The 72,089-nt window shown below is 34.3% G+C and overlaps 2 protein-coding genes across 3 annotated transcripts; one reads left to right on the top strand and one right to left on the bottom strand.

The window, feature by feature from the left end:
* Positions 1 to 9,556: 9,556 nt before the first annotated feature.
* LOC143233980 (tubulin alpha-1 chain) lies at positions 9,557 to 20,152 on the top strand. The gene is made up of 6 exons (XM_076470937.1): positions 9,557 to 9,714; positions 15,674 to 15,896; positions 16,542 to 16,843; positions 17,764 to 18,026; positions 18,811 to 19,075; positions 19,655 to 20,152. Exons 1-6 carry the CDS (start codon positions 9,712 to 9,714, stop codon positions 19,946 to 19,948), a joined length of 1,350 nt encoding a protein of 449 aa, XP_076327052.1. The 5' UTR covers positions 9,557 to 9,711; the 3' UTR covers positions 19,949 to 20,152.
* A 13,170-nt stretch (positions 20,153 to 33,322) lies between these two features.
* Positions 33,323 to 68,857, bottom strand: LOC143233978 (uncharacterized). Of its 2 annotated transcripts, XR_013018455.1 has the most exons (5): positions 68,669 to 68,857; positions 54,088 to 54,150; positions 39,168 to 42,344; positions 35,933 to 36,076; positions 33,323 to 33,568 (listed from the first exon to the last, which is right to left on the bottom strand). XR_013018455.1 is itself a non-coding variant. In XM_076470936.1 (3 exons), the coding sequence occupies exons 1-3, from the start codon at positions 68,828 to 68,830 to the stop codon at positions 41,553 to 41,555; spliced, it is 1,017 nt and encodes a 338-aa protein (XP_076327051.1). In that variant the 5' UTR covers positions 68,831 to 68,857; the 3' UTR covers positions 38,496 to 41,552. The 2 variants fall into 2 exon arrangements, 1 of the variants encoding a protein (XP_076327051.1); XM_076470936.1 differs by lacking the exons at positions 33,323 to 33,568; positions 35,933 to 36,076 and having other exon boundaries at positions 38,496 to 42,344.
* Between the last annotated feature and the right edge of the window lie 3,232 nt (positions 68,858 to 72,089).

The raw sequence follows: 72,089 nt of genomic DNA, 5'->3' as shown, positions 1-72,089 counted from the left end.
ACGAAATGTCTCAAAATGTCGTTACATACGGACATTTTCTGCTTCCATCTAGCGACTAAACATATATCTATTTTGAAATAGGAAAACTGTATATGTTTAAACTGAATCCATTGCTAAGTAGTCGTTTTCTTTTATACAATTTCCCCATAAAATTGTGTGGTAGAGAAACAGAATAATATTACCGATATGTATTAATTTATCTGTGTATACTCTGTGAGAAAAAAATAGTTTTAACTACTGCTCTATTATTTGTCCTTATCATACTAGAAAAACAAAATTTTAGAAATTGCGAATGCAAGTGTTTGTTTTATGTAGAATCACAAAATATTACTTTCAACTATGGTTACTTTTTATAACTATGTATTTGTTTTGAAACTACGAAGCTAATGAATCACAAATTAACATAATATATATATATATATATATATGTGTGTCTAGCATTAATAACTATCAACGAACCTTGAAGAATATCTTAAACTAAAATCCACAACTATAATATTAATATTCTAACTTAAAAAGTAAGTGAGAAAACTGGAGCATTGCTGTACTTTAACACGTCAGATTTACTACATAATTGTCACAAGTTTTATGTTTATATTTTTGTATACTAAATAATTGAACACAATGAAGTGTTTGTTCTGCTTTTCTTTGAAAATTTTTAAGTATATTTATTGAAGCTATTAATTTACGAAATATTTCTCTCACATATCAAAAAACAAAAGAGAAAGTTTAGCTAATCATTTCAAATATTCAAAGTTTGGGATGATATAACTGTATTTCACTGGTATTTCTAACTATATTAGCATCACTATTTATTGAGTTTAACCATGTGATGCAGGATATTTTTGTTTAAGTTTTCAAATGTATACAAAAATATAAAAACAAATTTGAATTTCTTTTTTCCACAGAAAATGAAAGATATTCGTTCCAATTTAACTCCAAGAAAAGAAAGATATTTATTATGTTGGAGTCATTAAACATTAATTTTTTAGGATGCAGAGTCTATTTGGAGACTGCGCTTTGATACAAAACGGTATTATATATCAAATAGAATCGTATTTTAGTGTCCACTGGTTAGCTCAGTTGTTGTGGTTGTAGTTGTTATTTAAATTTTTGAGCAGTTTACAATGAGGACAATTGGTAATCTATGAGTAATTACTCAGTAATATTAAGTAGAAACCACGTGCATACGTATGTATATATATATTACTCTGTTGTAACCAAAAACAAGCTCAAAGCAAATAAAAAAACGCTACACTATTGCAAAGAACCCCAGGGTACAAGTTATAATGTCGTATATAAAATGTACCCTAGGTTTTGGAGGTGACTGAAGTTATAGAACCTATATTGCGGTAGTGATACACCATCCAAAGCAAAGAAGAAGAATAAAATAATTGAATAATAAAAATAAGAATAAAAAATAAAAAATGAGGTACACATTTGTGCAAATTAATTAAAACAAGACGAAAAATTACGATTTTTTTCAATTTTTTGCGTTTTATTTCTGTTAATCAAAAATTACTCAAGTTAATACATGATGTGACCGCCTTTATTTTTCAGAAGATCATTACTCCGCTTTGGCATCGAGTCCACGAGTTGACTGCAATCTTTACTAATTTTTGGATCGCGGTACCACACCTCAATTATGGCCTCAATTAGCTTATCTATCGTAGTACAGTCTTTTCCCCGAAGTCTTTCTTTAGAAATCTCCCAAAGATTTTCAATAGGGTTTAAGTTTGGAGAGTTTCCAGGCCAGTCCAGCACCTTTATTCGTGTTGTAGGCATAAAATTCTTCACAAGTTTCGATGTGTGGCACGGAGCCAGATCTTGCTGAAAAATGCCAGATCCATCTGGAAATCTCTTTTTCAATTCTGGAACGACTCTTCTCTGCAAAACTTCGACGTACTGTGGTCCTCGCATCATACCTTCTACGATATGTAAGCCTCCGACGCCATAGTAGCTGATAAAGCCCCAAAAAATCTTCTTCAAGGGATTTTTTACGAACTGATTGATGTGAGATTCTCGAAGCTTCTCACCTGAAGATCTTCGAACATGCAGACTTCTTTGACCCTATTCGAAGAAATGAGTCTCGCCAATGAATAACACCTCCCTCCATTGTTCTTGCGTCCAGTTCTTGTATTTCAGACCCCATTGATACCGTTTTTTTCTTCATTGTGATGGTAAGAAGTTGTTTTTTGACTGGTCTCCTTGCCATTCTAATGACATTAGAATTCGCAATTTCGAATGACGTAATATTCCTCAAAATTTCGTCAAATATCCCAAAAATAGATCGACCGTACTGTAAAATACAGCTAATTACGCCGTCTGTGTGAAAAAAATGATTATTAAAAGAAATCAGCGGGTCCAGCGGGCTTACACCGGCTGCCATGCTGAAAATATTGTAAAATGACCATTTGTTTCAATTAACTTGCACAAGGGTGTACTAGCATTTGTGGATTAGTAAATTAAATACACTTTCCTCTTGAAGTTAGCATTCCATCCCCCATTATGGTAGAAAAGCAGTAATTTGTAGCCCACAAAACGATATTTTTATGGCAAATTAGTTTTCATAATCGTGGCAAAATTATTGTATCAATGCATCAGTGTTTTCTTTTCTATTCTATCATTCAGCCCAAAAAACCAATTTGAGAAAGCGACTCAAAACTATGGCGAACATCATTTACATCAATGTATCCTTTTGAAAATCATATAACATAAATGTTACCTATTTTATGAAACCTTGTTTAATCTTCGACAGCTCTTGTTGCAGTAACTCAAAAATTAGAAATACCTTGACAGGTATGTCAAGTAAAAATAAAGGACTTAGATTTATAATGCTGCTCAACAGTATCCTAAACTACCATCTTTGTATTCCTACCATTTCTTCAAGCTTATGGAGACAAAAAGTCACTTAATTGTTTAAAGAGGCGAGCTTTGTTTCATGAAATTTATACTTAACAGTTATGTGGTATAGCTATGTGCATAGCTTAGAAGACATTTCATTTAATAATCACATAATATATGACGGATTGATAAATTATGACCATGCCTAATGTTGCATTCCTCTGCCAGGCACTTCATTAAATTTACAAGCACCATTTTATTCGTTTATTGTGATCTATCCTCGCATTTCTCACGTATGACAGAATTTTGTCATTAAAGACTAAATTAAGTTCTGAGGACTTCTAAAAATAAAGGTATGTGATATATATATATATATATATATATATATATATATATACACAATTAAATAATCAGGCTTTTCGTGCTGACGTTTTGCTCTGGAACAATGTTCAGACGACACATGAAATTCACAAATGAAAATTAGTTTTTGACTATAATTTCTTTACCCTGACACGTGACAAAAATCTGGACAGAGTCCTGACACTCTAAAATTTAGTACAATAAAACTGTCAATAACGCTAAAACATATAGGCTTAGCTTGAACTGAAAGATAAATCCTTAGTAATATTTGATAATTATTAATATTTAATCAGAATTAATTATGAAGTACGGACTTTCTAGAAAGACGCATATGAAACAATATCAAATGAATATAAAAAATTACATTCTGCTCTTTCAAAGCTACAAAAATTCGATTCGAATCCATGTCACAAAATAATGTGTCACACACAAAATGTACGTAAGCAATCTCCTTTAGGCTTAACTCAATGAAGATTTGAAACACAACTGACAGTGAGAGTAAAAATTCAACATTGTTAAAGTGCCTGAAAGAGCGACATACAAATCAATAATGAAATAAACAGGGTATCGAACGCTGTCTTTTATTATAAACTAATTGATGACATTTCGAGCAACTGTTTCCAGTCACATTAAAGTACAAAGCCTTAATTTAACGAAATTTCATCACTTATTTTATTAATTGAAATAAGGCAATTGGTAACATGTTTACTTTCATATTAAACATTATAAAGATAATGATTAGTTCGATACCTTCGTTCTTAATATATAAAACTCGAATTAAATATTTTAGAAAGCATAATAAGTGCGACACAGAAATGCGTCTAAACAAAACTTTCTTCTTAAATGTTTCAAAAGGAACGATGAATGCATAATATACAAAACTTTCTTAATAAATGTTCTAAAGACTATTATTAATGCGACATAAAATTGTGTTATAAACAAAAATTAGGTCAACTCCACTCAATAACTAAGTGTATATTGTGTATGTAAATCCCTTGAAAGCTTAATGTCAGTTCAGATTTTATTAAGTTATTCAATGATGTCATAAGCTTGTTTGTTTGTTTTTTGGAATTTCGTGCAAAACTACACGAGGCCTATCTACGCTAGCCGTCCCTAATTTAACAAAGTAAGACTAGAAGGTTTGATTTGTTTTGAATTTCGCACAAAGGTACACGAGGCCTATCTACGCTAGAAGTCCCTAATTTAGTAGTGTAAGACTCGAGGGAAGGCAGCTAGTCATCACCACCCACCGCCAACTCCTGGGCTACTCTTTTACCGATGAATGGTGGGATTGACCGTCACATTATAACCCCGCTCCGGCTGAAAGGGCGAGCATGTTTGGTATAACAGGGATTCGAACCCGCGACCCTCAGAGTACAAGTCGAACGCCTTAACTCACCTGGCCATGCCGGGCCTTATGTCATAAGCATTTTTTCAATAGAAAAAATTTATTTCGCTGGCTTAATAAAACAACTTTTCGGTCAAAATTAGAGAGTCATTTCCTGGCTAGCTTCGGCATGATCAGACGGTTAGGGCGTTTGACTCATAATCTGAGACGTGGGAGAGTGGGTCATTCCCACTATTCATTGCTAATAGAGTATAATTGCCCAAAGAGTTGGCGGTGGATGGTGATGACTAGCTTCTGTCACTCTAATTTTTACACTACTAAATTCGGGACGGTCAGTACAAAATTTAAAACGAGCAAACAAACACATTTTCAGGTTACCATTACAGTCAAATAATACACGGCGAATACAAATGACAAATAATACGTAAATAGAGGTGAAGTTACTAAAATAATTTATATATGACGCATAAGTATGAAATTAATAAGTAAAAGAGCAGAAATATACAAATATATTTAATAAAGACAGAAAGGAATATTTATGTACATGCTGATATGAGTTTCGTGTTTCTATCAGTACGGCATCAGCTATTTTTTTCAGTTCAAATTATAATTAAATAATGAATAATTTGACGTTATGAGCCGAATTTCCAGTGGTATTTGATGCATTTTTGATAACACAAGGAATTGAAGATTTTTTCAGTATCTCGTTATTTAGTATTTATTTATCTAGTTTTTACACTATATTTTTATATGTCTTTGCATAATTTTGCTAATTCGTTTTTATTCTATAGAAGTTGGCCTGGCACGGCCACGTGGTTAAGACACTCGACTCGTTATCTGAGGGTCGCAGATCCGAATCCCTGTCACACCAAACATGCTCGCCTTTCAGCCGTGGGAGCGTTATAATGTACGGTCAATCCCACTATTCTTTGATAAAAAAGTAGCCCTCTAGACTTACACTACTAAATTAGGGACGGCTAGCGCAGATAGCCCTCGTGTAGCTTTGCGAGAAATTAAAAAACAAACCGAAAACAATCTATAAAAATGTAGAGTTTTGAATATTTAGTGGGATCATTTAACCCTTTGTTCGTGCCCGGTATGGCCCGGTGGTTAAGGAGCTCAGCTTCTAAGCTGAGGGGTCACAGGTTCGAATCCTCATCCCGCCAAACATGCTCGACCTTTTAGCTGTGGGGTTGTTATAAAATGACGGTGAATCCCAATATTCGTTGGTAAAAGAGTAGCCCAAGAGTTAGCGATGGGTGGTGATGGCTAGCTGCCTTCCCTCTAGCCTTACACTGCTAAATTAGGAACAGCTAGTGCAGATAGCTCTCGTGTAGCTCTGCAGCGAAATTCGAAAACAAATAAACCCGTTGTTCGTCAGTATTTATTCATTTGATAAAACCAGTTTGGGGTTGTTTTTCTGTTGTTGTTTTTAAGTTAAAATACCCCGTTTGGCTTGGATTGAAGAACCTTTAATTGATATTTTCATAGAAATCTGTTTTTCACATACAGAGATGATTAAGTTATATCAAAAAAGGTGTATTCTTTCATAAGCTTGTTCTTCATATTTACGCAAAAGTGTTGAAGTGGCATTGTTATAAGCAATCGTGAGGTACTAACTGTATTATAACAAAGCGCAACCGTGCGCAAATATATCAGTTCACCTGTCTAACGCTGAAATATCAAACCAGGGCTTTAAGTTAAACATTTTTAAAAAATCAAACAATTTTACAGGTGATTGGAATGCTTTTTGGTGGTTCCAATACGGTTATCATAACTTCGACCAACAACTAAGTTTTGGTTTTTATTAACTGTTTAAGAATTTCTCTAAATAGCGTGTGTATGTTTTTTCTTATAGCAAAGCTACATTGGGATGTCTGCTGAGTCCACCAAAAATAGTCAGTTCCTAAGCACATATTTGTCCTTAATTATTGGTACTTTTCTAATTATTCCAACAAAACTACCTTTTATTTTTATTAATATTGTTATTCTATCGATCACGGATTGCTCTCACTCTATCTACGATGCTGTAGAAGTTACGAGACGATCACATTTGGAGATAATTGGGCTATAAGAAGCTTCGGTTACAAACTGATATCAAGCAGTTAAAAATGTATGGCAGGTTTTACTACCAGTGGAAGATATGTAGAGAAACTGTGCGATCGTTTTTTTTTATCATTTTCTTTTTGTGTTCAAATAACAAGAAAAATAACATAAACATGAATTGTGGCTCTCTGCTTGTTTATTCTTTATCTATTTAGCTGTCTTATTTCTGTCTTCTTATAAAATCAGTATGTTTATTTCTTATGTACACGTCATTACTGGTCTCAAAATAACTAGTTCTCGTGAATCCGTATTAAAAAGTCCTATTTGGGGAATACTTATTTACATTATAGTTTCTGCATCCAAACAAAGACACTAGTATAAACATACGACATTTCCAGAATACTTTTTTTTTTTCTTTATTGCATCTTGCAACTATATTGTGAAAATAAGTATTCAGGCACGTGAGATCTGACTCAAATAAGAAATGTCTAATAAGTAAATCATCTTAGAGAATTTTCTTCACTAATTGTAGGCTCCACTTCCTGATACCATGTACTACCAATTTCGTGCACAAAGTTACAGATAGGCAACAATATAGGTTGTTGAGCGATAATATCCCGATTGAAGCGTCCTCTAGTGTACAATGATGATTGCATAAAACTTTTGACAATCGAATTTTAACTTGGTGAAGCTCAGTAAAAACGAATAATGTAGAATAATTAAAACATTCAATTAAATGTGGAGTTTTAAGGTATGGAAAACGAGCACACTTATTACAGCTAATTAGTTAGTTGCACAGATACAGACATGTTAATTGGCTTCGTTGTATTTTTAACGAAAAACACCCAAACTAGATTTTCCAAGTTTGACACACGAAAAGCTATTTTTACAACAAGAGGAAATGTAATTTTTATTACGCTATTATAGAACTGTTATTACCAAATTATGTAATATTTATAAGGAAATGTTTATTTCACGACATGAAGTCACGATTTGGTTTAATGATAAACACTAGCTTGAAACCTGTCCCCCAGTACCACTTATGTTGCTAGAAACTGGGTTTCGATACCCGTGGGGGGCAGAGCACAGATAGTCCTTTGAGTAGCTTTGTGTTTAATAACAAAGAAAAACAACCTGAAATCTATAATTGTAAAATGTTCGATCGGTAGTGTTAAATATTTTGTTGTCATCAAATACAGTGTACATGACAAACACAGCGTCAAGTGCAAGGAGGACAAGTACCCCACAGCTCTATGCATATAAAATTTATTATTTTAGTAGGTGTCTAGCAGTTTATTTCCATGAATATGTTTTATGTTTATATGTTGATATGGGCTTGTATATTATATATATGTGTGTATATATATATATGTTTAATTGCACCCGTCCCAGAAGTAACGTTCAAATTTAAATTCCTGCGTACGACACTGAACAAGCGTAATGAAAAACAGATAAACTATGACATGATGTTTATGTGAAGACACAAAACCTGACTAATGTATCTGTCCTGCAATATGAATATTTTCCAGGCATTAAAGATGCAATGATCCATCAGCTATGCATTATTGAGTCAACCCCGAAATTATCGACTTATTTTATCTCCGCTGTCTTTGGAATCCAAGTATTCCTGGTACTTTTATGTTTGGCTTGTTCCTAAATGTAAAAATATAAAAAATTACTGAAAAACACCGGGGAAGAAGCTCATCAGCTACGAAAGTGCAATTAATTTATTAATTACATTATTGGTTTGTTTTGTTTGTTTGTTTTGAATTAATCACAAAGCTACACAATGGGCTATCAGTGATCTGCCCACCACGGGTATCGAAACCCGGTTTTTAGTGTGTAAGTCCGCAGACATACCACCGTGCCACTAGGAGCTACATTATAGGTGGTATGACTTTTTTTTTACTGTTATGGTAGTACCATTGATCCCAAAACAGTTTAGTGAATAAATGAGTTAAATTTTCCTGCATGAAGCTTCATTTCTAGGACCAAATAATTTGGTCTGTTTTTTTTTTAATTTCGCGCAAAGTTACAGGAGGACTATCTGCGCTAGTCGTCCCTAATTTTGCAGTTTAAGACTAGAGGGAAGGCAGCCAGTCATCACCACCTACCGCCAACTTTTAGGCTACTCTTTTACAAACGAATAGTGGGTTTGACCGTCAAACTTTAACGTCCTCACGGCCGAAAGGGCGAGCATGTTTTGGTGTGACGGAGATTCGAACCCACAACCGTCGGATTACGTGTCGAGTGCCTTAACCAGTTGGTCATGCCGAGCCGTAAAGAATTTGTGTTTTAAAAGGTAGAAAGTTTAGGCCCGGCATGACCAAGTGGTTAGGTCGTCCAATTCGCAATATGAAGGTCGCAGGTTGAAATACCCGTCATACCAAACATATTTGCCCATTCAGCCGTTGGAACGTTGTAATGTACGGTTAATCCCACTATTTGTTAGTAAAAGAGTAGTGCAAGAGTTGGCAAGGCCTTCACCCAAGTCTTACATTGCTAAATTAGGGACGGTTATCGCAGCTTTGCGCGAAACTTAAAATAATATAAACTGTCCTATTTTGAAAACAGATCTCAAAATTTTCATATGTATAACCTACTTTTTCTCTTCTTTTCTTCCCACAAACAAATAAATGGATTTTTAAAAACTTCTGATAATTCTACAAACAGACTAATATAATAGAAGACAGACTTACTAGTATGTTTCATGTGTGTTTTTCTTAATTATTCAAACTTTTTAAATATTTATTGTTGATAAGAACAAACATTGGGTTTAAAATTACACACACACACACACACCTGTGTTGTCACGTGAAGAGCATAAGTTTTATAAAAATATTTCTCTACAAACCCAAGTACAAACAACATGTACCGTGTCTGAAGCCAGACAACTGCTTGATTCACTAACCAATCCCCATTTCGCTTTCTGACGTTACGGCAATAGGTAACCAATAGAATATCGTGTTTTGCTGGCGTCGAGGAGCAGCTTGTCTCTTACACTCCTGTGGTTTTACGCACTGAAATCGTCGCATGTATCTCACTGTCGATTCCTTAAAGTCGTACCCGTGAGAGCGCCTATATTTCATTCACCAATTCACTGATCGCTAAATATGGTAAGTGGCCTTTTAATATATATATATATTTATTACTAATGATAATGCTAAAAAACTAACGCTAAATATCGACCATGTGTAAACTACTGGGTTAAGAAAGTTGTTGGTTAATGTAAGACGTGTTATGCCTAACTGTTTTTCAGTTTGAAAATGACAAGTTATTGGTGCAGTTTTCATAACGACTGGAAAAATCCTATATCATTTTTGTTCTTTTGAAATACGTAATTTTTCCGTTGACGAAAGTTTGGTAGATAAATAAAGAAACAATAAGGATTTTTTATCCCTATAAATATCCTTCTTTATAGAAGGAAAACAATGCATATATGCTGAAATATTTATTTTAATATTATTGTTGTTATCAATTGTAATTAGGCGTTCTGATCGCTTTTTGAATTTTTGAAAACATAAGTGTCACTTAATAAAAATGTTTGACCTTTTTTGTTTCTATATTGACAGTTTCGGTGTTTTACCGTTTAACTTTACCATGCTTCAAACAATGTTAGTGTACACAAAACGTAAATCAATTTTGACTATAGTGTAAATCCATTTAGCATCATTAAACTCGAGTTCACTCCTTAGAAAAATGCTAACTCCAATGGTGACTGAGCGGAATGTCTGAAGGATATAAACACAAAAAATCGGGACTCCATACTTGCGGTCAGCAGAATACAAATCCGAATCTACTATGTAAACCTATTTTGTATAAACTCATTAAAACGCAATTTTGCAATTTGTTTTTGATAAGATAAAGTTAATGTAAGTCTATAAGTCTAATATAGAGACTAAATACATATGTCTACTTGATAAATGTACTTAACCTGTTTTGTGCCACAAAGATCTGTAATCGGATGTATGTCGAGATTATGCTTTAGAAACGCTTATGTTATTCACCGTTGTAAAAGACAAGTCAGCTAGCCAGCCGCCAGTTTGTCTCCAGTTCATATCGCCAGCACTCACGCCTTAAGTTCTCAGTGGATCGATTAATACATTTAAGGCTTCTAGGTAGACGTATATAAACTCTGCAGCACCAGTTCCATGTGATAAAAATAATCGATTCTGTCTGTGGTGGTGACATAGTTCGAAAGTGATTATTGTGACGATGTCTGAAAGAAACACGCGCACCTATTTTACGACCAGTAATGTGCATAATGAAGCAGTCATTATTAAACTAACTTTACATATCTAGAGTAATGATAGTAAAATAAAAATGTTTATTTATTTCACATTCATATAAATTCGCGTGTTTGGATTAGTTTAAAGAAATTAGTAAAAACAACAACAAAAAAACTCCTCTAGCATTTACACTTTTGTTCAACGGGTTTGGTTTTAAATTTCACGCAAATTTGCACAAGGTTTAGTTGTGCTAGCCGTTCTTACCAACGAATAGTAAAAATGGCTCTCACTTATAATGCCCCGCGAACAGATTGCGACTCAAACATCCTAATCACCAGGTCATGCCAGACTTCGTTCAGTAGGTTTGGTATTTGATGAATTTCGCGCAAGGTTAGACGAGGGTTATCATTGCTAGCCGTCCCTAATTTAGCAGTGTAAGAATAGAGGGAAAGCAGCTAGTCATCACAACAAACCGTCAACAATTGGGCTACTCTTTTACCAACAAATAGTGGGATTGACACTCATATTATAACGCACTCACGGCTGAAAGGGCGGGCGACCATGTTTGGCGGGACGAGGATTCGAACCCATGGCCCTGTTATTACGACTCGAGTGCCTTAACCACCTGGCTAGGCTGTTCCTCGTTGAGTAGGACTTTTTGTACTGGTGTATGATGCAGTCTCTAATTTCTCAATGTGTCATTAAGTGGTATATATTTATAATATTAATCATTAAACTTCAATTACACTAACTAAAGGACACTGAAAGAGCAGTATTCTGGATTCACTGTTGAATATGATATTTCTCAATATTACGATCGGTTTTTTTATTACGATTGATTTCAAATAATGAATACTTTTAAATACATAAGTTAAAACGTGAAGCGATGTTTTATTATTACTTTTAATCACTTACAAACTCCATACATTCAAAGATCTTAAACTTGATATATTCAAAACTAGTCAATGATTTCACATTTAAAACATACAACAATGTAATTCGTTAAAGATAAGACAGTTGATTATTCATACTTATGTTACCAAGGTGATCTAACTTTGTTTTTCTTCTTCTTTTTTATCCTACAGAGGGCCGTACTGTAGATAATGAAAACATTTGAAGGACATGTATTAATATTAATATAACTTACAATAATACAGAGTGAAATTGTCTACAGGGTGGGCCGTAAGTCCCTACCCATCCATATATCTTATGTATCCAGTGTATCTGTGTGCTGTCCCTCATTCTCGCTGCATAATATTATGCACAATACGCTCTTCAAGTGTAAATAGGCTTACATCGGCCATATTTCTCTGTAATCATGTAATTTATAATACATGCGTAGTTGAATATAGCATAATAACATATGGATGGGTAGTGACTTACGGGCCACCCTGTACAAAGTCGATCTTGGTCACGTGGTTCAGAATGTGTGCTCGACATGGCGTCATACGGTAGCAGCAATCGGACAGTTTTGACCCCGCTGATATAGCCTATGCACTAGTGATTATAATCATATCTGAGAGCAGCTAATTTATAAACTAACCAGCTGTTTCCCTATGATATTATTATCTTAATTAGCTGAAATATTAACTAAAAATAGAATCCAAAGTTTAAAATATCCTGAATAAATATCCAATGATATTAACAAGTTTGTTGTTTTCTAAATATAATTATGGTTAAACCTAAGCTAATTATTCTGTTAATTTGAGTAATAAGAATCTACGAGTGTAAACCAGTAATGTTATTCTAACCATTCAACTTAATCGTTTTAAACTGAATATCTTTTTCTGTGTTATTGAAACTAGTATATTTTTCGATTATAGACTGCTATAACAATGAAAATGAAATTCTTTATATGGAAGAACTAAAGAGGAAAGTATGTGTCAGGCCTAGGGATGGCCAGGTGGTTAAGTTACTCGATTCGTAATCCAAGGGTCGTGGGTTCGAATCCCTGTTACTCCAAACATGCTTGCCCTTTCAGCCGTGGGGGTGTCATAATGTGACAATCAATCCCACTATTCGTTGGTAAAAGAGTAGCCAAAGTGTTGGCGGTGGGTGGTGATGACTAGCTGCCTTCCCTCTAGTCTTACACTACTAAATCAGGGACGGCTAGCACAGATAGCCCTCGAGTAGCTTTGTGCGAAATTCAAAAAACAAACAAACAAACAAAACAAACAATGCATAAAATTCAAAAGAAACCAAATTATGTGTCTATTAGTGCTCGGAATTATTTATTTTTTTTAATACTGAGAGTGATCTATGGAAAGGTAAAATTGAGTGCTAGCCGAGAAGGGAAAGTCATATTCAATGTTTTATCTGTAAAGCTTTTTCGTAGCATTAGATACACGTACCACCAGATTACACAAACATTTAATATTATCACGTTGGGTGAAGAAAACAATTTGTTTATCATATTTCCCTAAAACATTAGTTATACATAGTTATACATCAACACTTTATCATTTGTAAGTATCAGGTCATCTCTTAAGTAATGTCCGATTTTAGGTTCAGAAAAAGAGAAAGGATTTCAAACACTTTCAATGTTATTTAATCAATAATGTATGTTCCTTTACTATTAATTACTTCTTGCCAACGATTCACAAGCTTCTGAATGGCACTTTTATAAAATTCTTGAGGTTCGGAGGAAAAGAATCTAGAGAAGGTAGTTTTGACATCTTCATGTATTCCAAGCTCTTTTCTATCAAGATAGTTCTGCAAACTTCGGAATATATGATAATCAGATGGGACAATGTCTGGAGAATAAGGAGGATGTGGAATTTTTTCAGTCTAGCTCTTCAGTCTTTGCAGATGTGATCCTTGCTGTATGGGGTCGTACATTGTCTTGGTGTAACACAACACCTTTACAATTGATCAAAACAGGCTTCATTTCTTTCAGTGTAACATACAAGCGCTCTAACTGTTGACAACAGAAGTCTGATGTAATCGTTACATTGAGTGGCAGCAACTCAAAGTGGATCACAGCAACAATATCTCACTAAGTACTTAATAATACTTTCTTAGGATGGAGGTCTATTTTGGGCTATGCACTGAGACATTGTTTGCGGCGCTTACCATGTTTATAAAATATCCATTTTCATCTCCAAGTCACTGAAAATGTCCAAACAATGTGAGTTACATTCACGAGAATGCGGAAAAGTGCAAATTTTCACTCTTGATCTAAGGTTGGCTTCTGTCAAATCAGACCGCCCTCGTATAGATTCGCGCGAAATAAAATTAAAAAAAAAGACATTATGAGAACGCTTCACAACAGACGTCGCATTAACCATTAGGCTTAATCACATTGTGCTGAAAAACTAATTAGTGCGGACATCCGACTGGACACGAACGTGTAGGTGAACTGTGTAGATTTACTGTGTGTAAATAATTGCTACTATTTGTGAGGATACGAGAGGCAATATCTGTGGCGATTATAGCTGCTTTCAACCAATGAAAGTTTAACCCTCATCTTGTGACGTGCTGGTTAGATATTCACACCATGCGGCGGAGAAGTATATATTGGAAAATTAATAAAAACTACTAACTGGATATTCCTGTTTTTAATCATAGGTTTTAACTCTTGAAATTTGGTAAAAATACGAAATGTGGTTTACTCTCTGTATAAATCACGAAAACTCATGTTCCACTACTTGCTACTGCAAACGAAATCCAGATTGAACATTCACTTACGTAATATGTTATCAGTTTATTTAAAGCCCGCCATTACGTTCAAATGCAATACAGTAGCTCAATGATAGGCTTAAGAAAACGATGTTGATTACTTATGGTTTTCGTATTTCTTTGTAGGTAGGTTAGTAGTCGGATGAGACGTTGAATTTCACGTTGGTATACTGCTATACAGAAAGTTGTGTATATTATCCCGCAGAAGCCGCAAAGACGAAATTTAGGTTAAAATAATAATAATTATATATAGATGTATATCTGGAGAGTGAAGGTCATTTTTTCTAAATGTTTTTATCAAAATGATAAGTTTAAGGACTTAGGTGATAAAAGTTGGAGTTCGAAGCCCGGATGAGAATAAGCGCAGATGGTCCATTATATAGCACTGTGTACAAATCAAACATTAATCAGATAAAAGTCTGCTCAGTGATTAAGTAAAAGGGTGAGAGTTTTCAAATATTGATTGGCTAAACCTATACATATGATTATGTAAAACCATAAGTTTTGATAATAAAAATCGCTTAGAAATGAAATAAAACCGTTATAACATACATTAACCTTGCTATATTATGAAAAAAACGCTTGGTTCAGAGTGCACTTAAATACGGGTTTAAGTTAAAAAGCAACAAGGTAGGGCTTCAAATGATAGCTCGAGGATGGTAACTAGTTGTTTAACTACAAAAGAACAATGATAAAGCAAAACAAAACACGATCGTAGATGACATTGTTGCAAACATTCTCTGATTAGAGTTTGTTTAAATATTATTTCTAGACTAGCCAAAGCAAGTTACTATAGCACTTATATTTTTGTTTTATAAAATAATTATTTCAATATTTGGATACACCAGTAATACGTACGTGCTTGGTGAACCAACATTTTTTTCATTTCTCGAGTCGTCGTCGAACGAACGACTTTCTAATTTATTGGTGCCATTCTGAAGAACTATGTTCATTATATACATGTTCAATTATGTTATCAACAACTATATAGAAAATTTGGGATTGGAAGCAGTATACCGTAACTAAAAATTCTATTTTAGTCTGACTTATTTAAAGAAAAACGTACGATTTTTTTCCAGTGTGAGTGTATTAGCATCAACGTTGGGAATTAGTAAAAATGTTATTTTGGTCTGAATTTTTTAAAGAATATGTTCGATTTTTTTTCTAGCGTGAGTGTATCAGTATCCACGTTGGACAGGCTGGAGTTCAGATGGGCAATGCCTGCTGGGAACTTTACTGTTTGGAGCACGGAATCCAGCCTGATGGACAAATGCCTAGTGACAAAACCATAGGTGGTGGAGATGACTCCTTTAACACTTTCTTTTCGGAGACTGGAGCAGGGAAACACGTTCCTCGAGCTGTGTTCGTAGACTTGGAACCAACAGTAGTTGGTAAATCCGCAATTATTGTTCTTTCAAGTCAAGATTCTATAAATCATCCTTTTCTCCACAAAATAAATATTCAATAATTTTATTCAAGTGGTAGACATTACCGAGGTCAATAGCGTGGTTATCTAACCTTGGCTCATAGAAGTAACGTGTTGATGGTTTATATCTAATTTCATTAGTTTATATTTTAATTCTTTGTTCACTCTGTTCTTATTCATTTCTTGCCCTGAGGTAAACTAGAAATATCGCGAACCTGGACCACGATTTTATACATATAACATTTTGTCACGAACCTGGACCACGGTTTTATACGTATAACACTTTGTCACTAACCTGGACCTCAGTTTTATACATATAACACTTTGCAAAGTATGAAAAGTTATTTGAGTAACTATTTATGAAGAATCTATTTAGAAGTAAAGTATAGATTATTTAGTAATTTATCTAAGAAAACTGTATTACTGCTCGTTATTAAATAACTTAATCACTAAGTATCAGACAGCAGGTATTGTATGTTCTAATATTTTGTTTCGTTCGATAATAACTACAAATATCACTTTTATTTCATACTAATTTCCATTGGATAGCTTGTCTAATATATAGAATAATATTATAAAATGTGTTAATAAAATGCTTTCCACAATCCAGACGAAGTTAGGACTGGAACGTACCGTCAACTGTTCCACCCCGAGCAACTTATCACTGGTAAGGAAGACGCTGCTAACAACTACGCCAGAGGTCACTACACTATTGGTAAGGAACTCATTGACTTGGTGCTGGACAGGATTCGGAGGTTATCCGATATGTGTACGGGCCTACAAGGCTTTCTAATTTTTCATAGCTTTGGTGGAGGCACCGGATCTGGTTTCACTTCTCTACTAACGGAGAGACTCTCCGTAGACTACGGCAAAAAGTCCAAGCTGGAATTCGCTATCTATCCAGCTCCGCAGGTGAGTTAATTACGTAATTATCCAACAAGAAAAGAAGGCGTAGTTCAACTATATGAGTACTGTTATTACTCAGGTAACTTAAATTTTGCTTTAACGATAGTTATATCATTACCACCTAACCATATATCGTTTTTGAATAAATCTCTTACTTTTACGAATTTCGCGCAAAACGACTCGACGGCTGTCTACTCTGGTGTTCTTTATTTTAGAAGTGAAAGACCAGCCAACATCACCTTTCTCTGACTCCTATTTACCAAAGAAAAGTGGAACTGACAGCCGTGAGAGCGTTAGAACGTTACGATCAATCCCACTATTCGTTAGTAAAAGAGGTGGTGGTAGGTGGTGATGACTAGCTGCCTTCCTTCTGTAACCCGCTGGTACAGCAGTAAGTCTACGGACTCAAAACGCTAAAATCAGGAGTTCGTTTTCCCTCGGTGGACTCAACAGATAGCCCTCTGTGGCTTTACAATAAGAAAACACACTCAACACACACACACATGCCTTCCCTCTAGTCTTACACTGCTGAATTAGAGATAGTTAACCCTCATGTAGCTTTGCGCGAATTTCAAAAACAAAATATTTTCAACTGATCCTCAAATAAATTTACATGTGAAATACAGGAAGAAACCTCTGTTTAAACTGATAAGATTAATAACTGACACCAGTAAAATGATTGTAATATAGTATATATTGTATTAAACAAAACGTTTCGTTGTTTATAGTGAAATCAGTTGTGTTTCGGTAACTATTACAGGTGTTTCTGTAAACATAATATGTATAACTAATAACAAAGTAATGATAATTCGTGCCTTGCTATATATATCATTCTGAGTTTTCATATTAATACTTGTATCGGCGCTTCATGACTCAAAGTCTTTAAGCTATAATGTTTCAATTGAGGTGTTCATCTACATTTTCAGGTCTCTACAGCTGTTGTGGAACCTTACAACTCCGTTCTGACGACTCATACCACCCTGGAGCACTCAGATTGTGCATTTATGGTGGACAACGAAGCCATCTACGACATCTGCCGACGCAACCTGGACATCGAACGTCCCACTTACACAAACCTGAATCGTCTGATTGGGCAAATTGTGTCATCCATTACGGCATCTTTACGGTTTGACGGAGCTTTGAATGTTGACTTGACAGAATTCCAAACCAATCTGGTACCTTACCCCAGGTATATTTATAAAATATCTATATCATGAATCGTTATTGGTAATTTATTCGAAGTAAGACACAAGACGAATACGCGTCGTTCCGTAAAGACAAAACGAAGATAATACAGGTTCTTTTGTCAACTTTATCTAAATACTTCCACTAATGTTTGAAATTTAGTAGAATAAGAGTCAACTGATTCACCAAGCTTCGTTTGTAAAATGTCATTTATTTCGCTTGTTTCTTTATAATTAAGCACAGAGCTACACAATGGGATATCTATACTCTGCCCACCACGGGTATCGAAACCCAGTTTATGGTTTCTAACATTGCAGTTCCACTAAGATGGAACAATGTTATTTATGTTATAAAGTTTATATCTTCTGGTAAAAGTAGTTTTGTTGGTTTTTGTTACTCTATAAAATTATTAAAACAAAATATCTGCCTTTACAGGTTTTATAAATCTAGGTTCTTAAGTCAAGCATTTTTGATGGGGCCCAGCATGGTTAAGACACTCGACTCGTAATCCGAGGGTCGCAGGTTCGAATCCCCGTTATACCAAACAAAATTTATATCCAATTTATACCTAAGTTAGGGATGACTAGCACAGATATTCCTCGAGTAGCTTTGTGCGAAATTCAAAACAAACCAAACAAATTGTCTTGTATTTTCTCTACAAAATATATATGTATTAACAGAGAAAAAATATAATGCAACATAATAAACGGCGGTTAAAATTATGATTTAAAATTTAACGATTAGACAGAGTACATCTCTTGTTCAATCTTCTCTGAAAATTTGCACAGAATTCATTTTCCATTGGCAACGTATGCTCCAGTCATATCCGCAGAGAAAGCTTACCACGAACAGCTTACTGTGTCCGAAATTACCAACGCCTGCTTTGAGCCATCCAATCAAATGGTCAAATGCGATCCACGTCACGGAAAATACATGGCTGTCTGTTTACTGTACCGTGGTGATGTCGTTCCTAAAGACGTAAATGCTGCCATAGCCACCATTAAAACCAAGAGAACCATTCAGTTTGTGGATTGGTGCCCAACAGGATTCAAGGTATGTTTAAAACTGGTATTTTTTGTTATCCACATTAAATGCAACAGAAAATTGTGTAGATATATATTGTACTAGGGGTCGTTATCGCACTTGCAAAGATTGGCTATTCAATATTTACGAACCACTTTTACTACTAAGTATCATTGTATACATCAAAAACAATGTGTGAGCTACCATCACTCGTTTCTTTGTCTTTTTTACTATTTAGCAACTGAAAACATAACAAAAACTCGAAACAAGAGAAATAAATTTTGCTTGAACTTTTATTGACCCCAATAAAAATGTACATATTGCTATTCCAAACAAAATGTTTTTGTTTTCAAATTTTGCTTTCCACAAAACAGTTGATGGCATGCATTAATAAACTACAAACACGAAGCGCTAAACTGAGAAGAAACAAAACAATAAAAACAAACAAAAATCAAACCTTTATATAAAGTATTTTGGAAAATATTATAAAATCCTTTGCACAAACATTAATAATAATGAAATATAATAAAGAATAAGGTTTCAGCATGAAACTTTGTCAAAGAAAATTTCGTTTTCTCTTCACTGTTTATTATTCTTATTTTATAATAGGTGGGAATCAATTACCAGCCACCAACAGTTGTTCCAGGTGGGGATTTGGCCAAAGTCCAGCGTGCTGTATGTATGTTGTCCAACACAACAGCTATTGCTGAAGCCTGGGCTAGACTTGACCACAAATTTGACCTCATGTATGCCAAGAGGGCTTTTGTTCACTGGTATGTTGGAGAAGGTATGGAAGAAGGAGAATTTTCCGAAGCACGTGAAGATTTGGCAGCTCTAGAAAAGGACTATGAAGAGGTGGGAGTGGACTCAGCTGAGGGGGAGGGTGACGGCGAGGAGTACTAATTATGTCTTGTTTTTTGTCTTTTAAATTATTTATTTGAGTGAACTATTGTCTTTGATTAACCAATTGGTTGTTTGTTTTTTATACACAGATCTCTGCTATGGTAGTCAATTTTGATCAATGTCTAATACGTGGTGGTTTCAAAAATATTCGTGTAAGCCATTCAAAATTGTGAAATTCTAATTAAAATGTGTGATTAAAACTGTCTCGATACTTTTCTGTTTCTACGAAAACATACTTTTTTTTTAATTTACATACCAGAACGTTCTATTATTTAATGAAGCGCACCAAATGAAAGTAAACAGAAGTCCCTCCCAAACAAGTCTTTGTAATTTCGATGTATATTTATGGTTTTAAATAAGCCAGAGGCACAACAGACGTATATTTATCAAAAAAAGTTAAGACACATTGCGTTGCTTAATGCGATCGTATTATTATTTTAAAACGTATTCTACAACATAAGGTTCACACTTTGAATAAATTTTACGTTTATCGTATAAAAATTACATAAAATAAAGTTTAGTTAACATCAAAATAAGCGTATTTAATACAAAACCGTGAGTGGAATTATTTTCTTGTTTTTCATTTTGACTCGTTTTGTACATTTCAAAATGAACATTTATTTAATCAACAAATTTTAATTATTATCTACAGACACCACAGAATAAAAAAGTTACGATTCACATCCAGGTATTCCGGTGAGATAGTGGAAAGTCTATGGGCTTAAGATGCTAAAATCCAGGACTCGATTCCCCTCGATGAGTACAACAGATAGTCCAATGTGAGTTGCTCTAAAAAGAAAAAAGTAAAATAAAATTCATCCATTCCGTCATTACTCTGTTAACATATCTGTATATAGGTTTCAATTTATATGTGAAGTTCCTTCTATGTTTCGCCCTCCAGTGGCACGCCGGTATGTCTGCAGACTCACACCGCCGGAAACCGGGTTTTGATACCTGTGATAGATAGAGCACAGATAGTCCGTTGTGTAGCTTTCTGCTTAATTCTAAATATACAAACACCTTTGTTTCATTTAAGAGATGTAGCAACGACCAGTGTACAGAAGACATTACTGAATCGAACCCCTGATTTTAGCGTTGTAAATCCGTAGACTTACCGCTGTACCAGCGAGGAACGTTTCAGTAAATAGATTACGTTTCTCTTTACACCCACGAAGAAACCGTAAAATAATAAATACTAACCGCGACTCGCAAAACTTTTTCCTTAGTTTTCATGCATTATTTTTTCATTTTCACACACAGCATTCAACCTGAGCTTTCTTGCAGGCGTCACGTGCTGGATCGATAATTTTAATATATTTGAAAAAGGAAAAAAAAAAAACCTAGTCAGACAAACAAATTCATGGAGACGTAACTTTGTTAAATAAAACTACATGTAAAGTGAACAATAACGTATAGTAATAGTGTTTATAATAGTTACAGAGCATGAAACAATTATTGACGCTCGTTGTATGAAACGGCTTTACGAGCTGAACTTATAAGAATGAAGAATAAAACCCGTAGTAAAGAAAAAAATTGTAAAAGGTTATTACAGCAGTCTATGAAACGAAACGAAGCTAAATTATTAATAAGTTGTAAAGAAGGCAAACTTAGCTAATTATGCAGAAACATGTGATTGCATGTTCACAAAGTGAACGAATTGCGCATGCATATTTGAGACCTAACTAATTCGAAAGGGTCCATAGCAATTGTTTGTAGTGTAATATTCATTTTGCCTTAGGAAAATACACTCGAGCTAAGTACTGTTTGTGTGAAATACTTTGAAAGATGAAATAACTTTGAAGCCGAAGCCATTTCAAGTTAGTCGTTTTAAATGAAATTTCCGTAAAATAGATTTTGAACCGCTGTGTGCCAACAGTAAGTTTATGGACTTTCGATGACGGCCTGGCATGGCGTAAGGCGTGCAACTCGTAATCCGAGGGTCGCAGGTTCGCGCCCGCGTCGCGCCAAACATGCTCGCCCTCCCAGCCGTGGGGGCGTTATAATGTGACGGTCAATCCCATATTCGTTGGTAAAAGAGTAGCCCAAGAGTTGGCGGTGGGTGGTTATGACTAGTCTTACACTGCTAAATTAGGGACCACTAGCACAGATAGCCCTCGAGTAGCTTAGTGCGAAATTCCAAAACAAACAAGACTTTCGATGTTAGACAACCTGCTTCAACTACCGCCTCCGCTTTGCCAGCTGCCGGACTCCCTCCCACCAGACTTATGTAAAATACATCAGCCCATCCGGCCCAATACAAACGATAGTCGCGTATCTAAAATGCAAAACTTTTACCACGAGCAGGGTGAAGGAGGACTGTTCAGTCTTCGAACGCCCTTGGGGTTAATTTTTCTCCAAGCATTCCAGACTGGATTCTCCACAATGGACCAAAGAGTTAAGATAGTTCGAAGATAAAAATTCAAATTAAATGTTCAATAAATTTACTTTTAAAACACCTATGGATAAAATAACGAGTAAGAAATAGTCATGAAATATCTTAAAGCAAGCACTTTTTACGTTAAAAATGTTCATTATAATTGTATTAAGATTTACAATCTCACGCGATATTCATTCTCCGTGAATTGGAAGTTAATTTGTGTAGAAGGAAATAAACTGAATTTATCAAGTTAACCCAAATAATTTAAGGCAGATAACCAGATAAAGCAGATAACCACATGATATTTCGGAAAATTAATATTTAATTTTTTTCAAACTGGAATTTCAATGCTTAGCTCATTTTTTATTTTCATGCCATATTACGCTATAATCAGGGGTTCGATTCCCGTCGGTGGACACATCAGCTATCTCGACATGGCTTTTCTATAAAAAAACAGACACGCATTCATGGTAATAAGTTAATTATGCTTTACTTATACACCGAAATGGTAAGAAATATACATAATTTATATATGTATGTGTATATATGCACACCATATTGAACAAATATCTGTGTATATATAGAAAGTGTATCGAAAAGTAGTGGCATGTATTAAACAGAAATTTATACTAATCACAGAAACGAATGTGAAAAGTATTTACAATATAAGTTCCTATACGTGTTATGCTAATGATTGAAAACTTATCTAATCTTATTTAACATTGGTCCACATATCAGGAAAGAAACAGTGTGACCACACATTCAAATTGGTGTTTAAAGGTTAAACGTCGTTAAGAAATGACCCACGTATCGTTCTGAAGTATCGTCATTTTCAGTCACATGTTTCATTGTTTTAACGTTTACCATTCAGTACATCAACAGAAGGGCTAGTATTTCAAACGACTTTAGAATCTTAGTGTTTCTGTCGTTTTGTGTGTTTTTTAATTTCGCGCAAAGCTACACGAGGGCTATCTGCGCTAACCGTCCCTAATTTAGCAGTGTAAGACTAGAGGGAAGGCAGCTTGTCATCACCACCTATCGCCAACTCTTGAGCTACTCTTTTACCAACGAATAGCAGGATTGACCTCACATTATTATAACGCCCCCACGACTGAAAAAGCGAGCATTTTGGTGCGACGGGGATTCGAACCCGCGACCCTCAGATTACGAGTCGAGTGCATTAAACCTCAGACTATAGCTGTTCGCCTTCTTTTATTTTCCTTAATTACTGAGCCAATGTATTCCTGATTGCTTTATTATGGCAAAAAACAACGTTCTTTTTGTAAGTATTTATTCATCATGTCCAGTATTTTTCAATCACAAATAAAACTATTTTTTCGTCACAGATAATACAATATTTTGGTCATACTAATGTAATCTAAGCACTTAAGTGGAATATTCCCTTTTATTAAGTGTTATTTACATACAATATGTTTATTAATCAAAAATATCGTAATCGAAAATAACTACGGCGAATGAATCTGTTTATAGATTTTATTTTATTTTCATCAATGGGATCCCAAAATAATTAATCACGCAAACATATTAAAACCTTGGCTCCTTCGATGATAAGTCTGAAGGCTTACAGGTTCAGAAAGCTGGTTTCGATACATTTAGTGGGCAGAACACAAATACCCAATTGCGTGTCCTGCCATCTAGTGCGCTTTACAGAGTTTTTATTTTGTACCCAGAATTTATATAAACGGTAAAATTAAATTTTAGGCCAATTTCTGAAGTGTCATAAAATAAGGTAGTTGAGAAAAAACACAAATTTAGTTTTAAAGTTATATAAGACACGTTCATTTTCTTACGAGATGGTACTAGTTTTACAATCTTATTTGTAATGTTTTGTAAATCGTAGGAAATTAAACAAGTTGTATGTCAGCTAGGTACAGCTGCTAGAATATGAAACTCAAGCTAGTCACTGTTTAGCACATGTGTATAGTAACATTGAAATAAGATTAATTATCAGATCCGGTGGTTAAGGCGCGGGTTCGAATCCCCGTCGCATCAGACATGCACGCCCTTATAAGCGTGGGGGTATTATAAAGTGATGTCATTCCCCTATTTGTTGATAAAAGAGTAGCCCAACAGTCAGCGGTGAGTGGTGATGACTAGTTGTCTTCTCTCTAGTCTTACACTTTTAAATTAGGAACAGATAGCTTTGCGCGAAATACAAATAAAGTTACCAAGTCTCAGATGGAAAATGTTCATGTTAATGTTTGTAAAATTCAGGTTATTATTGTAACTTTCTTTTGTTTTACTTCTAACATAAACACAATTCAGGTCAAAATAACTAAATGATGACAGATTAAACTGTTGAAATAAAAGAAATGTACTATTGACTTTTCGTGTTTTCGTTTTCCTTTCTTTGTTATTCTAGGAACTCATGGAATAACTGACAATCAAATTCAAGTGATCAAAAACAAATCATAGGATAGGCATATTTCCTTAAATTTGAAAGTGCAAGTGACTCTCAGTTTCCCTATATTGTTAGCTTACAATCAGAATGAGGAGAAAACACACTAATTTTGAAGGAAATAATGAACAGGAACGTTGGTTTGTTTATGAATATAAATTTTCCTAAAGTCCGCAAACAACCATTTGGTATGGTGTTTGTGTTTATATTTTTATCCATTTTCGACACTTGCAATACTTGATATGTTAAAAATAATTAACAAGTACTTTGTTTGGGTAATTTTCAACGTTTTTATCTACCTTCAACGAACACTAGTTCATGAAAAGTCAAAAGTAATTGTATTAATGGCTTTGGGGTTGTTAAAAATAAGACAATTTTCATTGCTTAGTAGCACCATCTAGTGAGAGCATAGTTAACAATCATCCTTCAAGGACATCGTCTTTCCTCATTTATCATAATAGGTTGAAACTTATGAGTGTGTGTTTTGTGTGTGTTTCTTCTTATAGCAAAGTCACATTGAGCTATCTGCTGAGTCCATCGAGGGGAATCGAACCCCTGATTTTAGCATTGTAAATCCGTAGATTTATTGTTGTACCAGCGGAGGCCGAAAATTATGAGAGTTACATTTAATTCTTTAAGTATTATAGTTCTTATTGTTTTCTTAACGTAATATTTACATTATTTACATTTACACTTAAGATGTTGCAGGTGCCGAACAGAAAGTAATAGGTGTAAGATACGTAGATGAGTACCTTGACGTCCATGAGACATTTCTTGGTTTGTACAGTGTTTCCAATACAACTGGTGAAACAATATTCTCGACTATACTTGATGTACTTACTAGATTCAATTTACCACTGTCAAGATTAAGAGCACAAGCTTATGATGGAGCCGCTAACATGAGTGGTGCGTACAGTGGATGCCAGGCAAAAATAAAAGAGAAGCAACCGTCAGCTTTGTTTTTCACTGCGGAGCTCACAAGGCTAATTTAATAATGTAACATGCAGTTGAAGCTTGTGAATGTGTTCGAGATTCTATCCAGTGGGTACATGAATTTGGTGTCTTGATTCAGAAGTCAGGCAAATACAAGACAATCTTTGAAAATATTGTATCGTCAGACAGCCACAATAGTCCAGTTAAATACATTCGCCCACTGTGTCCAACACGCTGGTTGTGCCGCCTTTCTGCAATTACATGTGCTAATGTTCACTACAGTATCTGACATGATTGAAGCATCTGCAATGACAGTTGAGCATTTGCGGGTTTTGCGAACAGAGGAAAATTACAACAAGATATTTGATGAAGCTGAGATAAAGGTAACTTCCCTAGATCTGGTGCCTATTAAACTACCACGCATTCGCAGACCCCTCAGAAGAATCACAGGCGATGGCTCAGCACACCATTCTGCAACAGCTAGAGATTACTACAGAAACCAATATTTTGAATTTGTAGACACAGTCATAGTACATCTGACCACTAGATTCAGTGTAGACAACAATGACTTGAGGCAATATCTGGCACTTCAGAACATGATCACATCTGGCAAGATTGACAACTCGGTTATAAACTTCTATCCAGAAATCTATGCACAACGGTTCGAGTTTCAGTTGCCCATGTTCAAATGAACAACAAAAGCAGTATCTCTGAAAGGTGCGAAGGATGCTTACTGTAAAATGCATGAAACAAGCCAGCAGATGTTTAGTGAAGTGTTTCTTCTCATGAAAATTTTGCTTGTATGTCCAGTATCCAGCTGCGAATGTAAACGCAGCTTTTCTGCATTAAGACGGTTGAAGACGTAGTTAAGGTCAACTATGTCTCAGTGCCGCCTCAACCATGTGGCAGTTTGTCACACTCACAAAGATGAGGTTGACAAGATAAATATAGAAGAGCTTATGAAAGAATTCATAAACAGATCATCACAAAGGAGGTCTACGTTTGGGAACATGTAGACTAGAGAACTAAATGAATCTTACTTCAATGAAAAGTATGAATAATTATGTGCTATATTGTATTGATGTGTAATTTTCAAGAGTTCACAAAGACATTTTAATTATTTTTATCAAACAACATGAACAGTTTTTCAGTAGATATAAACTTATGAAGGGTAATTACTAATTTTATTAATATTTGAAAACGTAATTCATGCAATAAAAGTTATTAGTAACCTTGTCAAGTATAATGGCCATCTTTTATACTGTGTAGTGTGCAGGAATAAATTCATGTGGCAGTTAATTTGTGACACATTTGTCTTTATTCTATTAACATTTTGAAAACTGTTCACAACACCTCACTTATACAAACCTACATGGAAACCTTGAAGTATTGTGGCAACAAGATTACTCTGTGGCTGCATGTTTACAGCTTTCAGGTTCACGTAACCAGAGATTACCAATTTACAAATTGAACAGTCCACATAAGTGGTTGCAAAAATCATCCCCCCATCGGGTGTACAAAATCTACGCTCCTGACAACCACTACAATAAAATACCTTTTTCTATAACACTGTTATGGTTATTACCATTCAAAGTATAATTATAATCCAAATTATAATAATCCATTTGTACTAATTTCAATTTATTATCATCAAAACCTCTCTGCCATTTATTCGCCCAATTCACCAAACGATCCAAATCCTTTTATAAATCAGTAGCATCCTCTTTAAAGCCAGAAACTCGCAAGACCTTAATATCATCAGCAAATTTAAATAATTTATTGACTATTCCTTCATCTGTGTTACTTATATCAATCAAAACGAACAATAGTTTTAAAACTAAGCTCTGAGGAACCCTACATGTAATACTAATCCAGTTTGACTGAACTCCGTTTATATCAACCATCTAATTTTTTCCAACTAACCATTTTTCATTCCTGTTACTTAATTCACCTCCCACATCTAAATAAATACTTTTATATGGCACCTTGTCAAATATTTTCTGAAAATTCATATACACCAAAACTACACTCCTACCTCATTTGCATCAGCAGAAAGTCCAAATATTTTTAAGGCAAGATTTTTTCTTTTTATTGAAACCATGTTGACTATCCGATAAAATTCTGAACTTTATTAAATAACTTTACAATGCATATCTAATCAGACTGTCAAAGCCTTTTCCTACTGATGTAAGATAGTGGGCCTATAACTGATGAAACAGTTTTTATCACCTCTTCCGAAATGAGGAGTAGCATTAGCCAACTTCCAACCCTCTAACATCTGTCCATTATTCAAGGACATACAAAACATATTAGCTAATGGCTCACATATCCAATTCTTGACATATATCAAATCCTTTGGGGGAAATATTACCTAGCACAAGAACCTTATCATTATTTAAATTCCACAGTTTTTCTTAACAATCTCCGAAATAATGAGACCATATTCTTTGGTCTTGTTCAACAATCTCCGAAATAATGAGGCCATATTGTTTGGTCTTGTTCAACCATCTCAGAAATAATGAGACCATATTTTTTGGTCTTGTTCAACAATCTCCGAAATAATGAGGCCATATTGTTTGGTCTTGTTCAACCATCTCAGAAATAATGAGGTCGTATTTTTTGATCTTGTTTAACAATCTCAGAAATAATGAGGCCATATTGTTTGATCTGGTTAACAATCTCAAAAATAATGAGGCATATTGTTTGATCTTGTTTAACAATCTCCGAAATAATGAGACATATTGTTTGATTTTATTCAACAATCTCAAAAATAATGAGGCCATATTATTTGGTCTTGTTTCCATCTTGTTCGGGATGAGAAATATAGTATAAATCATCATTAGTAAAAACTGAAGAAAAAACTGTCTAATAACCCAACCATCTCATACTCATCAGATATGAGCTTTCTTTTATTTTCTTTGAAAAGCCCTAGTCAGTCCTAACATCTTGTTTACCCTCAATGTATTTAAGGACATTTTTACTTTTTTACATTTTCAGCCAAACTCTTTTCAAAATCTTTTCTAATGTCTTAAATTTATGTTTGACCAAATCTCTTGATCTTATATTATCTTCTAAATCTTCCGTTAGAGTTCTGGTTTGGTTTGTTTTGAATTTCGCGCAAAGCTACACGAGAGCTATCTGCGCTAGCCGTCCCTAATTTAGCACCGTAAGACTAGAAGGAAGGTAACTAGTCATCATCACCCACCGCCAACTCTTGGGTTACTCTTTTACCAACGAATAGTAGGATTGACCGTCACATTATAACGCTGAAAGGGCGAGCATGTTTGGTGTGACGAGGATTCGAATCCACGACCCTTGGATTTCGAGTCAAGGGCCTTAACCACCTGGCCATGCCGGGCCTCACAGTTGTGATTTTGTCTTTAATTTTGTACCTTTTTTCACTTGTATCCACCCTTTTCTTTCTATAAGTAATATGTTTGTATTGAATATTTAAAGTTTTGCTTTTCAAATTAATTAACAAAACATTTTGCAAGTTGTTTTCATTTTTTGGTCTTTCTTCATGTTGGTTTTCACTTCACACACAATGTTTCCTATTCAAAAAATTTTAAATAGAAAAAGAAACAAAAGTAAGCTTTAAACATTAATTATCAAACTTGATGAACGTCACGTGTAGATGGCAGTTTAATCGATATCTCCCGAGTTTGTTTTTGTATATATCACAGGAGATTAGGCTAGTGTAAGTTTGTATTTATCTTAATTTGGTGAGTTTGAAAAAAATGGCTGACAAGATTGGTGATCAAAAGTCCACTTCAGAATAAGTAATATTTAATAAATATGAGTAAAAAAAGGAATTTTGCACTTGGTTCAAAACATGGCAAATGTTTAAATGTCGTACACAGAGACAGCTACTGTGTAAATATATATATATGCAAATAAAATTATTATATGAAGAGTCATGTTAGCATATTTACCCTTTTATTTATAAAATAATATTTGTAAGTTAAATATTTTTCAGTAATTTGAATATTTTGTTCATATCATTACTGAGTAAAGCAAGAATAAATATTAGCGTTGAAGTTTTCTCTTCATTTTGCGAATGTTTTGTTTTGTTTGTTTTGGCCTCGTTTTTTAAATTTCGCGCGACACTCCACGACGGCTATCTGCGTTAGTCGTCCCTAATTTAGCAGTGTAAGAATAGTAAGAAGGCAGCTAGTCATCACCACCCACCACCAACTCTTGAGCTACTCTTTTACCAATGAATAGTGAGATTGACCGCAAAATTATAACGCCCCCGAGGCTCAAAAGGCGAGCATGTTTGGTCTGACGTTGATTCAAACCAGTAACCTTCACATTAAGAGTCGAGTGCCCTAACCACCTGGTCATGCCGGGTATAAACTACGAGTAAACGTTCTAACCAACAGGCCATGTGGTGAAAAGTATCAGTTAACTTGATCACTTTCCAGAGGTGATCTTGAATGTATGTTTAGTTGAATAAAAATCATCGTTGCTGCAAACAGAGTAATTTATAATTTGAGTATTTGTACAATAAAACATACCTTACTAATAATCATTGGTTATCACTTTATTAAAACTAAGTTGATAATACCATGTGAATTTCATTATGGAATAAAAGAAACACTCAAAAGTGTTCATTAAATCGTAACCAGTTTTAACCAAATGTTTATAAGTCTTAAGTATTAAACAAAAAAAATGTATCTCAAGCAAGAAATAAAATTAAAGTCGCATGAAGTGCTTGCATATTCATATTAACGCTGAAGTCAAGTTGACAACAAACATTGAAATTTTTTTACTGATACTTCAAGCACTATATTATACTTCTCACCCCTCACTTCCAATGCATCAGTAGCACATCTGTAGGTTTATAACGCCAAACACCGGGTTTTGATACCCTTTGGTTAGGTACAACAGTGTGCCCGTTGCTTAACTTTGTGGCTAAGAACAAGTAACTAGTGGATCTATATTAAAATGATGTTTAAAAACCTACTCACAAGAGTCTCTTCTCATTCTTATCAGTACCTATTCTTGAATTAACTTGTTTCAAAGTGCTGATGTATAGAATTCTCTAAGACTTGACGTCAGCCTTGACGTCATTTATCAGTAGTTCTCTTGAAAACGCCAATGTGTGCTTCTAGCACTTTAGATCCATCGATTATCCCTCTACTTTTGAAGTCACTTTCACACTGACTTCAACAGATGATTTGTTTATTTTCTTTCTTGTGAGAATTGAATGACTTCTAACATTTATTTGAAACATGAATAATCTTTATAGCTTAACTTGTAAAAAGAAAATAAAAACAAACAAACAAGGAGTCAGAAATGGATGTATTTAATCAGCTTAGAATCAAGTTATGTTTAGTTGAAAAATAAAAAATATGTTACATATGTTTTTTTCATATACTTACCAATAGTGTCATCAAAGTATATTCTTTGAGATACACTGAAACAAACTATTTGCCTATTTTGTCGTTTGTGTATCTTGTGGATGAGTCTTCCATCAATATGGTATGCTTTAGATAATTTATTTTTTAAAAGAAACACACTCGACTTCAAAGAATATATCAGGTAAAAATGCTCGAAAAACGAAATATTCTTCTAATGTACAAACGTTAATATAATTCACAGATACGGTAATTAAAACTGCATTATGGATATACATATGCCTGTGTGTGTGTGCATACACAGTTATTCAGCTTCATCTGAATAAAAAAATGTACATACTGTGTACTTTGTTTTCAAAGAGGACATAGTAAAATTAGGGATAGTGTAGTTTGTATGCTTAATATGACGAAGTGTATACAGTTACGTAATAATTCGTTTTTTCTTTGTTAATTATACCACTTTGTATAGCTTGTTTCCGTATCATTATACGGTAAGATATCTCAAAAGCTTTTATACTCATAATCTTGTGGCTTGGTGGTTAAGGCACTCGACTCCTAATCCAAAAGTCTCGTGTTCGAGTCCCCGTCGCATCAAACATGCTCGACATTTCAGCTGTGAAGGCGGTATAATGTGGCAATTAATCCCACTTTTACCAACGATTAGGAGTCGAATGTTCTAATCACCTAGCATTGCGAGGGTGTAAATTGGTAACAACAACAACTTGTTTTGATTTAAAAAATGAAGACATTTCACAAAACCCAACGAATTATTGACGTAATTCCAGCACTGTTTGTTGGTAAAAGAGTAGCCCAAGAGTTGGTGGTGATAACTAGTTGTCTTTCCTCTGGTCTTACACTGCTAAATTAGTGACGGATAGCGCAGATAGCCCTCGTGTAGCTTTGCGCAAAAAATAAAAAACTCTAACGTTTCGCTCTTACACTTGAATTATCTTCAGTGTGTTACTCGTAAATACAGATATAACTTTTATGATCTATCGTATGTTTTAGGTATTTTGCGATAAAGTTTGTTTGACATTACACAGAAAACTATACAATGGGCTATCTGTGCTGTCCCCATCATGGGTATCGAAATCACGGACATATAGTGTGCCATTAATAGAGCTTTTCGACAAAGGAAATTAATTTTAAAATTATAAAATGTAATAGTTTTGCTTACAACATACCTTAACACTTATGTTTTGTTATTTGTGGACTGTAAGTATTGTACAAAAAACATCAGTTACGGAAAGAGCAACAACACCACCTATAGAAAGATTTCTGAAATTCAAAAACAACAAGTTAACAGCCTCTGAAACAATTTTCAAATATTAAAGTTTCAACATTAGAGTGACTGAATGTCACGTGGAGTAATTTCAAGTAAAATGAGCTCAGAGGTTATCATTACCATATGTTTGTTTTTACCTCATTAAAACGCGTTTATCTCTTTTCTTTGTTTCAATTCAAATTTAGAATACTATGTGGTGATTCGAATTTTGAAAACTATTCTCTCTGTTAAAGAGAATCATAATAAAACACCAGCAAAAATTTCTATGTTCTTGCGAGTGTTTATTTAAGTTATATTAAAGAGCTGACTGAGTCAATATGATAGCTGGGTGGTTTTTCAAAAAGATTATTATATAATACAAAATTATTATTAAAGTGAGAACTTGAAGATAATAAAAAACAACTATTTACGTTAGCTATGCGACAAAGTCAAGTAACATGCTTCATATGTTGTGACAAAGGAGTCAAGGTGAGGAATCGTTGAGCGTATTTTTGTTTCAATCGACTAATGGCGCTGGTTTGTTTGTTTTGAATTTCACACAACGATACTTCAGGGCTATCTGCGCTAACCGTCACTAATTTAGCAATGCAAGACCAAAGGAAAGACAACTAGTTATCACCACCAACCGCCAACTCTTGGGCTACTCTTTTACCAATAAACAGTGCTGAGATAACGTCAACAATTCGTTGGGTTTTGTGAAATTTCTTCATTTTTCAATCAAAACAAGTTGTTATTGATTTTATCTTGTTGTTACCAATTTACACCCAGGCATTGCTAGGTGATTAGAACATTCGACTCCTAATCTGAGTTTTGCAATTGGAAGTTGGTTGTTTGGTGTTTCTTGGCGAAAAGCAAGCAAGTTACAGAATCATCTCATAAAAAGTATGTCTTATACATATATATATATATAATTTCTTCATTATTTTAAAGGTTTGATTTCAAACTTAGATCTAGGGGAATGTGATTTAACGATTGTGTATTGCATACAATTCACTCTTTACGAGACTTTAAATTCACTTCTGATCAAATGCTCACACATGCGCTTTATTCACAAAGTTTCGAAAAATAGCTTAAAACAAAATAAATGGTTATGTTAACTAACGTTTTAAATGCTAGTTATGAAGATGCTTTATTTGCAAATTGATTTCGGCACTACGGTGGTATCTTAACCAGCTTTTTGTGGTCTGCTCCTGCCTGGTTTTGAAGAGGAACTTCACAACTCTGTCCTGAGTCCAGAACGTCATCTCTAAAATCAGTAAAAAATGTATGAACATTCCATAGAAATCCATTCTACAAAACCATATTCAACTTCTGCTTGCTAGACTTGATTAATCTAGATTATCTTACAACATACAGCAACAATATACAAACGCTAGCCCGAAATGTTTGACCGTTTCATTTAAACGGTCATTTAAACAAAAATTCCCTCTTATAAGGTGAAAGTGTGTGTGATTTTTATATTTGGCACTCATCATATTCTAAAAGCACTTTTGTTTGTCAAATTTACTTCCTCGTCGTTTGTTAAGAAACTAGAGAAATACTGTTTTGACTCTCGGTGGTTGAGAGGTAAACTTATGTCCCTAAAATAGTTCACAACGTAGTTTTACGCTTAAAACAAAATATTCCTGTTTTACACATATCTTCACACAGATTTATAAAAGCTTTTTTCGAACAGCAATATAGAACCACAGATATGAATAAAAAGTCGTCAAAATTTCATGGTTGTTATTAGAAGCAGATTAATGAATTACAAATCGATAAGCCCCTAGTGGCACAGCGGTATGCTACAAACTTAGAATGCTAGAAACTGGTTCTCGATTCTCTTGGCCTGGCATGGCCAAGTGTGTTAAGGCGCGTGACTCGTAATCTGAGGATCGCGGGTTCGAATCCCCGTCATACCAAATATGTTCGCCCTTTCAGGCGTGGGAGCGTTGTAATGTTACAGTTTATCCCATAATTCCTTTGTAAAAGAATAACCCAAGAACTGGTGGTAAGTGGTGATGACTAACTGCCTTCCCTCTAGTCTTACACTGCTAAATTATGGACGGCTAGTGCAGATAGCCCTTGTGTAGCTTTGCGTGAAATTTAAAACAAACAAACAAACAAAACCAATTTATGGTTCTCCTTGAGTCGCGAACTCATGATCCAGCTCATGCGCACAATCTCTTTTCTTTTGATACCTGACTGCAAATTCCCTTTGATTCAAGCAGTTTTATGTTTGAAGATTCTAATGATTGGAACTAACTATTAGCCTGTTTGCAAGTGAATCCAGACTTTACAAAAGAATACCTTATAACCATAAAATCAAATGTATTTTTACTAGTTTTATACTTCTTTTGTGGTCTTTCTCAAAGTTCTATTTTGAACCTGCCCTGGTGACATTATACAGAGTACCTCAATATAGATTATTTTTAATTCGTCCCTCTAAAGCCGGTTGCTATTTGTTGTTGAAAAGTCTTGTCACTAGATAATAGGTTCTTATTGTTTGTTTTAATTAAGCACAAAGCTACGCAATGGGCTATATGTGCACTGCCCATCACTGGTATCGAAACCCGGTTTTCAGCGTTATAACTGCGCAGACATACCGCTGAGCCACTGGAGGGCTGATAATAGGTAATTATATGATTATGCATATTTATTTTTATTCATAATTGCATAATACACATTTATTCTGGTGTTTTAAGATAGCGATCTTATTGAAAAATTATTTTAAAAATTATTTTTTTGCTCAATACTGTTCTCTTCTGAAATTGTTTCTTTAAAATTAATTACAAAGCTACACCACCAGCTATCTGTGCTCTGTCCACTAAGACCATCGAAACCTGGGTTCTAGCGTTGTAATTCCGCAGACATACCGTTTTGTCACAAGGGTTCTTTTGTTCTGAAACTAGAAGTTTATTCCGGTATGTAGTTGTACTATAACTAGGTCACTTCTGTTTTGCTTCCATCTGATTCAGATTCAGTTGAAACCTTAAATTAATCTCTCTTTTCTTAGAATGTATTTGTTCTGCTCTTTTGCTAAATGTCTGTTCCAAGTTTTTAATAAAAATCGTTGTCTTGGTAACCGTCGGGAATAAATAAAAATGTTGAGGGAAAAATCAATTCTCCTACTTTTGGAGCATCACACACTCAGAGACGATATACTCAACAAACCAATGTATTAATGTGTAAACAATTCCCTCTGAAAGCAAATTTAATAGAAGTAAACATTATTAAACCCATTCCTTTCTATTGCCAAATTTTTATTTAATTTAACATCTTTTACTACCACAAAATAATTTAAATCCGAATATGTTTTGCAATTGGAAGTTGGTTGTTTGGCGTTTCTTGGCGCAAAGCAAGCAAGTTACAGAATCATCTCATAAAAAGTATGTCTCATACATATATATATGTATATATATATAGAGAGATATATATAATTTCTTCATTATTTTAAAGGTTTGATTTCAAACTTAGATCTAGGGGAATGTGATTTAACGATTGTGTATTGCATACAATTCACTCTTTACGAGACTTTAAATTCACTTCTGATCAAATGCTCACACATGCGCTTTATTCACAAAGTTTCGAAAAATAGCTTAAAACAAAATAAATGGTTATGTTAAATAACGTTTTAAATGCTAGTTATGAAGATGCTTTATTTGCAAATTGATTTCGGCACTACGGTGGTATCTTAACCAGTTTTTTGTGGACTGCTCCTGCCTGGTTTTGAAGAGGAACTTCACAACTCTGTCCTGAGTCCAGAACGTCATCTCTAAAATCAGTGAAAAATGTATGAACATTCTATAGAAATCCATTCCACAAAACCATATTCAACTTCTGCTTGCTAGACTTGATTAATCTAGATTATCCTACAACATACAGCAACAATATACAAACGCTAGCCCGAAATGTTTGACCGTTTCATTTAAACGGTCATTTAAACAAAAATTCCCTCTTATAAGGTGAAAGTGTGTGTGATTTTTATATTTGGCACTCATCATATTCTAAAAGAACTTTTGTTTGTCAAATTTACTTCCTCGTCGTTTGTTAAGAAACTGGAGAAATACTGTTTTGACTCTCGGTGGTTGAGAGGTAAACTTATGTCCCTAAAATAGCCAACTACGTAGTTTTACGCTTAAAACAAAATATTCCTGTTTTACACATATCTTCATACAGATTTATAAAATCTTTTTCGAACAGCAATATAGAACCACAGATATGAATAAAACGTCGTCAAAATTTCATGGTTGTTATTAGAAGCAGATTAATAAATTACAAATCGATAAGCCCCTAGTGGCACAGCGGTATGTCTACAAACTTAGAATGCTAGAAACTGGTTCTCGATTTTTTTGGCCTGGTATGGCCAAGCGCGTAAAGGCGCGCGACTTGTAATCTGAGGGTCGCGGGTTCGCATTCCTGTCACGCCAAATATGCTCGTCCTTTCAGCCGTGGGGGCGTTATAATGTGACTGTTAATCCCACTATTCGTGGGTAAAAGAGTAGCCCAAGAGTTGGCGCTGGGTGGGGATGACTAGCTGCCTTCCCTCTAGTATTACAGTATTAAATTAGGGACGGCTAGCACAGATAGCCCTCGAGTAGCTTTGTGCGAAATTAAGAAAAAAACAAATCGATTCCCTTGGCGGGCAGAGCACAGATAGCTTTGTCTATCTTTGTGCTTGACTATAAACAAAAAACAATCGATTATCTGTTTATTTCTAGAAATTGCTTGTTCAAAACAAGAGATTTCGATGGGGATAAACTTTTATTGGTGGATCAAAGGCCGGCTTCACACTCTTGAAATTAATGACCATTCAGTTAACACAAACTAACACTGCACCCCTAGCTCAAAATCCTGATATATATAAAAGATTTTGACGATTTGCAGTCCATTTCTTTATTTTTATGTTTGTTTCGTTTGTATGATTAACAATCATTGTTGGTCAACGTATAAACACGTGCCAAGTTACAGACGAATATAAAAAAAATTAACATAATCATACAATTTGAATGTAACTAACGACTCTTGATTGATATGGTTTTAACCCACAGCCTGATTTCCTTAAAACTTCACAGTTTATATCATTTATGTACGATACTTTTCTTATAGAATATTTAACCAAAATTTGTTTATTACTTGAGTTTTAAATGTTCACTAATATGAATGGATCTAACGTCCTTTCCATAGCTCGATGAGGACTGTTTAAGTCCTTCTGGTTAAAGTATTTTAATAAACGGAATCTAAACATACGTTAAAATATTTATATGAAAACATACAGATACCATTAACCTCTCTTCATTTATAATTTTTACAGCTTTAAAATAAAAAGCCCAATTTGTTAGTTTAACTATTACATTGATATAACGGTTGTGAAAACGCATCAATAAATTTTCGAGGTAAATAAGACTTATCATCAGTTGATTTTAATTTTAAAAACAAAATTAACGTCAGTGACGTATAAATTCTGGAGATATCATGTGTTATCTGAAACTGTCTCCAGGTGGATCAATGGTAAGATTGCGCACTCATAACTCTAAAATCCGGAATTCGATTTCCGTTGATAGGCAGAGTGCAATATCCATTAGTGCAGTTTTGCAATAAACACACAGGAATTTTTTTACGTCAGTACTTTTTTCTGTGGTCATTCGTATAGGTTGCCGTATCATTTGATCTATTACCTAAGGTGGCAATTTTTATATAAATACTTTTTTTAATCACTGTGTTTTTTGACACAGGATACACGAGTGTATTTATCGGACGCCATACAAAACTCCAACGTTAGCATAGTCCTACTATATTGTTAGGATAATATTTTTAAAATGCATTATTTACCCAGTTGTGAGATGCAAATAACAAAATAAAGTAAACGTCTTTTGGCAATGGAGGTATTTCTTTATTTACAGGACAAATAATTAACAAAATTTACTAAGGCACAATTTTGGCTACTACAGCGCCACCATTTATCTAATTTTACAATAAGCATATTTCTTGTTCCTACTGGCACGCATCTGTTTAACAGGCATCTTACATAAACTACAAAGAAAATAAGTTATCATATCCAGAACTTCAAAACTTTATAAGCATGTTAGACATTATTTCACAATTTAAAGTTAATTTAAAATTGAAAATATTTTGTTTGTTTGAATGTTGTTAAGTACAAAGCTGTAAAATAAGCAATCTGTATTAAAACCCAATTTTTAAGAGTCATGATCTCTCTTATTTATTGCTGAGTCATCATACAGCTCTACGAGTACATACAAATAAAACTTCTGGAATATTAAAAGAATACAAATAGATTGAATATTGTTTTCATATAACTCTTAAACAACTGTTTCTTTACTCACGACTAATTCTTGTACTTTTGTAATTTAAATTGGAAAAACAATTCTTTGTGAGATAAAGCATTCATAAAGTACTATTTTACTGAAAATACGAAACATTTAAACATAATTCAACTTTATTAACTATATCTTAAAGATACCATCGCTGTTAGAAACTGATTCTTTTTATTAATTTAAGATTGCTACTTTTGACACACTGAAAAAGTTTATCCATTCATAGCAGATTTCAAGTATTACTGACAAATACAGCATTTATTATTTAAAATACAATATTTTCTAGATAAAAGTTCCTAATTCTATTACATTCACTAGCTAGAAATATGAAACATAAATGATTTCAAGTTTTTGTATATAACATTACAGAGAACCAATAATTACGTTAACTTCAAGCCGTTATCACAAAGCATTCTAAATGTATACTTAATTCATTAAGAGTCCAAAATATGTTCTACATTCTATGAACTAGTTCACTGAAATTATGTTAGGTTTACTACATTTACAATACAGCTAAGTTCTTTTTCTAACCTTTTCTATTTATAATATCTCCAGTTTCAGGACGAAAACGTCACTATTTGGCACGTGCTTACCGATCGGATCCAGTTAGTTATTATTAACTGTTTGTTAAGATTTTTACGGATTTTGTATCTCAAGACTGCTGGTATGGGTATTAGCATTTTTACTAACAAAGCAGAGAACAACGTTTCGATCTTCTTAGGCCATCTTCAGGTTAACTTCAATCAAACACCTCTGCATGAAAACTTTCACCGTTCAAAAGTAATACATCGATTTACAATTTTAATTCGTTTCAGGTATTCACGTAAAACTAAAAGAGGGTTAATTGCGTTAGCTGTCCCTAATCGTGAAAAGATATTCCAATAGCTTTGTTTGTACTTAAGCAAAAAGCTGCACCGTGGGCTATTTGTGCTCTATTCACTTAGAAACCCGGATTCTGGCATTGTAAGTACGCAGACATCCCGCTGTGCTAATGAAGGGGGGGGGGAATACACTAATAGGAAGACAGCTAGTGGACAACACTCGTCGACAAATCTTCTCTGAACGAATAACGGGATATGATTGTTGTATTTATAACGCTTAAAGTGTCAGGTGTGATGTTTTTGTAGGAAACGAGACACGAAACCTTGACTACGCCAAAGTACAATACCTGAAAGTGAAGATATAAATTTAAGTTTATAGAATGATAAGAAAATTAATGTTCGGGGTAAGAGAAAAAAATGTTTCAAAGAACGTAGCTTAAACTTAATTTGTCGAAAAGAAAAAGGAACACATGTAATTAAAGGAAGTGCCGTTAAATAAATTATCTTAAATATGCTTGAAAATAGAATTACGAATTATAGAGTAAATTTCATTATTGTTATATAATAAAAGCTAAAACATTATATAAGGATAAAAAACCACATGCAGATAACATAACACTATTTGTTATACTTTATCATGCATTAATGTAATGGGTAACTGTTACATAGCTCACTTCAACATTTTTATAAAGGCGTTAAACACAACATGTATTAATGTAATGGGTAACTGTTACCGAGTTCACTTCAACATTTTAATAAAGGCGATAAAAATAACAGATGTAATTTACAAAACATTGTAAAATTTAAACAGCAATAAATGAGAAAAAAGGAAAGGAAAAACACATATATCAAATAAGGCAACCAAAATGTATACACATGAAAGACTGAAATAAAGCTTGTTCTAAATAAGTCACTTTTGTACAGAAATAAATAAAACAGAGTTTATATGTAGATATTGCTATAAGAAACACGACTGTTATAGCCCGGCATTGCCCAGTGGTTAATGACACTTGACTCCCCGTCACACAAGACATGTTCACTCAGTCTTTCAGCCGTTGGATAATGTGCTGTCTATTAGGTGATAAGTTGTTAATAATGTGTAAGAATCTTCTATCCTATGTACAGATGGTAGAAAACCTCATGAGGTTATTAAGAAAAGTACGCAATCCTTACGTAGCATAGGGGTGGCTAGATAATAAGGGCGCTAAACTCGCACTCTGCGGATCGTAGGTTCGAATCCCGACCACACAAAACATTCTCGCCCTTTCAGCATTGAGGACGTTATAATGCGACGGTCGATCTCACTATTCGTTGGTAAAAAGTAGCCCAAGAGTTAGCGGTGGGTGATGATGACCAGCTGCCTTCCCTCCAGTCTTACACTAGAGAATTAGGGATGGCTAACGTAGATAACACTTATATAACTTTCTGAGAAATTCAAAGAAATAAAGAATGATTGTTGTTTAATTACAAGTTTTTTCTATAATTTAAGGGGAAATTATTTTCTTAAATTCGTAAAATTTCAGAATCCTTCAGATAAGATTTCGAATTTTTGTTTTCACAGAATACCTATCTAAATCATACTCAAGTATCAAATGTTACTTAAATATCCAAAAGTTACTTAACTTACAGTACAGATTGTGTGTATTGCTTGTAATCATTCGTTGTAGAATTTCTATTCCCCTTTCATTAGGTTTTTACTAACATTTTTATAGAACATTTCTTCGTGCCCCTTAGATGGAATGAGAAACTCTAAAACTGGTTTGTTAAAAAACAACAACCGTGTATTTTAGGTGCTTAGAAAATTTGAGTACACGTCGCGTTTATTTGTTATGGAGAAAGGGACGTTACAACTTGCAAAATAGAATTGTTATGCATTTTATTTCGACATGAATTTAAAATCATAGATTAAGTCGTCTGTTATTGGATTCTTTTTCTGTTTTGGAAGTGAAAAATGTCAGAAAAGCTTGTCACTGTTTACTACATCGCTGATGTAACTTATGATCTATTTAGACACGGACTAAATGTTCTACTGGGAAGACTTCCTCTTGTTATTAGAGTCAAGACTAAAAGAACGTTAGAAGAGACCTTCCATGATTTATTTTGTTAAGGATCTGAATACCCTCAGAGGGGTTCTACTCCGGAGATGCAAGAACGTAGAAATCTTTCTACGTGCAGTACGTTTATCTTGTCCAATCAGGGAGCACGTATCGGATGTATCTTCTGGTATATCAAGATTGGGAACTTGTTCTTTAATCTCCAAAGATTCACGTTCGTCACGGTCTTCAATAGGGAACAGTTGCGCTGATGTACTGGCGTGAACCTGATGACGTCGCAGACATTTTGGTGCTCGAACAACAACAGACTGTTTGGATTGTACTTCAGCCCATTGTACAGGGCTCCTATCAGGTACTACGTTCAATACGTTCAATGATTTTTTATGAGAGCTCAGTCGGAAATTTTCTTTTCCTGGGGATGGTTTTTCTTCACATTTGTTTCCGTTCGAATCCATCTGAAAACCGGGAGACACGACCACTTCATATTCCAGATTTTTACAGTCGGTGGGCTTCACGTCCGAAGCACCTGCGACTGGTAAGAAAAGACCCTGTGACCCCGATAAGACAGCCGCCATTGGTGCATCCTGGCCATTCTGTAGAGCTTCTCGAGAAGTCACTAATATTGCGCCTCGGCGGCCAGGTGGCACTGGAGTGCCACCACAAGTAGTTTGTTTGATGCGCAGGATTCGCGCTCGGCACACGACACACCGAAGTGGTAGAATTCTTTGAGATACAGCAATCTGAATAGTCTTCACGAAACACTTTCTGCATACAACTCTATGACCGCATGGAAAAGTTTGCATCGTGGCTCTAGCGTTGATACAGATAGCACACTGCAAAGTGAAATGAAACTGTTAAGTTAGAGGCAGCATTCAGAAAAAAACAACAAAAACAAATGACACACAGACACAAGTATTTATTATAGAAATTATTTTATAGAAGAACTGAAATATATAGAAACGGTAAAAACAATCAAAGTACACTAAAACGAACAAAGTGTTTGCTTACTTAAAGTGTAACACATTTATTTTGCTACTGAGAACTCATAATCATAATAATAATAATAATTTTATTATGGTGTGAACGCCTTTTCTAAGCTGGCAAAATTATTATAATTAACTATACTTGTCACACAATATTAGTATTTTTTCGTAAGTAATGAATACGATGGGCATAGTGCGATTGAAATAGTATTACACGCACTTTTATTTTAAAAACTAAGCGTTGTAGGCAATAGATATGGTGGACACAGTGTGGTTGAAATACTATTATATATGTACGTTATCTTCTTTGAGAAAAAACAACAACAAACAAACCAAAGAACTGAATAAAGAATATTGTAATTATAATGTAATAGGAGCAAAAATAATGTTTTGTGGCAAGTACAATTAATTGTGATCATGATTCATCATGCTAGGAAATGCGTTAACGCCAAAAAAATTGTTTTTGTAACAACCGCCTTTTATAACTAGTACTCGAGCCACTACCATGTTCTTTGCGTCCCAGCAGGCAAGATGCGCTCTGTGTTAAACGAAACACGTCGTCAGCAATGGATATGGCAGATATGGTGTAAATGAAATACTATTTCATAAATATTTTTATTCTTGAAAGATCCTAAGGAGACCAAGTAAAGAATGCATTATTACAAATATAATAGGACTAATACTATGTATTATGACAAGTATACTTTATTTATTTATCTTCACTAAATATATTGCTAGTATTACAAATTGTCACTCTCTATAGACGGTACGTATAACATAAACTTCATAATATAGAACGTGAATGTTTCCATAGTACTATAAATATAAATCTAATACACAACAGAGAAACATACAAAGGTCTGTTTGTCTGCATTAGGATATACAACGATCTATACCAAACTGTACTAAAAGCGGTTTAAAAACATTGTTTTTGTGCTTGAAACTGGAAAGCACGTATTTTTGTTCTTAGTGCTTTTTGTTTTTACGTACTAGAAAACTTATGCACAATCTTTACACAGCAACAGATCTACTGTTTACATAATTTTAAGGGTGACACTGTGTTTTGACACCATATAGAGAAACTAGCGCACTCTTTTACTGTGTTGAATAAATATGTGTAATTTTAACAGTTTTATCGTAGCATAGTTTTACAAGAAAAATAACTAGAGCCCCTATATTTCATAAGTAAAATAGCCAGAGCCCCTATATTGTATAAGGAAAATAGCAAGAGCCCCTATATTTTATTAGAAAACTAGCCAGAGCCTCTATATTTTACAAGGAAAATAGTCAGAGCTCCTATATTTTTAAGAATACAGCTAGAGCCAGAACCCTATATTTTATAAGAAAAATTGCCAGAGCCCCTATATTTTATAAGGAAAATAACCAGAGCCCCTATCTTTTATCAAAAAAATAGCCAGAGCCCCTATATTTTATAAGGAAAATAACTATACCCCTATATTTTACAAGGAAAATAACTATCCCCTAACATTTATAAGAAAAAAATCAGCTCCTAGTTTTTATTGGGTAGCTCCTTCTACATATTAAAGGCGACAAGTTAAATAAAATCCAGTATTCAAACGAATACTAGACATAATTAGTAATATCGCTCCCAACGGCATAGCGGTATATCTACAGAGTTACAACACTAGAAACCGGGTTTCGATACCCGGGGTGGGCGGTTGTTGTTTCTGAATTAAGCACCAAGCTACACAATGGGCTATCTGTGCTGTGCCCACCACGGGTATCTAAACCCGGATTTTAACGTTGTAAGTTCGCAGATATATCGCTGAGCTACTGGGGGCTAGTGGTCGAGCGGAGCACAGGTAGCCCATTGTGTAGCTTTGTGATTAATTACAGGAAAAACAATTATAGATATCATTAAATATATATATAGAGAGAGAGAGACAGATAAATATATATTTATATGAGTTCTAGCAGTCCGTTTGTAGCAAATTGTTTTACTTTTTTTTAGCAATTATAATTTCTTGCATTTCTTCACAGCTGCACGAAACAGGCTTACGTTGTACACAACATATTTGGTCCTTATTATTATCATTTTGGTCCACACAAACACAAATTTAAGGAACTGCCTCACGTTGCAAGCAGTCAGTCACGCCACACGTACACACATACATATAAAGGTTACGAAATCCATAGTTCACAATTTGATTCACTATATTTAGTACAAAAATAACTCATGGCGGTTCTCTTTGTTTCCAGTTATCTGTAAATCATGAGTCAGCGCTTCTTGCGATTAGCTGCGATAAATTCTTGGATGCCCGACTTAATGTTCGAGAAGATACATCCTGGTTTTATATATGTGTGTACTTATTCAACCCCGTACAACTATTGAATTGATAGAAAAATCGATAATACTGTTTCTTAAAATTGGTTAATTGAAATCAGCTAAGAGTAATGTACCATACATGTGTTCATCTAATAAAGGTTCTTAAGTCTACATGAAACGATAATAAAAATATCAGGATAAAAATATTCTGGTAGGCATTTAATGAAAAGAAATACATTTATCTTCATAAAGAAAAATGAATCAGAGCAATTTGGTATGATAGAACATTTGTCATTACAAGTACACTCGACAGATATAAGGTTCAAAATTGTCTTAGTGAAATACGTATCGTAACTATTATTATAAAATTCATTTTTGCAACAACGAGAGTATATAAGAAAATTAAGGCCATATGTCTTTATTATAAGTTGATAGTTGAAACGCAAGAGTTATCCAAACATACAGAAATGGAATCACCAAATTGTCGACGGTAATTTTACGGAGTTAAGCCTTCAAAAAAATGTATATTATAAGATAGCGGATGTGTTTTCCTATAACAAAGCCAACGCTGGCTATCTGCTAAGTCCACCGAGGGGAATCAAACCCCTAATTTTTGCGCTGTAAATCCGTAGACTTACATCCACTTACTAGCGTGGGACTACAAAATAGAAAGTCTACATGCGGTAGTAATTGGTCAAAAGCGAAACAAAATCTATCTTTCGTTATTTTTCATTGGACTATTTCAAAACCTAAAGTGTATTATTGCATGTGCATAGTCTTTTCAAGCTAAATAATTTTCTCTTGAGCTATATTTGTATAAAGTATCTTAAAGTTTTTGTTTTAAATTCCTTCTACCAACTGCATTTAAAAACTATAAAAAAGTTACTTGTTGCTTAAAAAGTTTCCTTTAAATTAAACTTGTTTAGCGATAACTCACCTTCAAACATTTTCCTTAAACTTAATTTGTATAACGATCATTGATTTTGAAAAGGTTCCTTTAAATTGTATTAGTAGAACGAGAGCTCAAATTACTTAACTTTTTAAATTGTTTGTGTGGGCGCGTGCGTGCGTGCGTGTTTAAAAGTGATATCACTGGAAAAAGTTCGATCTTAAATTGTTCTTGTACATTGAACGTGTTTGCAATCAAAAATAAAATGTCTCTCTCCTAAATTGTGTTCTTGTAAAGAGAAATCAAGCTAAGCGTTTCAGATTTTTTTATTAAAGAGTTATCCAATATTTTATTGTAAAAAACTGAAAGTTCACTTTAAAAGAACCTTGTTAAATCAAAAAAATGTTATAACGAAAATTAACTAATGTACTTTAAAACTGCATATTGAACTCTGATTGAAAAACACTTCCCATTCAACTCTTACCAGTACGTCAAATCCCCTAAAATAGCATTAGCAGAATAGTAATTACTAATTACAGTGACGAACGAAATTGGTATTAGCTGTCAGAGTAAAGAAATAATTATAAGTATGTAAGTACATAAGTGTACGACATAAATGAAAAACTGTACTTTGAAGAGTGTGTTATTTTGACTTTGGAAATTACTATAACACGTCCCTCGTTGGTACAGCGTTAAATCTATGGATTAATAATGCTAAAATTGGAGTTCGATTCCCCTTGGTGGACTCCGTAAAGAGTGAGTCTCCTATAAGAAAATACACACACACATTATAATATACTAATCGTTCATTATAATTTTCAGTAACCATAGATCGGTACGATATTCTATATTTTTCTGAACAGTTTAATTTGAATCACCTGTGTAGAGGACTGAGCTTTTTTTATTATGTATTTCAAATATGCATTACATTACTCATTTTAGTAAAATACAGAAAGCTTGTTTCCGCTTAGAACAAACTTATTCCTTTGTGGCGTGACGAAAACATTCGCTGCCGATCACGTACACACTTACACTTGGCGCTAACAGAAACTACTGCCTATCATAAAATGTTCGCATCAATAACCAAAAATTCAGAAATGGACAGACGCGATATGTAATCATTTCTCCAGCAGAAGATAATTACCATTACCATTTGGTGTCCACAAAAAAATATTCTGATTTTATTATGTATTCCACATAAGTTACTAGTAAGCTTGATTACTTACTACGATAAGATTCGAAGTTAAATCCTTAAGGTGAGAAAAGCACAGATAATCAGAGAAGTGTAAAACTTTAAAACATGTATTTTAGTGTGTTCACCATCAATGTTATAATTAACGAATCTGTGAGTTCTAAGTTCATAACCCTTTTACTTTTTAATGGCCCGACATAGTCAGGTAGTTACTGCACTCGACTCGTAATCTGAGGGTCGCGGATTCAAATCCTCGTCACTCCAATCATGCTCGCCCTATCAGCCGTGAGGGCATTATAAGTGACGGCCAATCCCACTATTCGTTAGTAAGAGAGTAACTCCAGAGTTGACGGTGGGAGATGATGACAAGCTGCCTTTCCTCTAGTCTTACACTACTAAATTAGGGACTTCTAGCGCAGATAGGCCTCGTGTACCTTTGTGCGAAATTCAAAACAAATCAAACCCTCTAGTCTTACTTTGTTAAATTAGGGACAGCTAGCGTAGATAGGCCTCGTGTAACTTTGCGCGAAATTATAAAAAAAGAAGAAAGCACCATCTATTTATATCTCTCAACATGTTAGGTCTACAAGAAGTGGCTGTGGAAAACAGCATTAGATCTAATTTACTGGAATAATACTTGGTTTTGAACTCAATAGTTCTTTTTTAATATATTTATATAATTAGAATCACGTGAGAGTCTCGAGCCGACTTTTTCATCTAAATTTTATTTAATATAAAATCATTTTTATACCACTATCACCTACACTTGAATCTCACTGATTTTTATATTGAATTTTAATGTATGAATAAGGGAATAAAATCGATTTTTATGATGGTTTTATCGTACGAAATGTACGCTATCCACAAGATAGATTTCAAACTGATATATTATTTAACTTTCAATAAAATATTTATGATGATACAGTATGGGTATAAATATCACTCGCTTCTATAAGATGGTAAAATAGCATGGGAATAATGTACCTACCATTATCCTTTTTAATTAAAAGCAATGTACAGACACAGATTTGCTCAGATATTTGAATAATAACAGTGTGTGTGTGAACGATCTCATTCGTTTTTAATGAAGTTCAGGTGAAACATATTTTTATTAAAGCTCAAGCGATTTCTTTGTAATTTTCTATTTTAACTTCTAAGTATAAAGAGAATGACCAATCAGAAAAATTCATTAAAAGCCCTTCAATATTAGTCACTGCTTTTACTTAGAAACATTTTTTTTTTACGTGCTTAGTATTTCGTTTTAAACCATACGAGTTTTTAAGCGTTCTGAAGGTTTCGCTTCTCCACTGGCACGGACCCGGCATGGCCAGGTGGTTAAGGCAATCGACTCGTAATCTGAGGGTTGCGGATTCGAATCTCCGTCTCACCAAACATGCTCGCCCGTTCAGCCGTGGGGACGTTATAATGCGACAGTCAATCCCACTATTCGTTGGTAAAAGAGTAGCCCAAGAGTTGGCGGTGGGTAGTGATGACTAGTTGCCTTTCCTCTAGTCTTACGCTGCTAAATTAGGGACGGCTAGAGCAGATAGCCCTAGTGTAGCATAGCGCTAAATTATAAACAAACCAGTTGTACGCGATTACAAGACCAGAAACCAGGTTTCATCACCCCTGGTTAACAAAGCACAGATAAGCAATGGGTAACTTCGTGCTTAAGTTTAAACATATCTAAGCGTTTCAATGTATGCTTCAACACAAACAAAATATCAGTACATAAATAAAAAGCTTATACAGTACATTTCGTAACAGCGAATCTTTCAAAGAAGATTTATTTTCTGCAGTTGAAGTTTCAAATTATGAAAAATATAAATATTTAATGTATTTAAAGTCATACTTTTAGAATTTGAAAAAGAAACATGTTGCTGTTTTCCTAGTGTAAGGTTATGCAATGAGCTATCTGTACCTTGTCTATCACAGGGAATCGAATCCGGATTTTAGTTTGCAACTCCTTACACTTACACAACAGAATGATTACTGAATGGTTTGCATTAGACTTACAAGATAAGACCCTTAAGAAATGACTTGTTTGTTTTGAATCTTGTGTAAAGGTACAAGACGGCTATCTGCGCTAGCCGTCCCTAATTTAGCAATGATAGACTAGATGGAATGCAGCTAATCAATACCGCTCACCCCAAATCTAAGGCTACGCTTTTTTTTTTTTTAATTATAACTTTCCTGAGGCTAAAAGAGGGAACCTAATCAGTGACAAGTATTCGAATTCGCAACCTACAAATTTCGAGTCGAGCGCCTTAAGCACCAGACCGGCCAGGCCTGAAAGAAAGGGTCACAATAAAAAAAAAAAAACTTCTGTTTTTATTCTATTCAAACAAATATAAAATATTAAATGCGAAATACTCCAAACGTAAATAACTGATTTCTGAAATTTCCCGTATTTTTTAAATCAAAAGCACGGTAAAGTAACGTCTTTTCCAAATTGAAATAAGGTTAAGTGAAATAAGCATGTGTTTTAAATATTATAAAGAAAACTCTTTTGATACCATTCTTTTTCTTTATTCTAAAGCTGGAACAATGTATTTTTATGTAAAAGAGCTAGTTCCCATACATACTTACCCTTCTAGCCGTGGGGTTGTTATAAGTGTCAGTCAATCCCACTATTCGTTGGTAAAAGACTAACTGTCTTTCCTCTAGTCTTACACTGCTAATTTACTGACGGCTAACGCAAATGGCACTGGTGTAGCTTTGCGTGAAGTTCAAAAATAAACCTTTATGTTTAGAATTATTTATTGATTGTCAGTTTAATTTAATTTACTTTAAATGAATTATTGCTTAGTTAGATAGCTACGAAACATTAAAAGTGTTTTGATTATTCTTGCTCTTTCTGATGTAAATATATTTCTCTGATCTTAATCCTTTGTTTTTGTTTACTTTGTGCCCATCAACAAAATGGAATGTCGTTACGTTCTTTTTAAAAGTTAAAGTGTTACTTTTATTTTATGTTTATAAATATCATATTACAACGTCTCAGTAAAACCCTTTATAAATCTATTTTTTTCGAAATCCGACTTATAAACAAAAGTTTAAATAGGGAAGTTTCGTTCGTTTTAAGTTTCACGGAAAGATACTCTAGGGCTATCTGCGTTAGCCGTCCCTAATTGAGCAGTGTAAGACTAGAGAGAAGAGAGCTAGTCATCACCACCTCTTGGACTACTCTTTTACCAATGAAAAGTGCGATTGACCGTAACATTATAACGCCCCACGTGTGGTGTGACGAGGATTCGAACCCGTGACCCTCGGATTAGGAGTCGAGTGGCTTAACTATCTGACCATGCCGGGCCTGAATACTAACCACTTTACTATTTTTTTAATGGTACCCTGTTTTTGGAGTGCGTAATAAAAATGCGATAAAAGTTGAACCAGTAACGTTTATCGAACACTCTGCTCGAATGCGATCAACTGCCAGACGACGATTCCCTCATAACTCATTGTGCCACAGACTTTGGTCGCCAAACTATAACAAATGTACCAGTCAACGTCTTTGTTTGCGTAAATGTAGTTGTGAAACACTAACGGCTATTTGTTGAAGTTCTATAGAGTTGCTCTTAGAAACAGACTCGACCACTACTCATCTCATTCGAATTCATTTGAAAAGTTCTTGGTGTTTGAAATAAGTAAAACAAGAGAATAAACAAAAGCTATAAACCATTACAATTTAAATAATGAGTGCTTTACCCACTGAAAACATTACCTTACTGATAAGCCAGATTTTACACTTTACTGTTTAATTTTACCGCTACTAACCAGGAAATTAAAACCAGACAATCATTTACCGTATTGTCAACGCACTAAAATTAATCCCAAATTGTTTTGAGTATGTGTGTGTGTTTTCTTATAGTAAAACTACAGCAAGTTATCAGCTGAGACCACCGAGGGGAATCGAAACCCTAATTTTAGCGTTGTAAATCCATAAACTTGTCGCTGTACCAGCGGGGGACTGTTTTAGGTACAGTATGATACATACACGTTATTATTGTGTTCTTAGAGCCGAATCAAGTTTGTTTTCACTTTAACTTTATTTTATGTGGTATTTTAAAGCACTGTCGTTGATACATATTGGATATCTATATCCATATTATATCAGGACACTTTAGACTTCTTGAAACATTAGGATGGTCTTTTGAATCCCCACCCCTCCTACTGGTTGATTTTCTGCATTCAATTCTACTTACTTTGCTTATTGTTACAATTCTCTTTTATATCCAATTAAGATGATAAATATATCAGCATACAGTAGAAAAGTAAATGGAAAACTGAATTTCATAGATATGTCCAAGAATTGCTAACCAGTTGGTAGAAATGAACGAAGAACATAACGCAACATGTTATGATTTAGTGTCATACACAAAGTTCTAAAAACTGGTTTTGGTTTACCTTGGATAAATTTAGGCTTAAATATATGTTTAAAAATATTGTTTTAATAAGATTATCAAGTGTAACTGAAGTAAGGTTTAATATTTAAGAAATCGGGGTTTAAAAATTACCCATAATGTCAGAAAATAAGATAAGCAATAAGTATCATACAAGGTGATCGTAAATATATCCCATACTTAAAAAGTGTCACAAATTTGTGTTCAACATGTTTTCTGTCACTTTCAGTCAAGCCTACTCTTAAATGAAGCTACTGTAAGAGTGGGGTTTTCAGGTGCACTGATTCCCCCGACTCCGTTAACCCTAGCGCATAAATACACACCCGTTAACTGCGTGATGAAAGATTGTTTCATGTTGTTACATAGTTTATCCAGTCTCTTTTATAGTTCAAACTCAGTCAAAGTCAATAGGTGTCTATTTATGCGCTCGGAATGGCGCCGACTTTATTATATGGCTACAGTACAATTGCATCTATTTAGAGAACTGTGTAATAAATTGTTTCAGACTGTGAAAAGTAACAGTATATGCACTGACTAATAACACTATTCTTCTGAGGTAACGTGTGCTGTTCACGTCACTGTTGGTCATTCCTATTGAAAAATAAGGAAATTGAACTTCAAAGAACCATAAGCATCTCCAGTAGAAACGATCGCCGTTCACTTCCTTAAAATATTCGTCTTTGTAGAAATCTTTCTTACGATATAACGCATTACTACCACAGTTGAACGACCCAAAACAATAGATAGCGAGTTTGAAATGAGCTTAACTACTTCCTTGACCATGTTTAATGGTAAATCTAGATATACTGTATGTACAAAAATTTAGGAAAACGTTGTATTAAATAAATGGAAGTAAACACGCAGTAGGCCTGCATACAACAGAATCATAAAACGTTTAGAGCAACTTTCATCAATTTTGCAGTATCTTGTACATTAACATGCAATTTAAGTCACAAACCTCATATTTTTAACACAGAAAGAAAGACAAAAAATACGATCAGTATTAGTTTGCGAAAAAAACCACTTAAGTATGCATTTAACAACTCTTGTGACTAAATATTACCATTCTCAAAACAATTAAATATATTTTAACATGATAGAGTATATTGGATGGAAGGTTACCCTAGCAAATGGGATAATGCCAAATTAAAGATACTCAGATAAAGTTTTTATTTGTAATTAAGCACGAAGTTACATAATGATCTATCTGTGCTCTGCCCACTACGAGTATCAAACCCGGTTTCTAGCGTTGTAAGTCCGCAGACTTACTGGGGGAACTCAAATAAAGAAAAATCTTAACATTATTTTTCTGTGGTTGTGCATTAATTGATATAGAATTCTATGAAGAGAGACAACTCATAAATATTTTGCAAAAAAAAACAGCTTTAAATACAAAATAACTAATCCTCACGTAAATACTCATTTACATATGTTTTACGTATTTTTAAAAGAAACTCAAAAAATGAAACTAACCTAGAAAGTAGAGCCAAAGGCATTAAATACAATTATAAAAATCACTTCTGTTGTAAGTCAACAAGAAATAAACACGTTCAATTACCCAGTGAAGGATTATGAAAGAGTTATTTACGTATTAGGTTCCCATAAATAGTAGAATAGCGAGTGTAGGTGTTCTCTAGCCTCATATAATGTAAAGTAGTGAGGGAGCTATTTAACTTAAATAGAAAACCTTTGATGAATAGAATGTGATGAAAGAGATAAGCATCATAAAACTTAGTTCATGAGAAAATTCACCACACGCTAAGGAATTAGTTTCTGAAGCAAAATTCTATGATGTATTTGAAAAGTTTTATGGGTGAATAATTTCAGTAGTTCATACGCATGCAGAAAGCTTTACGATGGAGCAAAATTCTCAATTATTAATCACAGGTTACGGTAACAGTGGCTGACATTTTATTATGGCATGAACACTACTGAAACTTTTAGACCTCATTTAGGTTTCTATCAGCCGAGAGAGAGAGATATGTGTTCAGAAACTGACGCTGAATTTTTTAAAAGGGAAAGAAAAAACACAAAACTTGACCGGCAATGTTGTAATTCTGGATGCATATTTTCTATCATTTTGAAAGTTTTGTTAAATAATGATAGACAGTTTAGTTTCCAAGTGCAGAGCTTATATTAGATGTATTAAAGATAATTTAAAGTCTTATGGTTGTTACTTATCAATGATGTTAATTTGTACATCTTAAAGAAAAATAAAAATAAAACTTATTAACTCTTTCCTCATAAAAAAAACATGAAACCAAATTAAAGATACTGCTGAGAAAACCACATCCTGTTCATGGTACTGCCATACATTCAATCAGTCTAGGCGTGTTTTTATATAAACATACAATTTTGTGTAAAACTAATGGATATATTTAAATAAATTCATATTAGGATGTGTATATATATATATTCATATGTATACAGACAGCTTCATACTTTTGTCCTCATATACACTGCAATATCCATTTCAAATCACTTACCCATATACCTTGTTAAAAAAGGGGTGTCTATTTTCCATACAAACTTTCAGCACATGATAAAAAACAGAAACAACAGACAAGATATCTTATCAAGAGGCCCTTGTCAACAATGTTTCACGAAAGTACTTCGTTTTACGTAAAATAATTTTCTTGCTATATCATAAACTGGATTATGATTATTTAGAAATGCTTTTAAAAAGTTGCTTATTGATAATTACAATTGATAATTATTAATATTTATGAAGATAAATATCTATTTAGTTCTGCGATTAACCACGCACGTCATTATATTTCCGATTTCGTGAACAAAAAAATCTTATAATTTTGTGCTCTTACCTCCTCGTCGCGTGATTTGGCCATTTCAGGCTCATGTTCTTCCAGTTTTATAAGAAGTTTGTCCTGTAAAGAAAATAAATATAGTTTTAGTTCACGCATAAAAAAATAAATTATAAAGCATTTGTGTGATTAAATAATTATACATAATTCCTGAAAAGTTTTCTGTTGAGAGTTTGTTTGTGAATTTCACTCAAAGCTACACGAGGGCTATCTTTGCTAGCCGTCCCTAATTTAGTAGTGTAAGACTAGAGCTAACTCTTGGGTTACTCTTTTACCAACGAATAGTGGGAATGACCGTCACATAAATAACGCCCCAAAGGCATGTTTGATGCGACGGGGAATCGAACTATAGAGTAAACCTATACAGAATGCAATAATGAAAGCGATATGTACAAAACTAGGAACTATAAACTGTATGGATAAAATAACTATATAACAAACGTTGTTCTTCACGATTTATTAGCCAATTTTGAAAAAGAAAAATATAATAATATTTGTTAGTATTCTATAGAAATGTTACGATGTACAGAACTTAATTTTTTGTAATAATATATTCTTCATTTATATTCTTATGGTCTTGGAAAATGAGTTTCATGATCGGTTATTATGTATAGTATTTTCTTTCAGATGTGACAAAGTTTCAGACATTAATCTAGTTACTTAACCTTCGTAGCTATTTAAGATTTCGTGTATTTTCTTTCTCGTCTTTCATTGATAAGTGAAGAGCAGAAATTACACTGTCGAAATAGCCTGAACGTTATTAAAGTTCACTGCTTGTACAACTATGTACTTTTTGGTAAATGCATCGAACGAAGCCACAATTTTGGGTTACAGTTCAAATTTTGTAATCTAATTTAAAAAACGTGATTTTTCTCCCTTAAACAATTAAACGTAAATAATATTGGGCTAGGTAAAATGTTTAGAAGTTATCATTCTTTACTATAATTTCGTAGCTACGTTACTGAAAGATATGAACTGAAAAATCGTTCATACTTCACTGATTCATTAATGACTATCGAATAGCAAAACGTTTATGAGCTATTATTGAAAGATTTATAAAGCTAGGTTTCATTACTGCGCTTGACACAATGCACACAACCTGTATTGTAAGGCCCGGGATGACCAGGTGGTTAAGGCACTCGATTCGTAATCTGAGGGTCGCGGGTTTGAATCCTAGTCACACCAAAACATGCTCGCCCTTTCAGCCGTGGGAGCGTTATAGTGTAACAGTCAATACCACTATTCGTTGATAAAAGAGTAGCTCAAGAGTTAGCGGTGGGTAGGGATGACTAGCTGCCTTCCCTCTCGTCTTACACTGTTAAATTAGTGACGACTATCGGAGATAGCCCTCGTGTAGCTATGCGCGAAATTCAAAAACAAACAAATAAACTATTGACACTGCAGGTCCCAGTTCGATGTAGCAATCTGGAAAAGTGCACCAACATCAGTAATAGCAGCCACAAACATACAACCACAATTAAATAGAATAAGTGAATATTGCAAAAAATATACAATCAAAATAAACACAACTAATAGTATTCACTAAGTTAACTGACATAAAAAAGCACAACCACAGATTTATATGAATGGTGAACTACTCCAGATTGCTACTTCAGCAAAATTCTTAGGACTTACGTTTGATTCAAAACTTACGTGGGTACACCATATAAATAATATTAGAAGAAATATTTAGCAAAGAACAAAGTATGCTATGAGCCTAACTGGCAAAAACAGTGGAGCAGAAACATCATAAAAATATATAAAACTTACATTAGACCCGTCATTGACTATGCAGCTCCTGCATGGATAAATGTAAGCAAAAAACTACTGCAAACAACACAAAATACACTACTAACAACAGCTTATAAAGTACTCAGAACAACGTCATCTGAATTCATGCATAAATACCCACATATAGAAACAATAGCAGATAGACTCCTACATAATACAATAAACTATTTTGACAAAAATTGGAGAAAGATGAACTAGTATACGAACTTTACAGGTATTGTTTACATAATCATGATAAACCTAAGCACCTTTCCCCAGTGAATATACATTTTCTAAATAAATAGAAAAATAAAAGGCCACCCATCAACTAGACTCCACATTAGATTATGGATTAATTAGAAAACACTGAAAGGTTTTTTTTTACATGTAAACGTTTTATAGTTAATACATAACTGATGAAACTGCAAATAATTATAGAACTATAAGATAAATTATTTATTTGTACCAAGTGTATGCGTACATTGTGCATGAACATTGCCCTAAAAGGAGCCTGAGGAAGTGCGGATTACTCTGGCCCTCGTGTACCATATATAAATACACTTGACAGTTGTAAAACCTAAATTTGAAGGAAGGAGGAAGAGATTAACGAAACCTGACCCTCCTGGGTAGATAAACATCAATACCCGAATACTCATACAGAGAGAGAGAGACACTGCAGAGTTTATTTAGCCTTAAGTCATGATCTATACGCTGAAAACTGCTGCAGTAAATGTATGGATTTACGACACTATGATTTGGGACTTGATACAAATCATTTTCGGGTACACTCTGACATCATCTTCAACACTTCACTTTGTTCTACAAAATTAGAACGTTTCAGTGTTTGAAATCAATCTTTCCGTGTAACTATTTATTTTGTATTTATTACCTTATACGCGCTCTGCGCTAGCCGTCCCGAATTTAATAGTATGTTTTTGGTTTTTGAATTTCGCGCAAAGCCACACGAGGGCTATCTGCGCTAGCCGTCCCTAATTTAGCAGTGTAAGACTAGAGAGAAGGCAGCTAGTCATCACCACCCACCGTCAACTCTTGGGTTACTCTTTTACCAAAGAATATTGGAATTGACCGTCATATTATGACGCCCCCACTGCTGAAGGGCAAGCATGTTTGGTGCGACGGGGATTCGAACCCGTGACCCTCAGATTACGAGTCGAACGCCTTAACCCACCTAGCCGTGTCGGGTCAATTTAGTAGTAATAGACTAAAGGGAAGACCAGTCAGCCATAGCCTGTCCAAGGCCTACTTGAGAAAGAAGAAGAGATACCTTCAGGGCTTGAAACCAGGGCGTAAAAACCTCGAAAAATAGATATAGAGATGAAGGCCACAAGCTGTTATAGTAAGAAGGATCAAAGAAAGGAATTTAGATAAAGAATTCAAGATGAAAATGGTCAAAGTAGAAAGATCATTCGATCTATTCATTAAAGCGAAGATGTTAATTAATGAAAGGTTCTTGAAAATAATGGCAGGTTAATCTCCCCAGTCTTCAGGCTGCCCAAAGAATCATCCAGTAGCTCCCGCTATTTGTCGTTGTCATCAACGTCTTTAGTAAAGAGTGCCACAAAGAACCCTGTGAGAACTGAATCACTAATGACCTTGTCATGACAGCTTAAGGCGAGAAGTTACAAAATCAAGTTAAAGTCTGAAAGTTTGGAAAGAAGTGTATTGAAAGAATTACCAGAAGAACGTGAGTCATGATGAATGGAAGTAAAAACAAGAAAGTCGAGGTTTTAGACATAATCGGGAAGCCGCTGGAGTAAACATAATAATCTAGATGCTTTGGAAGTACAAGCCAAGGTGGTGAAGGAAGTTAGAAAGCAGTACGACATAGAATATAGGCAAGCTAGTAAAAATGGAATGAATAAACTACAGTCATCTGTGATAAAAGCTTACCAAGGGCAATGAAAGACAAAGTGTATAAAACTGTATTAGACCGGTGCTCCCGTACGGAGCCGAGATTTGGAACTCGAAGAAGAAATAAGGCTTTTTGTTAAGATCAAAAGTCAAAATTAAATTATGGCTGTTGGAAGCGTCACTGATACAGAGAGAACAAATTAGTTTGTGGAATCGAGGAAAAGACAAGAGAAGACGTGAAGAGGATCGTTGAAAAACAAGGAATGAGAAATGGATTAGAGCTGCCTGTAATCGACAATAAGGAAGACCAGTAGAGTGTTAAAAGATGGAATTGAAGAAGACAAGAACGAGAAATTAACTGCAGAAGACCTGAAAATGAACAAAGATGGTTCAAGGATAGTGACCCATGCTAAAATAAAAATCATAGAAAATGGTAAAATGTTAAATATACCTGTTGTGAAGATAATGAGAATTTTATACAGAAACAGTGCTTAATTATCTAAAGTAAATATGAATTTAACATCTAAAATACTAAGTCATTTACATGAGATGAAAGAGTGCTTGTAGTCAATGATGATGATATAGATTGTATAATAAAAAGGTAGTTTTGTTTTACTAAGTGTCCTACAGTTTCAAGATTGTTGAGTATATATGTAAATATTACCATTTGACAAAGCGGTAGACCAGAGTGTTTCATTAAGAGACTGCTCATTGTATTTCATCAAATTAAGTAAACCTGTATGTCAGGTAAAAACTTAATTCTAATTCTAATAACTGTACTGTTTAGACAGACTATTTACTTTAGAGTTCTTAAACTTTGGTATGAAATATTTTGCATCGTATTTTTTAACTAGTTCTAAACCACGATAATTTTCATTGTAAAAAAAAAAAAAGAAAAGCACTAAACACTTATTTGTTTTTTTTAGTTTCACGCAGAACATCACAAGGGCTATCTGCGCTAGACGTCCCTAACTTAGCAGTGTAAGACTAGAGGGAAGGCAGCTAATCGTCACCATCCACCGCCAACTCTTGAGTTACTCTTTTATCAACAAATAGCGGGATTGATCGTCACATTAAAATGCTCCCGCGGCTGAAAGGATGAGCATATTAGGTGTGACGGGGACTCGAACCCGCGATCCTCAGATTACGAGTCGAGAGCCTTAACCACCTGCTTATGCCGGGCCTTTAACATTTCCAGCAACAATCAAACGTTTGTTGCCTAGTTCTCTATGATTTGTTTGTCCAAAACTACTCGGAGACTATCCACGTTAGTCGTATCTAATTTAGTAGTGCTGAACAAAAGAGAAGGAAACACTACCCGCCGTCAACTATCAGTAAGATTGACTGTGATATTACAACGCCCTAACCACTAAGCCACTTCCACGTGAACATTTAATAAATTTGTTTCCTTAAAACTGAACTTCTTTTTAACTTTCATACACGTGACTCACAAAGAGTAGTTTTGAATAATATATTCAATATTTTTCTATCAAAATCAAGAAAAAATCTCCACACTCCTACGTCTTCCTTTTGCATCTCCCTCCTCCTCCCCACGACGGGTACGTCATCTGTTGGCTTTGTCTCTTTCGCACACTCACACTGAAAAAAAACAGATAATTATTACTTTACTTAAATTACTTGAGCAGCGGTCTTTCTTCGTTTTATCCATTAATTAACTGAAGCCAATATCAGCTCGTGAACGAGAGTTACCAATCAGCCTCCACTCCTGACGTCAGAAACTTCTGTCACTAATCGCCGAGATTTTTGTTCCGTGTGATCAATCAAGATAAAAGTTTTTCCGAAAAAAACACAACGGCATTAAGATCGCCAGGTCTATGACTTAAATGTCATCAGAGCAGAATATTCACATTAAATCTAAACAAATTTATTCAAATTACTTTGATTGCAGTAAACTTGATGTTTGTAAACCAAATGTTTATGAAACACACACCAGTACACTGTGCAACATGCTAATCGAATGTTATATTCTGTGTAAGCAATCATAGAGTTTTTTTTCTTATTACAAGACTTAAGTATAAATATTGTACCAAAGCGACTTCATAACTTTTCTTACGCTTTCTGAAATGAAAAGTTAAAAATGCAGAGCTCTTTTAATGTTTTGTATTCGTTAAGGACATCCTCTTAAAGTTTTGTGCTGTTAAGTATTCTTTTATATTTTAACATTCTAATAGTTACAACCAGAATCGTACGCTAACTCATTCATTCAACCATTTTAAAATTTGATCATTATTTTTTAATATTTTCTATAAATCATTGATCTAAACTTTACAAAAGCTTATAGTTTGTTTTAATAATCAAGACATACGGAAGCGGGTCGTGCGGCATAAACAACCTGTTATTAACAGGAATGATAGTTTAGTAATTTCCCACATTTTGTAGCTCAAACTGTATTAATTGAAACTAACATATATTTCTAGTTGATGTGCTCTACTGGACCTCTACTTCACATTCCAAATTTAAAAGCAATTCATTAAGAAACACACGAGATATAAAACCTCCAATTTTGATTGAATTTTCTTTTTCATTTGCTCCGATAGCACGGAAACATTATTTGAAAAATAAAAAAATTGCATAAATTTTTATGACCTACAATTAGATGCGATGTTTGGTCAAAATATAGACCGCATGTGCAAAGTTGTTCAATAACAACCGCTGAAACTTGAATAAAATTTGCGCATGCCTACGCAAAAAGTCACTTAGGTTATCTGTCTGAATTTTTTACCATAACTTTACATTAGTTGTGTCATTCAAAATAAAAGAGGTAGCGTATTTAAAGCTGCAAAACTATAGGTGAAATGACGTGTAGATATCTACATAAGTATCGGTTAGGCCAAGCAAACTAGATTATCAGTTCCTAGCTCAAGTTTTTAAAAGAGCCATAAGTGTGGACGGTTATTATTGATTATTCGTTGTCAATTTTAAAGCACGAATGCCGTTACTTTTGTTAAATCCTTTTATCTAAAGAGCGTTTAATATCATGTGATATTAGCTTAAGCAAATGGGATAAATAATGGTGCTTGATACAACTGTACCAAGTGTATGCGAGTGACGACAAGAAACTATTAATCTAGATTCTATAGCGTTACTGTAAAGGAAGCTGTTAAGACTGTTTTAGAGAAGAAAAACTATCATCACATATTTTTACAACATTTGATTGGTTCTGTAAAATATAGTACTGTTTCGAATAATAGGACTGCGAACCTAAAGCTAATGTTGGTTATAATCAAGTGTCACTTCCTTACTTGCTGTGGTTTGTTGATGTATATTAACAAGTCATGAAATCTAATCAAAACAATTAGGTGTGGACGAAAAGGTATGACCAAAAAAATTGACGAGAGAGCTTAAATGTATGAAATCAAAAATTGGCTGTCAAATTGGAAGCCACAGTTATATCAGTGATCAGAATTTGACAGTAAATATTCATTTCTAAATTAGCTAGACAGTGTATTTTGTTTTATTCACCATAATGTTCCCAGTTGAACAAAAAACGCCACCTAGCTAACTAATGAATGAATAATCGGTTTAAAATTATTATGAATACTATACGTGTATTTTCCAATTTGACAGCCATTTCTTTTTCATGCCTTTAAAGGTGAATTTTACAGAAAAAAGAAAACTTTGCAGTCAAAAGAACTACTCATACTGATTAATTTTGCAGGTTCACATTTTTTATAAAAAATATGTGCTAATAAATGAAACACAGAACATGGTGCAGAAAGAGCCCTTTCCGAGCGGTAATCCGAACGTTTTAGTTTTTACGGTTGCCGCTAGGAAAAGTACTGTGACGTAATAGCTGCCAAACAAACCGCCAACGCCAGCGCGTTGAATGTAAATAAACATGGCCAGTACATACGGAGAAACAGAGGCGGAGTCTGTTTTGACTTTGTGTTCTGAACAGTGTCGAGTAGCACCATATCAATTCGAACCTACTCTGAACGAACCTAGAACAGTTACTTTTGACACAGATCTGACAAGTTCTGGTGATGAGGACAGTTCCACGAGCGAGAGTAACGGAACTGTGAGTGATACTGATAGCGTCCAAGCCGGTTGCGAGTCGGTCATACCTCCAGTGGAAGAATGGTAAGCATAAGTCATGACAACAAATATGGTCTGTATTATTTCACGTGCAATTTTAAGCATCTCGAAACCTGTCTGGTGTTTATAAATTATTGGTATCACAGACTGGGTTTTATTTGTTTATACTTTGCCGACTATGGTAACTAATACTCGGCCCTTCGACAATCATTGTACCGGATATTTATGACTCGTAACAAAATGAATTTCAATTAAACGTCATAATGCTGTCTATAAAATCAAACTAGATATAGCAGTCTGAATAGATAATTTATCGTGAAAGGTTAAATATTGAAAATGGAATTCTTCAAACTTTTCCATATTTAAAAATGATACAAAACATCTACAGAATGATCTACCAGCTTTTAAACTTAGAATATACTCTATTTGGGATATATTTGTCCACTGTCTAGACTAAGAAATCAAGGTTTCACTGACTTTCAGGTGCCACAAATGCAAAATACGCTCATGAATGTGAAATGTGTATGTCTAGTTACATTCTTCAAAAGCTTGTACTTTTTAAATTATTATATTATATTAGTTATTGTTTATCGCTTTATACTGCACACATACCTTTAAATTTGTTCTTTTCGTGTTGGCAAGGGATGGCTTCAGAGGGGTGGAACCTGTACGCTGCCGGCTAAGATCATTCCTCAGCTCTTCACGAGGAAAGATGATGGTGGGAACGATCCTGTCTACTGCCGATGTTTTTTTCAGTCTCAACCTGCCTGGCTTGAAACCCACGGAATCCAAAACAGTGGGACACAAAACATGAGCGGTCAAAGTGATCTTGACAAAGCTTTGCATGGTGTGAAGGAGTCCAGTTCTTCCTATTGACCATCCGTATCCACTGTCGCCAACTTGCCGGTTTCTTCTCCTTGTACGGAAACGAAAAGAAGCTTTTGCCCGATGCCGAACCGTTTTTACAACCATAAGCAACGCAGCAAACCATGTTATCATAAAACAAACATAAAGTAGCAATATCAAGACAAAAATAGTCTCACAAAGTATGTAATCTGAAAAAGCACCGATAGATTTACATAAAACACCAGCACTGAAAGGAACAAAATGGTCGGCGCGCAACGAAGCATGTTTGGCAACTATTACGTCATAGTTGTAAAACGTCACGGAAATAGCTGAACGACCGAGAGGAACTTGAGTTCGAGGACCCGCATATTTTGTTTCATTTTTTACTCAAAAACTAAGGTGTTTAAAAATATGGCAATCACACAGGAATTATACCTAACCAAAGTACAGTTTCTAAGGCAATTATTAAATTTGTTGAAAATTCACCTTTAAGTCGTACGTTTAATCCTTGTTTTCTCACCTAAGCTATTTGTGCTGTTCCCACTGTTGGGATCAAAACCTCTCTCCTAGTGTTAAAAGTTCCCTGTAACTCGAACGTTGCCCCTGGCTATTTGTAACTAGCTAAACCCTTGAGGCGAAATTATTAAATTATTTCGTTTTAGAAAGGAATACTGGCATACTTAATGCATAATGCAAATTTTACGTATCAATCTACTGTACTATTGTTTGTTAATATGTAATATTTTAAGGAGTTCTAATATATACATAATAGGGGATATATCACGAATTTAACTATTATCGATATTATATGTTCAACATTTCTGACTTCTTGATGTCGAGAAACCCACTTCAATAAAAATGTATCTCAGAACATCTAGTATGTGTATTAACACTTTTATTGATAAGCAGAGAACAACGCTTAGACCTTTCTAGGTCATCTTCTAGGAAGGTAGAAACGTTGTTTTCTGGTTATCAATAAAAGTGTTAATACCCATTCCAGACGTACTGAGATACATTTCTGACTTCTATTTCATTACAGAGTGTTTCTCTTTCACTTTGGTTTTAAGGTTACACTATTCATCGTGTTTTTACGTAAGTCACAGGCATATACCTTTATTTCTTCTTTTTCACATGAATATAGTTTTTCTGTGTTTTTGTTTATACGTGAGCAAAAGAATGTTTATTATTTTTAATGGCCACATACGTAGACAAAGGTTTCATTAAAGACTGGGAATTTGGTAATGTTCACCTCTGAGTGCGGGAGGAAACGGGCTATCTTCTCAACTTATTACTTTTTCCTGAATGTCTAAAATTAAGAGTACTTCCACATCCCCATGTTGTTGTTTTTCTTTAATGTATTAATTTGTACAGCTGAAACACCATTTGTTCAGAAACAAATGTACTTTATCGTATATACACTACGTATTTTTAATTATAATGCTTATAATAATTTTGTGATTTCGTGAACTATCGTAGACACTGTAAGATGATTTTAGATACGTCATTAAAAAGCAACGTCACAATGTTTAATAGCTACAAAGTAAAGTCAAGTTGTGTTAAAAGCAACTTCTGCGAGACCGAAATTGACGCTGTTTCTACACATGTCTATTTCCCATGATCCTAGTGGTAAGCACCTAACAATCAGATTCCAACATACTTGTAACTGACGAAAAAACTTGTATCATAAAATAGGCTTTTGGCACTAATTACGTGTCGATAAGATTGAGAAAATCGAATCACAAGAAATCAGTCAAAAGAGCTATTTATAGCTATTAACACGTTGAAAGAAGTTGATCAATGACAAAGAACACATCTCTTATTCTAATATTATGATAAATAAACGAGAGAGAACTCTATTTATAACAAAATTTTGCCATGTAGCGCTTTTGCCATTTAGCGTGTATATGATTTCTTATAGCAAAGTCACATCAGGCTATCTACTGAGGTCATCGAGGGGAATCGAACCACTGACTTTAGCGTTGTAAATAATTTAGCATTAATACTTCTACATCTCCGTTCACCGTTTCCATATTCTTCTTCTTGGTTTAGCTAACATAAAAATATTATTTTGAAATTTTCAAAAATTAACGTAAATTTTCAAATTATAAGTACGAAATGGTAGTAGCCATAATAATTACGTAGGATTGTTATAGACTAAGAAATCTAAACAATCTTGCTTTCAAAGAAACAGTAAGCCTTGGGTAATTAATTACATACATCTCAATGGCAGATCTCCTATAGAAGCATGTAGCTGTTTGTTTGTTTTTGAATTTCGCACAAAGCTACTCGAGGGCTATCTGTGCTAGCCGTCCCTAATTTAGCAGTGTAAGACTAGAGGGATGGCAGCTAGTCATCACCACCCACCGCCAACTCTTGGGCTACTCTTTTACCAACGAATAGTGGGATCGACCGTCACATTATAACGCCCCCACGGTTAAAAGGGCGAGCATGTTTGTCGCGACGGGGATGCGAACCGCGACCCTCATATTACGAGTCGCACGTATTAACACGCTTGGCTATGCCGGGCCCAATCATGTAGCTATTGTAGCTTAGCAGTAAAAGTCAACCGAACTTCATTCAGCACTACAGGGCGTGGCTTAGCACTGGCGTAACAAAATCCTAGTCAGAATATTCAAAGTTTAGGCCGCGATAATGGCGCTCAATACACTCCTCAGTTTTAAGCGTCATAAAGCGTAATTTTAATCAGTAAGCAAAATCAGTTGGTATAAAGGAGTTGAAGTTCACTTAAGCTTGGGAAGTTTTGTTTTGTTGGTTTTGTTTTTTTTTGCGCAAAGCTACACGAGGGCTATCTGCGTTAGCCGTCTCCAAGACTAGAGGGAAAGCGGCTAGTCATCACCACCCACCGCCAACTCTTAGGCTACTCTTTTACCAACGAATAGTGGGATTGACTGTCACATCATAACATCCACACGGCTGAAAGGTCAAGCATGATTAGTGTGATGGGGGTTCGAACGCACGACCCTCACATTACGAGTCGAACGCCTTAACCTACTTGGCCATGCTGGACCGGCTGGAGAAGTGACAAATGCATTATAACATTTAATTTTACTTGAAACTAGAAGTTTTCCTCGGAGCAACAGAAGCAGCAATCGAATAAACCGCACCAGAATGTTCATTACATTTTAAAAGTGTGTTGAAATGCTTGAAATGATGTGGAAGTTTTTTATATACCAAACGTTAAGAGAGCCGACTGAAAGGGATGTCATTTTACATTTATTGTTAACTTCTAGGGAAGATATAAGCAATAGTTGGGAAGAGCGATCATCATATAATTAAGTTGTATCTTTTGTTACATACTGACAAAGAAAGCAAAGGATTTTGAGCTCATAATTTTCAGGACGCTGATTCTGAGGCCACGAGAAATGATTTATTAGTCATAAACTGGCATACTAGGGTAAATTGAGGGATATCAAGAAATATCTAAAAAATAAATTATTTTTAGATCAAAATAGGAGTGTTTCAAATAAGAGCAAAAGAAACCATGGAATATACAACCTGTGTTTCTAAATATATTAAAGAGATAATTCGGGATAAATGTCAACAGTTTGAGAGGTTTAAATTCACAAAATAAGGTAGAGAACTTACATGTTAAGGATTTGGGTTTAAAAATTAGGAATTTCAAGAAGGCTTAGGAAAACAGGTAGATGATACTGTTAAAACTAGCAGCAAAGATGTTGTCAGGTGTTACGGCTATGTTCACCAATTGTCAATTACAGCTTTTTACTTATGCTTCTTTACAGGATAAATATACTTACTGTGTTGTTAGGCTTAAGATCTTTCTACAGTAGGTGTCTCTGACTTTTTGGTGATAAATTCAAAAATAAATAAACAGCACAATTTCCACTTGTTTTCAAAATAATATATGCATATAATGACACTGGTTTCACGTATGTACAATAAGTTATTTACATTATAGAGAACATAGTGATATCATAAACATTATGTGGTTCTCTTCTTCATGTCAAAGTCCACTTAAGTCTATTCAATTACGAATTTCAATTGGCAAGCCTAACTACCTTTCCCTTTTCATATCGAACTGGTATTCTGTGTATAATTCGTTTATAATTTTGAAGCGAGTTACCGTAGTCGTATATTGCTTCTCCAATAATCATTTGGTCTTCTTTCTTCAAATTATTCTCTGTTTCTTTTGCCAAAGTTCACTCAGGCTGATTCAGTTACTTCATAATCACGTTTATATGGAATAAATTATTATTCTTAATCCCTTTTCTACTGTTAGTCTTACTTTAAAGATATTAAAAGTTAGGCCTATGTCAAACTTTAGGCCTTTCACTTCTAATGAAGTTAACTTAGCGCCGCATTTTTTTGGTTCGTTACTTCACTCTCTTCTGCCCGCTGCTTTTCGCTCATCTTATGTTATTTATAAGTTTGTTGCTAAATCGTCTGTTCGCTATATTCTCTACATCAATGAGTTATAAACACAACTTCCAACACTAGTTAGTGTCTTACAATAAAAAATTAAACAATCATAAAACATTCACTCGCAAAATAAATTAATTATTAGTATTTTCATTAAACAGTCTTTTATATCACGATAGATGTTTTAAATAACTTAAAAATAAACAAAATATTAGTATGAGGATTATGTTTTATGATGGCTATAGCAAAGTTATCTAAATACCGAACTTTTAAATATTTTCGTCTCTTCTGTTTTAGAAGAGAAAGTATTACCAGTATCCTGGCATTGAGAATTTAATGAGAAACACTAAAGTAGGCCTTGGCCTTCCAGTGACACAGTAATATTTCTGTGGGCTTAAAAGCAAGAAATCGATTACGATATCTATTATGGGTAAATCATACATGGCCCATCGTGTAGCCTTTTGGTTAATTACAAACAAACAATCATAGGTCTTAATAATATATATATATTAATCCATTGAGGGTAAATACATGTACAGAGAGACTGTAAAATCAAAAGTAGATAAAGCATTTGGTCTAGACAAAAAAATTTTACAGGGTATTAAAGTTAAAGAAGGTTAAATATCAAGAGAACAAGCCTTTCTCTTTCGTATTTAATAATTCTATAGTGGTTTTTAAGTTGCCTGAGTACTAAAGACATATTTACATTACTCCAAATGTTAAGGATTTAACAGTAAATAAATGCCTTGGAAAATATCGACCAGTTAGTTTTACTCCTGTAAGAAGAAAAAAGTCTAGAATGTATAATAAATAAAGGATTACAATCACATTTAGTGAAATGTGATATCGTAAAGGAAAAGTATCATGAATTTCACAAAAATAATTAGTGTTTGCTATTTTTTACGACGCTACTAGTGATGTTGAGAAGGATATGGACTTGGTATTCTTAGATTTTGAAAATGTTGAGAAAACTCAGATCAGAAAAGGCTAGAGAAAGACTAGTTAATTAGAATGGCTAAAAAACCAACATATTCGGTGTGGGGTGTTTTTATACCTCAACAGAAACAAATGATATAACTATTTTTAACAGAAGTTGACGTTTCTTAGCTGTAAACGTTTGGGATGTTTTATGTTAATTAAAAAGGAAATACTCACAAACTTGTGACGAAAAGAATTGTTAGTTTTATTTAATTTAAAATTTGGAAGTACAACATGTTTTATCTCGTTCATCTATTTAAGTAAATTAGTAGTTTTCGGCCACTCTATAAACACATTTCAAGTGAAATTGTGGAATAAAATTAAAAGTCTGGCTAAAAACATGTTAGTTTTCTGACATCAAATATATTTTGTACAGCCTTAAGCTTCAAATATATTTCATAATGAGCATGCCCATAACAACAGCAATCGTCGTGTAATTGTAAAGTTGTCAAGTTTCAAACATGTTATGTGGATTTGACTTTATCATTATTGTTATCAGTGTTATTCTTCCATTGCTTTGAAAGAAGTGTGACGAAAATAAATGGTTCTACTAAATCTCAGTTGCTCATTCAAAAAACCGCGTCTCCGACTATATGGTAACATTTTACTGCATGATATGAAGGAACGACAAAGATTAACATGTAAAGATATGATGACTTACGATTTTGTGATTTAGATGAGCCAGTTCTTTCTCTGCTATCTCCCGCTTTTTCTGCTCTTGAAGTTGTCGTTTAAACTCGTTGATTTTGTAAACCAGGAACATTCCAGGGAAGCCGAGAACCACTATGGGTTTCTTCAAGGCCAAATTCAGTCCTCTCGGCATTGTGACAGTTGCTTGCAACCGACGAGACCTGCGATGACAACAGTTTCTATAAATAACGTCAAACGGAACTGCTTAACGCGCCACTGGTGATGGGAAGAAGCACGAGATGAGCAGCGGACCCGAGTGCGTGCCACGAGCCTGATGCAGTAGTGCTCTATGCAGAGTGAAACATTAGTTTGAAAGCTTGAGACGTCACTGCTTAACTGACGTATCATAATCCAAGAAGCCATGAATGTCGAAACAAAATCAGGACCTCCTTCCTGATCTAGCCGACAAAAATCAATAAGTTCTTCCTATAGTATTCAAATCATGACAGCACAGCCAAATGGACAACTTCTAAATATCGATAATCCGGATATGCCAAAAGTTAGGGTAAGGAATTAAACAAAACTAATTACCACATTCCGCCAAGGTTTCGAGACAATTCAGTTTTTCAACACATAAAATAACAGATGATGTAAAACCTTGACAGGCGATTACACGTAAGATATTCTAAGTAGTAAAATATTATATATTTAAAAACGGCTAGTATGTAGAGAAAGCATTCTACCCATACCAGCCGTTTATTAATATATAATTTTCTCTACAAGTGGGTTTTCTTGTCATCGCGGAGTAAAATATTAGATTTTTCAAGTACAATGCCGTTTTGTTTTATTTCAAATGGGGAGAGAAGACATGAAACTCCCCAGATGCATAGTTTAGGGAGTTAACAACTAGGCCACCTTCGATCCTAGTGGAGAGAGTTATCTGATAATTATATGTCTTTATTTGATTGATAATATTATAACTAAAACACCAATAAGCTGTGAACCAAATTACGCAGAAGGTTAATTTATGGAATAATCACAAAGTAGAAGAAATCTGTTCATATGTTTAATGAATAAAATCAAGTAGAATCAGGAAATAGAGATGAAATAATGCAGTAAAACAAACCTATGAATGTTTCTCACTGCCCATGCCGGGTCAGGAAAAGAATAGTATAAGTAGTAAGTAAGAACAGTTAATATAACAATAAACATTTTAAATATTCAATGTTCGACAAACTGAATTAATTAGGATTGTGTATGATATAAAATATTAAGAAAATGAAATAACCCCAAGTTCTTCCTGTGAGAAACTGGCAATTATTAAATTACGAACACAAAACATTAAAATGAGGAAATAGAACCTGTAAATATTTATCAAGTAAAAATATAATAATCATTCTATAGAAAATGTTTTTGCTTTAATTTAATGTATATAAAATGGAACGTTTACATAAATAAATATATATGAAGAAATCCTAAAAGGAAGAGGAATCTATTACCTAGGTAAAGTTGTCGTTTGGTCTTGGAACTTTTATCAAACTGTAAAAGTTAATTACAGTAAAATGTGTTGGAAAAGAAATGACAAGAAGCATCTCAGTATTTTAAATTCAAAAACTTAATTAGGAAGATATCTTTCTTTTTTTTTTCTACTTTTGATAACCTGTTGTTAGCGTAATAACTACTGTGATTGAAGATGCTCTGCCATCAACCACTGATAGGATTATCTTCACTTCTTGATGAATCCACGTTAATTATAATATACTGCTATATTTTTCTGCGAAAAGCAAAGAATATATAATATCAAATAAACTATTCACGCTATTATTATCACATAAGCCTAATCAAAAACACCGTAGATGCGAAATATTTATTATTTGTTTTATTTTGAATTTTGCGTAAAGGTACTCGAGGGCTATCTGCGCTAGCCGTCCCTAGCCGTCTCTAGTGCAAGACTAGAGGGAAGGCAGCTAGTAATCACCACCCACCGCCAACTCTTGGGATATTCTTTTACCAACGAATACTGGGATTGACCGTACATTATAACGACCCCACGGCTGAAAGGGCGAGCATGTTTAGTGCGACCGGGATTCGAACCTGTGACCCTCGGATTACAGGTCGAAAGCCTTAACACGCTTTGCCATGCCGGGCCAGATACGAAATAAAGGAGTGAGTGTGAGACATAAAAGGACGAAATAAAAATTGATAGTCAAACTGGCAGCTACACATATAGCATTTATAATGATTTTACAGCGAATATTCATTCATTAATTAGCCAGGTAGTGTTTTTGTTCAACTTGAGACAAGATGGTGGCTAAAACAAAACACATGGTCTAACTAACTAATGAATGAATATGTGCAGTAAAATTATTATCAATGCTATAAGTGGTGCTATCAGTACGTCCTCCAATTCTTATTTATTTCTTTAAATTCGCACGCTCAACCCCTTTTTAAATGCACCTTTTTCACACCTAAGGCTTTCTTTGTTAGATATTAGGACTTTTTGTCAGAACACACCAATAAACCACAATAAATAAGAAAATGTGGCATTCACTACACGATGTTACCCAGCGTTTGCTTTGAGATCACAAGAAACCCACAATTTACAGAACCAATCAAATTCTATTAATAACTACCTTTATAGTAAGGTCATGAAAACTAAATTAACCGTTTCTTGTCATCACCCACTTGCACATAGTACAACCGTATCAAGTATCATTATCAATGTTAAATATTAAATGACGCTACACGCTCTTTAATTAAAGTAATTTCATAAAATTTAGCAAATGTTTGCTTAGAACTTGCCAATAAATAATAATTATTCACCCATGTGATTGCTAGAAAACTTTAACTTGAATCTACTAAACTAGTTTTCTTGGCCTAGCTAATACTTATGTATCTGCACGTGCTTTCGCTCCATAGATTTGCTGCTCTAAAGCAATTGTTTTTCATTCGAGTGACAAAAAACTGTACACGATAGCTCACGAAACATTTTGCGAAGGCATGCGCAAAACTCTTCGTCGAAACTGAGCAACTGTTTTTAATGAATAACTTTACATATGTGGCTTACATTTAGTCCAAATTTCACACCTACTTGTAAGTTGTATAGCTCGATTAGTCTACCGAATGCGAAAGAAAAAAAAACATGAAAGTTAAATATGGTTGTCGATAAAATAAAGTTTCCGTATTTTCTTACGAATAAAAAAGAAACAATCAAAATTGGATGTTTTATATCTAGTGTATTTATTAATGAATTGTCTTGAAGTTTGGTATGTGATGTAGGGATCCAGTAGATTGTTTGTTTTGAATTTCGCGCAAAGCTACACGAGAGTTATCTGTTTTAACCGTCCCTAATTTAGTAGTGTAAGACTAGAGGAAAGGCAGCTAGTCATCGCCACCCACCGCCAACTCTTGGGCTACTCTTTTACCAATGAATAGTGAAATCGACTATCACA

This window comes from Tachypleus tridentatus, chromosome 12 (genome assembly GCF_004210375.1).
Source record: "Tachypleus tridentatus isolate NWPU-2018 chromosome 12, ASM421037v1, whole genome shotgun sequence".
Classification (NCBI taxonomy): Eukaryota; Metazoa; Arthropoda; class Merostomata; order Xiphosura; family Limulidae; genus Tachypleus; species Tachypleus tridentatus.
This window is presented reverse-complemented; position numbering and strand designations above follow the sequence as displayed.

Excerpts from the sequence above, each read along its gene's own strand:
- LOC143233980 (XM_076470937.1), top strand. Across the intron at positions 16,844-17,763 it reads CTATCTATCCAGCTCCGCAG|GTCTCTACAGCTGTTGTGGA; the intron begins GTGAGTTAATTA and ends CTACATTTTCAG. Across the intron at positions 18,027-18,810 it reads AATCTGGTACCTTACCCCAG|AATTCATTTTCCATTGGCAA; the intron begins GTATATTTATAA and ends AAATTTGCACAG.
- LOC143233978 (XM_076470936.1), bottom strand. The coding sequence starts at position 68,830 with ATGCCGAGAGGACTGAATTTGGCCTTGAAGAAACCCATAGTGGTTCTC. Across the intron at positions 54,151-68,668 it reads CTCATCTAAATCACAAAATC|GACAAACTTCTTATAAAACT; the intron begins GTAAGTCATCAT and ends TTTTCTTTACAG. Across the intron at positions 42,345-54,087 it reads CCAAATCACGCGACGAGGAG|TGTGCTATCTGTATCAACGC; the intron begins GTAAGAGCACAA and ends TTCACTTTGCAG.